Here is a 72,089-nt window from a genome sequence, read left to right on the forward strand (position 1 = left end):
CAAACAGAAACAAAAGAAAACAAGTTCGTCTTACTAACACTGATTACCTTTCATGGCATAACTTCTGAGCGCTATTAGACAAAGTTTCTGGCTTCATAGCTGCACCTTGGGGATAGAAGGAAAGAAGAGAAGAAACAGGGAATCATCTTTGCTTCACCCAATCCCTTGCACCCAGTTATCTCAGAAGTGGGGAAATGGAGCTCCTTGGCAATTAGCATCCGAAAACTATACACTCCATTCAATAAGAAATTTAAATGAGAATGACTTTCGCTTCTGACACTCTGAGAAAGAGACTAAAACTTTAGCTCATGATAAGGAATCCAGATGCTGCATCTTATTTGTTCTGATTTTTTTTTCCAATTCATTCTTAAGCATCAAAAACCCTTGTCAGGATCTAGCAGAAGCAAAGAAAGGTAGAGAGGAGTGTTAAAAAATAATACAACATTAGATCTTGATTCTTGCCTAAAAGGATTTTTTTAAAGGCTGTTTCAGCCTTTAAATAGTTTTGCAAGTCACATTTTATGACAAGACTGTGTAGAAAAATGTACTGTGTGCCCAAGGCACCAACACAAAATCAAAATACCCGCTATAAATATGTGATGGTGAATCAGGTTACACCAGGGAGAAATAAACTCCCAAGGAGTAAGCTTGAGATTTTCCAGGAAGCACTGATTCTTTCGGGGCATTATGGAAATCATTTGATGTGCAAAAATATAGGAGATTCTGAACACACAGCTAAACAGGTGCATAACCACTCCACAATTAAATTGGGTGCTCATTTTCCTGAATTAACAGCAGTGATACAAAAGCGGAGACAGAGGGTTGATCTAAATTGTATACTGTTTCCCTCATGCCTTTAAAAATCTTGTACCTTTTACCAGAATTTTTGTCTCCCCTTACAACCAGTTTTTAATACTTCTAGACTATTTCCTTGCATTTTTTGGGTTTCGAGTACATTACACATGAAAAGTTACCAGTCTTCCTTAAGGCACACTCTCCAAAAGACCACATGAAATTACTTTCAACTGCTATCAGCCCTGAGAATGTTGTGCTTAACCTCTGACTTTCACTGTCAGACTAAGGTGGCCTAGAAAAAAGGAGGTAGAGAAAACAATATGGGAAAAGAGAGAAATCAAAGTATTTTGGCAGCAGCATTTTCAGAGCATCCATTGAGTATTATGGAGTAAAACAGGAGCATGTTTATTTATGGGGAGAATAAGACAAACAAACTAGACACAGTGGCCTTTTCTTTAAATAAATAAATTCATGCTAAACACAAACATTCTGAAATTACTTTTTTAAAAGCTGGTGAAATGTCAAGTTAAATAAATTTTAAGTAAGGTAATCACACATTTTCTTACAGGAAGGTGAATTTTGAGTTAGATTTAAAAGGAAACTGGAATTGTATGTTTCAAAATAGCTAGAATAAAAGAATTATAATGTTCCCACCACAAATAATGGATATATGTTTCAGATGATGGAAATTCCAATTGCCCTGACTTGATCATTATAAATTATATACATGTATCAAAATACCACATGTACCCCTCCCAAGATAGGTACAAACTATGACTTATCAAGTAAAAATGCGATAAATAAATGAATAAAAATTTTACAAAAGGAAATTAGAGATATAGTGGATAGATGGAATGGAGAAGAATAGTGTTAAAACAATTATATTTATAACTGGAAATATGTCTTAATGCTTGTAATAAATATGTAAAGTTATTAATCTTTATTGAAATAAAATCCATTCTATCAATCATATTAAAATGGGGTTCTGGTTCCCATTGTGCCAATAAATATCTCCGTGACCTTAGTAAAGACTTCCCTAGTCCCTGAATCCCTGTTTCTTAGCTGTTAAGTAAGACAATTAGATTAGCCTTTATCTTAAAATCTACTGAAATTGATGGACAAAAAGTGCACAGTCTCTGGGACTTAGTCCTGAAGACTTATCTGGAATACATGTAAAAGTATTATTTATTTTCTATTATTCTTTATGTTGAAAACTCCCCAAATGTTTAAATTATAATTGCTCAAAAATATCTTAAAGAAAAATAGAAACATAAACAACCACAGCATGGGTTCCAGGTATTTGAGGATCAGGCAATTACTTAAAGAATGTAAAATAAATGGCCTGTAAAGGCCCTTCCCATTCGTTTGTTGAAATGTTTTGATTTTCTACCTTTTTAACTAGGCTGACATTATATTATGCAAGAGAGATAAAAATATAAACAATCTAATGTGTTAACAGAAATTATAGTGTATCTGATATATACCATCCATCGTTGCCTAAAAATAAGAGCATTGAGGGACTGGAGATAAGCTGGGCAGTTTTGAAAGGGGAATTGAAGTAAATGGGCTTAGAGCATGAGGCACTGCAAAGGCATGCAAATTTTTCCAACAATGAAGATGCTGGGACTCTCAGGCTAAGTACATCAGAATGCCCAAAGACACTGAGGTAGCCAGGGTGGGAATGAGAAACAGATGCTGTGAAGACAAACCAACTCAAGCTGCATTTTTCCTTTGCTGTCACACCACAATGTCCACAATCAACATGGAAAAATTCCATGACCAAACTTGTGTGAGGTCTTCCACACACACCAAACAAGCGATCAGTTATGCAGCAGTCACCAGGTAAGTGCCCTCTAATTCAGTTCCCACACTATCTACCTGGAGACACCATTAAATCCCACAAGTTGAGGGTTCAGTCCCACAAGATCGGCTCCCCCACCCTGTTGCCTTTAGACACCAGTCTCAAGTCTGGGCCTCTGGAACTTCTGACCAAGTGGCTTCAAGTTGGGGCTCCTAAGCCTCCCTGTTTGCGTTTGCCTAATTTGCTAGAGCAGCTCACAGAACTCAAACACTTATGTACATTTACTGGTTTGCAATAAAGGATTTTACAAAGAAAACCGATGAAAAGTTGTACAGGAAAAGATATGGCGCATGAAGCTTCTATGCCCTGGGTGCAGCCCCTTCTAGGAACCTGTATGTGTTCAGCTCTCTGGAGGCTCTCCGATCTCATCCTCCCAAGCTTTTATGCCATTGCATAGGCAGGATTGATTAAACCATTGGCCGCTGGCTGTCTCCAGTAGGTAATATGGACACCGAATTGGAGGGCTCCTCACTGGTGTCTGCTGTAGAATTTGTATGTGGGGGAAAAACCCACACGCTGATCACAGAAGTCTTCTGTGTTGATTGTGGTTATTGCGGTGTGAGAGCAGAGGAATAATGCAGTTTGAGTTGTTTATACCTCATAGCACTTCAGCCTCTCTGCCCTCCTCAGAAGTCAGGGGTGGGGCTGAAGGTGCCAACCATCTAATCCAGCCTTGGTCTTTCTGGTGAACAACCCCTATTCCAAAGCTACCTAAGGGCAGCCAGCCATCAGTTAATCGGCGACATACACAAAAACCATCACTTTGGAGACCCTAAGCATTTTAGAAGCTATATGCCAGGAAACAGGGTCAAATACCAAATACATATTTTACTATGCCACAGGACCCCAGTTTGCATAGAGAAGAAGTGTAGAGCATTACCAAAGGTAAAGTTCACCGACTTTGTGGTTTTATCAAGGACTCTCCCTGTTTAGGTACAAAATATCTGTTGAAGAATGTTGCCATATGCAGAGACTACCAAGGTGTCTTGACCCCAAAATGAACAAATACCCACCAATAGTATTGGTAAACTCTGCTGTATCTCATGGACTTCTGCGGACCTGTGAGGAGACCAACTGCGTTGTGTCAGACCAAGGCTTTCCTATTGTTAGAGGAGGCAAAATCCAAGAGGACTGACCCACTTTTACCAATCCAACTTCAGGGAAAACTCAAATTCTCAGATGCTGGAATTCTTCCAGAAATGAAGCAAGTTAGGAACTTGGTGGCTGAGTCAACTAGTCCTGTTAGACAGTCAACATTTCTTTGGTTTTTTTTTTAAAAAACATTTTTAAGTGGCAGCTCCAGTGTATGAGAGAATGAATGTGACAGCTCAATTCCTAGAAAGTTGCCTTGGCTCTCTTGGCTCCTTCATAAACCCTGCAACTAAATGAAAGTCGAGTGAATAAAGGGAAGCTGCCTTTTTTTTTAATTCATATTTACCCCTCCGCCTTACCTCGTCCATAATTTTACAGGTCCCTTTTTCCACCTTTAAGATGGGAGATCATAAAGTGGGAATGTAGAAGATTTTCTTTAACCCTGAATTAGCAAACCAAACATTAGAATTTGTTGCATTCCTAGAATTAAGGTCAGGGTTCCCAAGCAGGTACTCAAGCAAGCACAGACAAACCTTCCATTTCATTTCAGAAAGGCCTCCATAATCTCATGAGTTAATTCCCATAATAGATCACCTCATCTATCTACCTAGCTATCTATCTACCTATCTATCTCCTATTGGTTCTGTTTTTCTAGAGAACCCTAATACATATACTTTTTCCTGGCTCTTTGAGTATGAGATGACTGACTAGGGTTAAGAATACAGCCTCAGCCGGGCGCGGTGGCTCAAACCTGTAATCCCAGCGATTTGTGAGGCCAAGGCGGGTGGATCATGAGGTCAAGAGATCGAGACCATCCTGGTCAACAAGGTGAAACCCCGTCTCTACTAAAAATATAAAAAATTAGTTGGGCATGGTGGTGCGTGCCTGTAATCCCAGCTACTCAGGAGGCTGAGGCAGGTGAATTGCCTGAACCCAGGAGGCGGAGGTTGCGGTGAGCCGAGATCGCGCCATTGCACTCCAGTCTGGGTAACAAGAACAAAACTCCGTCTCAAAAAAAAAAAAAAGAATGCAGCCTCCTGTGGCCACTAGCTCATTCCTAACTTAAGGAGTCCACCCCTAGGCCCCAGATCACACACTTGTCAATTATTATTTGCATTGATATACTTGACAAATGTCATTTTCTTGCATAAAACACCTCCTTACTAAAAATAACTCTCCTTCCTCTCCCACTCAAAAAGAGAATTCTAATATAATGGTTGTATATAGGGAAAATTTTAAATCTGAGTTTACTTTTTAAATTACATTTAAACATTCACAAAATGCAATACTTTTTTTTTTATAACAGATTATTTGTGAGGTACCCTTACAACAAAATAGGGCAGTCTGTTGTGTCCTATTTAACCCAAAGATTAAAATAAAATAAATATACTTCAGTAAAAATAACTATAGACAATGAATGCTATTTGTCAGGAAGATATAAATTCCTATAAGAAAGTTTTCTGATTATTTTATTCCAGCATATAAAAACTTCTCAACCAAAATCAGTTTCTACTAGAATACAGTCTGTCATGTGTAAGTCATGGCAGCTGAGTCAGGACTATATTCTTCACTACATCAAGTAAGATAAAGGAGCTCCAGAAATACTTTAAAGAAGGAATTTAAAGTGTGGTTAGGATGGCTCACATTTAAATGATATTCAAGTTGCTCCCTTATGAGGCTTGCAAGGCCCTTTAGAATCTGACCTACATCCTCCCTTTCCAATCTCATTTCTCATCATTTCCCCACTTCCCTCCTCTAACAACCTCCATTCATCTACATGATGCAGTTCGGCCATTCTGAACTTCTCTCCTGTAACAAGCCACTCACAGAGCAACGCTTTTCAAATCCTGGCTCTACTTGCATAATCTGAGGCAAGTTTCTAAATTCTCTGTGTCCCAGTTTCCTCATCCTCACTCCTAAATTTATAACAGTAACACCCAAGTCATAGGATCACTGTAAAGACCAAATGAGAGTACCACAACTTATGTGAAATTCTTAGCATAGTATCTCTCATTTAGTAAACACTTCCAAATACTGGTTGTTATTAACAGTATTGACTGTTCTGTACATAACATTCATTCCATTCCTCACCTCCTTTCACATACTTAGTTCCTATGCATCTTTCATAAACCACTTTAAATGGGAAACCTTGCCCAAATAACCCCTCCCTACTTAGGTGAATATTGCTCCTATTTGTATGACTGTAATCCCTGCACATTCCATATCAAAGGACTTAACATCTCTTGCTGGTATCTCTTGTATGTCATTTCTCTTCTCCCTCTAAACTGCAAGCTCTGTGAAGACAAGAGCTAACATTTATTCGGCTCCCCATTTCATCTCTATCCTCTGTCATAGCACTTGCTACATATTACGCCTTCTGTGTTTGTTGAAAGAATGAATGAATTAAACTTGGCTGGCAAGGGAAAGTCACGTCGGCTTTAATTTAGATTTTTTTTTTTTTTTGCTTTATTTTTGATATCGTCATGGTCTCTTCTGTGAAAAGAAAAAAATCTAGACAAATTAAAGTTAACAGAGTTTAATTAAGCAAAGAACAATGCAGGAATGGGGCAGCACCTGATTCAGAATAGGTTCAGAGACACTCCAGCACTAACTGGTTGAAGAATATTTATGGAAAGAAAAAGAAAAAGGTGCAGAAAATGGAAGTGAAGTACAGAAACAGCTGGATTGGTTGCAGCTTGGCATTTGCCTAACTTAAACATGGTTTTGACAGTTGGCTGCCTTGGATTGGCTGAAACTCAGTGATTGGTACAAGAGTAGATTACAGCCTGTTTACACATTTAATTAAGTTACAGTTCACTATGTACAGAGAAGCCTTTAGGCTGAACTTAAAATTGCAAAGAGGCAGCTGTGGGCTCAACTTCATGTAACACTTCTATAGCATGTTCAGTTAGCTAACCATAGGCGTCACATTTCTTCTACCCTCCAAAAGTACTGATGCTGCTGGAAAAGATAACTTCCAGCAGTTGTTTAACTGGGAACAAGTTGAAAAATTATTTGAAATGAAAGCCACTAGAATGAATTATAAACACTTCCTTAATCTTTTTCCTTTGTATGCCTCAGCAGATAAGGCTGCTTCTGTGCTCCCAAATTGGGACCATATGCTCTGTCGTTTCCTGCTCTGACCAATTTGCTATTTGTGTTACCAAAGCACATTTAGCAGATTTTCTCTGAAAAAAGAAAGTTAGAAAAATACTCAGAGTATTATATAACTGAATTCTTCATTTAAATTTGTTATATTTGATCTTTGAAAGCTAAATAACTAAAATCTCATTTCTACTAAATTTATCTCTTTTTTTCATGCTAAGGGTAAATGTGAGATCTAACATTTCACAAACTTTTGTTTTTCTTTTTCAAAACACATGACAAAATATAAAAGCATTTTATCAGGATTAAAGTGATTTATGGAAATTCTAACTCAACATTATAATTCACTACGTAAGCAACGATCTAGTCCTATTACAATATTATGTTTTTTAATACCCACTAAGATGGTGTAAGTGCGTTCCTTGTCACTATAGTAAAATTACACACATACATCATACATAGTAAGCAATCATAGGTATAATACTCACAACTGTAACGATATATAATAAATAATGACATTTGTTAAACCCTGGAGATTCATTTTCTTATATAGCCAATATTTATTAGGTATCAGACACTATGCAAAGCAATGAGCATATTATGGTGAACAAGAGAGAAATGGGCCTGGACTCTTGGAACAAGATGAAAACATTACAGAAATAAGCCTGCATACATGTATACATTTACAATTATAAATTATGATAAAATGTACAAAGGAAAAAAGACACTAAAAGACAGAGGGAATCTAATTTAGATTGGAATGTTAGGAAAATCTCTCCAAGGATATGATATTTAAAATTAAACTAGAAAGCATGAACACCAATTCTACACAAACTCTCCCAGAAAATATAAGAGGAGCAACCATTGCTAAAAATCATTCAATAAGGCCAGCACTGTACTGACACCCAAACCAGGCAAAGATACTACAACAAAGAAAGAAAGGAAGGGAAACTCCCAGTGATACTCCTCATGTAACAGGAGGAATATTATTGAAATTGAAGTGAAAGTCCTCAACAAAATATGAGCAAGTGTATTCAGGAATAAAAAGAAGATAACACACTATGATTAAATACATCAGGAAATGTAAATCTGGTTGAATATTTTTAAATCAATAGACACAATTCACCATATCAACAAAGTAAAGCAGAAAGCCATATAATCATCTCACAAGATGTAGAGAAAATATTTGACAAAATTTAATATCCACTCATGATAAAACCTCTCAGCAAAGAGGGATAGTGAAGAATTTCCTCAACTTGATAGTGAAGGTCTCTAAAATACTTCCAGCTAACTTCACAGTCAGTGAGGAGAGACTTTCCCTCTCAGGTGTACAAGGCAAGAATGTTCTTTCTTACTACTCATATTCAACACTGTATTTGAGGTCCTTGTCTGTGCAATAAAAGAAAAAAATAAATTAAATAAAGGCATTCAGATTGGAATGAATGGGATAAAACTAAAACTGTCCTTATTTTTAGATAACATGATTGCTTGAGGGGGAAATCTCAAAGAACTTACCAAAAACTTAGTAGAACTAATAAGCAGTATTAGCAAGAGTGAAAGAAACAAGGTCAAGTTTACTTTGTATATTGCAGTTCTGCATTTCTATATAGTATTTCTATGTTTATATTTTATTTCTATATGCTAGCAATAAACAGTTGGAAATTAAAATTTTAAAATAGGATCAAAAACATAAAATGCTTAGCTATAAATCTAATAAAATATATGCAGGTTCTGTGCTGAAAACTGTAAACCTCTAATAAAAGAAATCAAAGAAGATCTGAATAGAGAGCTACATCATGTCTATTGCTGGAAAACTCAATAGAATTAAAATGCAAATTTCCCCCAAAGTGATCTGGATGGTACACAATGCCATTCAAATCCCAGTAGATATTTTGTTTTGAAATCCACAAGCTGATTCTAAATTCATATGAAAATGCATAGGAATAAAAAAAGCCAAAATAGTTCTGAAAGAGAACAAACTTAGAAGACTCACACTTTCTGATTTCAGGATTTATTGTAACATAGTATAATACTGGTGAAAAGATAGATATGTAGATTAATGGGATAGAATAAACACTAGAAATAGAGTAACTATACATGGGCAATTGATTATTCACAAAAATGCAAAGTCAATTCAATAGAAAAAGCATAGGTTTTTAACAAATGGTGCTGGAACAACTGGACATCTATTTGTAAAAAAAGTAAGTTTTGGCTGGGCATGGTTGCTTATACCTGTAATCCCATCACTTTGGGAGGCCGAGACGAGAGGATCATCTGAGGTCAGGAGTTCAAGATCAGCCTGATCAATATGATGAAACCTGTCTCTACTAAAAATACAAAAATTAGCCAGGCGTGGTGGTGGGTGTCTGTAATTCCAGCTACTCTGGGGGCTGAGACAGGAAAATCACTTGAGCCCAGGAGGCTGAGGTTGCAGTGAGCTGAGAAGGTGCCATTGCATTTCAGCCTGGGCAACAGAACAAGACTCAGTCTCAAAAAAAAAAAAGTTTTAATTCGTACCTTGTATCATGTACAAAAAGTAATCAAAATAGATCATACTCATAAATATAAAACTTTAAAACACATAGAAGAAACCCTACAACAAAAATCTTTGTGATCTTGACTTAGACAAAAATTTCTTAGATGTAACACCAAAAATATGACCCATAAAATTATGATGAATTAGACATTATCACAATTTTAAATTTTTCTCCAAAAGATATTGTTAGAATACAAACAGAAACCACAGAGAGAGAAAATATTTGCAAAGCACATATCTAATAAAGGGCTTGTATCCTGAACACATAAAGACCTCTCAAGCTCAACAATAAGGAAACAAATAATTCCATAAAAATACATTGGCAACAGATTTGAGTATTCAGTTCATCAAAGAAGATAGAAGGATGGCAAATAAGCCTATAAAAAGATGTTGAACAGAAGTCATTGGCAAAATTAAAATTAAATCCACAATGAGATACTATTACATTCTATTAAAAGAAGCTAAATAAAAAGAAAATTAAAAAATGACAGCACCAAGTTCTGGCCAGAATATGGAGCACCTGGAACACTCATATATTGCTGATGGAATACAAAATGGAACAGCCATTATGAAAGATATTTTAGCAGTTTCTTACAAAATTATTATTATTATTATTATTTTGAGATAGGGTTTTGCTCTGTCACACAGGCTGGAGTACAGCGGCACCACCACAGCTTATCACAGCCTTGACCTCCTGGGCTCAAGCTTCTTCCTGCTTCAGCCTTCAGAGTAGCTGGGACTACAGGCACATGCCACCACACCCAGCTAAGTTTCTTATAAAAATAAACACACTTTACCATAAGACTCAGCATTTCACTGTTAGGTATTTATATGGGAGAAATGAACATGTTATGTTCCTATACAAACCTGTAAGCAAATATATACATAATGGGTTTATTTATAATAACAAAAAACTGGCAACAAGTCAAATGTCTTTCAACTGGTAAATGGATAAACAAATTGTGGTATACCTGGGCAATGAAACTACTCAGAAATTTAAAAAAAAAACAAAAACTACCAATACCTACAACAACCTGGATGAATCCCAAATGCATCACTCTTAATGAAACAAGACTCAAAAATCTGTATACTTGTTTAATGATATTTTTATGTTGCTCTAGAAGAGACCATTTTTTGATAAGGACCAGGAATGGAATGAGGGGTTAATTAGAAATACACGCAAAGTAATATTTTGCGGTGGTGGAACACTCGTAAATGTTAACCACGGTGTGGTTACATGACAGTGTGGATCATTCAAAATTCGTCAAACTCTATGCTAAGAAAAATGAATTTTAACATACTTACACTTTGATAAACTTGAACTGCAAAATTAATAGCTCCCACTTACTGAGTACTCTTATCAAGAATTTTCCAATCCTACCGTATATACACAGTATCCCCTAGTCTCCTTTTAAAATGAAGTGACAACAATCTGAAATAGTGTTGTCCTGCATTTCTTTCTTTCTTTTCTTTTCTTTTTTTTTTTTAAGTCTCACTCTGTCAGCCAGGCTGGAGAGCACTGGCATAATCTCAGCTGACTGCAACCTCTTTTTCCCAGGTTCAAGCGATTCTCATGCCTCAGTCTCCCCAGTAGCTGGGATTACAGGCACATGCCACCAAGCTCGGCTAATTTTTTTATATTTTTAGTAAAAACAGAGTTTCGCCATGTTGACCAAGCTTGTCTCCAACTCCTGATCTCAAGTGATCCACCCACCTCAGCCTCCCAAAATATTGGGATTACAGATGTGAGCCACCGCCCCGAGCCCTTGTCCTGTATTTCTTAGTGTGAGTCTCATATGAAATTTTGAATTTTCTAGTAGCCACCTTTGCAAGTCACAAAGAGAAAAAGGTAAAATTAATTTTAGTAATATATTTTATTTAACCCAACATATCAAAAATGTTATTTTAACATGTAACCAATATAAAAATTATTAATGACATACGTCACATTCTTCAAGTTTGACTAAATCTTCAGAAATCTGGTGTGTATTTTCTACATCTCACTTTGGGCTGGTCACATATTAAAGTCCTCAATCACAAATGTATCTATAGCTATCGGATTGGATGGAGCTGACCTGGAACCTTCCCCAAAACTGCATTTGAACTTCTGCTCTCCCTGCCCTGCACTCTATAGTAACATCCACAAACATTTGATGAATGGAATTGCACTTAACTGAATATTCTACTGTGGGCTATAACAAAGTCATGATTCTACTGAGGTTAAAAAGAGGGAAATATTATTTAACTATCTGAAATTGAAATCAAGTTACTGGCAACTTGTAAGTTTTATATTAAAGAATATTTTCCTTCTTTGATGAAAATTCTTTCCTCAACAGACATCAAAGAGACTGGCTTAAATGAACACCAATGTTCCCATGTAACAACAAACCCGCTGATTGATGATTTAGTGTAGAGTGGTAAAAATATATATATATTTTTTGGTGCCCAAGCTAACCAACCAGTGAAGTTATAATGGCTTTTGTAGATACAGCCTTAACGCTATCCCTAAAAGTGGAAATCAGGAAGAAAATTATATATTTCTAATTTTACCTGAAAGTTATAATTAACAATTTCTGTTTATAGCTTCCCCTTTTAAAAATTATGATAATATCCCTTCTAACTAGCATGAGAGAAATTACAACTCCTAATAGGTTTCTAGAACATATTTAAACTGCATAAAAAGGTATAGCAGGTGAATGAATAAATGCTGGGAAAGACTGAAAAACAAAAATTCTCATACTTTATTGGTGGGTGCCCAAAACTGTACAATTCCTATGAAGGATAACTTATCAAGCTCTATCAAAACTATATTTTGGATATATATCTTTTAATGCAGAAGTCCCTCCTCTAAAAATTTACCTTATAGGTATTCTTGTCCACACTCAAAGTGACTTATGAATAAGAACATTTATTAAAGCATTATATGTAATTACAAAATCTATAAATAATCAAAATGGCCCTCAGTAAGCTACTGGGTAAATGAAGACCTATAAAGCAGAACACTACACAGCTAAAATAAACAAACAGGGGAATAGCTGAAACTGTTTGTATGGAAGGAGCTCTGAGATACATTGTTAGTGCAAAAACATAATGGGAAGAGCATAGGTAGAATATTGCCATTTAGGGTAAAAAAGTGAAATTGAGATTATGTATTTCTGTGTGCTTCTATTTTCATAAAGAAATTTTAAAAGGACACATAAAAACAAATAAAAGTAGTTACCAAGGATTGGGTGGCATGGATGAGAATCAGCAGTTAAAATCTGTTTTTCAATCATGAGACTGTATTACCTTTTTTTTTTTTGAAATTTACGAATTGGCTATTAGTTTAGAAATCTGAAGTAGATGCTTCTTTACTAAGTTTATTATTTTATTTCACTTTTTAGTTATCTGTTTTCCACTTTTTAGTTTTTTTTTTAGCTTCTGTAACACTTTCTCTAGACTGTTAATAGTAAGATAAAAGTATAAGAGTTATTTTTAAACTGATTTTTATTGTTTTACTTGTTAGATTACACCTACATAATTGCCTACAAAGTTTATGTCTTTATCTTTATAATGTCTGCCCAGAAACAGTTCCCTGATTTAGAAAATACAAAAATATTCCTGATTTATGGAATTTTCATAGTAACTATTTACAGAACACATTAAAAATACTTTTTAAAAAGTACTTTATATACAGGTTTCATTGTAGGCAGCAATCTTTCAATAATGGATTAACTAAAAATGTACTATATATGAAAGTTGCGTTGACTGTAGGTGCTAAAAGCAGAGCTTCCAAGAATGCTGCCTTAAATTCAGTAGAAAGAATAATGTTAAAATATAGTTTTCAGAAATACAACTACAGCTACACTGAAAGATAGATAGAAAGAGTATCAATCTTAGTCCACAGACTGGATTATGCAATAAAGCCACATCACTGCTTCATGTTGCTATTTAACTTAATTTCTGATATTTACCCTTCATTCAACTGAATAAATAGATCATTTAATGTCACTCATTCTTTGCTCTTACCATCCTTATCCTCCCACCCCACAGATCCAATACACGTCAAGGGTTTCAAATCCTGTGCAATGTTGAGGTTTCAGGAGAGGGGCAGGGACGGAGACTGCACTGTCTAGTCATTGATCATGAGTAGGTTACAGCTAAGATGTTCATCACCTGTGCCCTCAGCATCCCATCTGATATGATCTATTTTCTGCTGCTCCATATGGCTCTTGGGGAACAGCAGGAATTTTGTCCAAATAGGAACTCTGTCCACTTCCTCTCTAAGGTCTTGCCACTTCCTAGAGATAGACATAAAGGCAGGCCCTGGTCTCTACTGCTTTGAAATCCATAGGTAAATCTCTCCTCCTCCAGCCTGGGTGAATGTCTTTTTAGTTTTTCACTACATCCGCGAAATTCTGTTGACACATCCTGTGCAAAGTCAGAGACCAAGTTAGTATAAAAGCTGTATATGAGGCCAGGTCTCCTGATTCTCCAGCATGTGCACTCTTTATTATGCATTATGTGCTGACTAAAATCTACAACCATCTGAAAAGTCTATCACAGCATTTGATGAATTACTACAGTCGAATTTTGTGCATTTACAAGAACAAACTTACATACCCATCAGTGTTTAGGATGACCACTTTTGACTTAGCTCTTGATATGTACCACTTGCATTGCTAGAAACTTAAGATGTATTGTATCATTGAATCTTCTATATTACCGATGAGGAAGCCAAAATTCAAAGGATTTCAGTTAATTTCATGATGTCACTTATGGCAAAGCCAGAATTTGAAAGCAAGTTTGATTGAGTTAGAGCTCTAAGTCAAACCATTAAGGTGTACAGACTCAGAGGTGAGACCTGTTTTATAAGCCTTTAGCATATGAACATCTAAGCTAACTGCAAAGTTAATTATGTGATGCTATAAATTAAGTATATTTATTGCTTAATTTAGATATGATACATCAATAATGTCACAAAACTGAAGGCACTTCAGCATGCCCTGTGGTTATACTGACATCCCCTGAAAGGCTTCTTCAGCAATTTACAATTTAGCTCTTCCGCCACAATAGGTAACATCTACAAAAATAGTTCTCACTTACCAGCACAATATTTCACAAACTAAGTCAATGTTTTAAAATATATTTTTATGATCCAATTACAGCAGAATGAATACATACATAATGCTCTTTATCCTCTGTAGTAAATTTGGAAGTAATAGGATATATCTTTCTGTATTACTTTCTTCTTTCTAAATTTGTGGTTTCCAAATGCAACTTTCCATAGACCAATTACTTTAAATACATTTTATTATATAAGCCCCTTCCTTGTGTTATATTATAGGCTTCCATTCCAACAAGGTTGAATATAATTCACAGTTTCATAGTGTCTCAAGTTTATTAAAACAGGACTTAATTTTTACATAATACAGTCTTCTCTGAAAACCAGACTGTTTTCACATAGCTGTGTGTGGTCTGTGAGCCAGGCCCAGGAGCTAAAAACCACACAGGATGGATTATTTTCATTAGGGCCATTATGTCTGACTTGAACTATGGAGAACCAACAAACACTTAACCCAGCTGAGACTCTATCTACCTTGCATCAAGGCCTTGCACATAGTAGGTATTCAAGAAATATTTTTTCTTCATTGGCCCAGAAATAGTTTTACAAGTGCTTGTATTTTCTAATGGTTTTGTTCATTCTCTTTAACTAAAATCTGTTTTAATTGCATAAGTATGTGTCACCTAAAAATCTTACTAAAAAGCAGACTGTGTTTCCGGTAGCGTAGGGTGAGGCCCGAGGTTCTGCATTTCTTACACTCTCTGAAGAGATGCTTATGCTCTTAGTCCATGGTAAACATGATGAGTAGCAAGGTTATAAATCTTATTTCAAAACACATTAGTTTTTATATCATTGTGCTCCTGGAGCACCCCGTACCTCCTCTAACTTTATCATACTATTTATAATCTTATATTTATTTGCCTATATACCTTTCTAAACTATAATCTCTCTGGTGTCGGGCACCAAAAGTATCTGGTTTCCTGCTGTATTCTCAGGACCTAACAGATAATTAATATACAATAAATACTTATTGAATGTCATTTGACCAAATGAATGAATATATACAAAAGACATACTTTTATACACACCCTTGATCATATTGTAGACACTCCCCTAGCTACCTGTTTATTAAAATGTCACCATGACTTTGAGAATGTTTCGGAGTCAGAATAAAATTCATTGTTATGATCATGGCTAACATTTATTGAGTACATTATGCATTCATTCATTGAATCCTCACAACAACCCTATAAGGTAAAATTATTATAATTCCCATTTTATTTATTTAGTATAGTTTTTAACTTTTTTCAGTTGACACATTGTACATTTTCATGCAGTATATAGCATAGCAATGTTTTAACATATGAAATGTATTGTGATCAGATGGGGGTAACTAGCATATCCAACATCTCAAATATTCATCATTTCTCTGTGTTGGGAACATTCAATATCCTCCTTCTAGCTATTTAAAACTACATATTTTTGTTAACTATAGTCACCCTAAACTGGAAGGAACCCTAGAATTGATTTCCCTTATCTAGCTATAATTTTGTACCCTTTAACACAGGGGTCCCCAAGCCCCAGGCCATGGACCAGTACCAGTCCATGGCTTGTTAGGAACCAGGTGCACAGCAGGAGGAGAGAAGCGGGTGGGCGAGTGAGCAAAGCCTCATCTGTATTTACAGCTGCTCCCATTTGCCTGCATTCCCACCTGAGTTCTGCCTCAGCTGCAGCATTAGATTCTCATAGGAGCGTGAACCCTTTGTGAACGCACATATGAGGGATCTAGGTTAACCCACTCCTTATGAGAATGTAACTAATGCCTGATGATCTGAAGTGGAACAATTTCATCATCCCAAGACTATCCACATCCCCATCCCCATCCGTGGAAAAACTGTCCTCCACGAAACCAGTCCCTGATGCCAAAAAGGTTGGGGACTGCTGCTTTAACAAATCTCTGCCTCTCGCTTCCCCATAATTCCCATTTTCAAGGTGGAAATAGAGGCACAGAAATGTTAAGTACCTTATCCAAGTATACACAGCTAGTAAATGTCACTGCTAGGAGTTAAGCTCCACAGTCAATGCAAATAACTACGATACCATGAAGATGAAAAAACGGAATCACTCTGGACTTAGATTCTTTAACCTTAATGTGCTTTAAATCTGCAGAATGGAGATTAGATCCCACTTTAAAAAGTACCCTGCAGAATTCCATGTCTTGCCTGAGGTCCTGAGAATACACACTCAGGCATTCTCTGATTCAATTCTCTTCTTGAGCAACTCCACAGGTTTGTCATGAAGTAATGTGTAATTTTGCTAGGATACAAATGTAAATGGCAAAAGCTGTGCAAGGCTGGCCCACCAGAATACAATACTTAGCTGGTACGGGAAGGGAGATCAGTGAGGAACCCAACAGCTACATGAGCATGTAGCTTTATTTTCCTCATCTCTTGGTGCACATTAAAATGCCAGAGAAATGGTATGCCATAGTAGTATTCTCAAATTTGGAATTTGTAAAGGTTTTAAGACGTACCCCTAGACAAATGTCAAGGATTTGCTCCGCGTTCCTGGCTGACATCCTTTGATATGGTCACCTGAATTATAAATTTTTCCATAATTAAGGAAAAGCAGATATCTGTGCATTTAAACATATCATCTCTATTTAAAGAGTGATAATATACAGCATTGTTTATGAAAAGAAAAAATCATACAACTATATTGAGACAAGTTGCTATGGTAACCATTTCGCTCTTAAATTTAGAGAGGCAATGCCTTCTGCTACTGGAAGATTTTCTCAGCTTTTAGTAGCAAGCATTTTGTATCATTTTATATACTGAGCCTGGTTTTTGTTTTAATCTAGGTAAGTTTTCATGTTACCTTACTTAACAGAAAATGCTATATCCTTTAATATAATAAGTCATATTGAATATTTAATCATCAAATGGAAATTGTATTGGGTGGTGTACATTCAAAGACAAATATCTCATCCAGAATGTTAACAGATGATCATACATATCTTAAAACAACTGAGTTGTTCTATAGCCAATAGTTTCAATTGTCTGTAAATGTTATTTATTTCCAGAAAACTATTTCCTAGATTAACAGAGAAAAGTTAACACATAAAACTCTGTATTTTACACCAAGATAATTTTTTACCCACATTATTTTCTCACATATCATTGGCAGATCCCTTCCTGCTTTCCCATACGTTGATGGATGTATTATAATAAAAAAGGCTTTGTAATCAGTGGCAACACTTTCCAGATTTCCTGCAAACAGGAAAGATCATAAATTTTCTTATACTTTAACAATGCTTCCCCAACAACTCCTGTAAGAGAGTTCCTGTAAATTTCTGTAAGAGAACTATAATTTCAGAACATAATAACAGCAACAATAATAATATCACTCATTAAGCTCTTGCTTAGTATCAGGTTTGGTTCTAAGTACTTCACATGGGACACCAAATTTACAAACTTAGCACAAGCCAGGGAATCCAGGGACGGCATTTAAAGATCTCATATTTGTTTATAAAAAAAGAGATAATATTTAGCATTGATTATAAAGATTTCTTTTTTAATCCTTAAACAACCCCAACCCCATAAGCTTGCTGCTAATGGTTACCTTGAATACAGTACAGATCAACTTTTATATCCAGTAAGTTTTCCCTGAATTGTACAAATTAAGAAATCAAGTAATTTTCCCTCAGGCGTCATAGTTTATGAAATAAAATAAGCAATGTACTGAATGTAAATGTATTAATAAGATTCAAAAATAAGTGGCTTATACCAAATAAAGACAGAAAATTGGCTACTGAAATGTGTCATAAACATTCAGTACTCCAAATCACAATTGTAAAAGACACCAACATTTCCTGTAATAATACATTAAAGCATCATTTTTGCTTTTGGTTTTTGCAGTATCCTTGGTATTGTGAATTTATACTTTATATAAGTAATGGCATTATGATTCTATATTTATACCTGAGGAAGCCTAGAACTTAAATATTTGCATATACATCAAATGAACACACTGTTGCCAGTTGTTACTGCTATCTCGTTTTCTTTTTGTAAGAAGGTGGACGAGTGAATTCTAGTAATCAAAAAGCAAGCATGCTTAAGTTAAAGACTTTTGCTTATAATTTTCATAGTTTGTTATAATATAATACACTGGTGTAGGAAAGGAAATCAAATTATTTAAGTGACTAGACTTTCTCTTCATACACAACTATTCAATAAGCACACCCACCAGTTGTTTATATAGTATTAGTTAGAGGATATAATGAAAGAGCAATAAACAGCCTTCTTTATCACTGCACTTAATAAACGCCGGAAGTGCTCCAATGTGATGGAATTTCAGTTATAAATAATTGACTGTAACCAGATTTTTATAAAATCCAATTGACTGTGCCACCTCACACTTAGCCTATAATGGCACTTAGTTTTTCTAATTCTTCTCCATGCTTCAGTTTTTTAAAAAAAAAAAAAAACATCAGTTCTGTTTAATCCATCAAGGATACAAACTGGTGATAAAATGGATTTTCTACACTTTTAAGTAGATTTTAAAAGGACATTTTTTACAGTAGAAAATCAATTATTCCAGATATGTGTTTTACCTCAATCATTCCTTATGCCCTGTAAGTCCTGAGAGTAAGGCCCATTCAGCCAAAAAGATACTATATGAGTGAATTCTAGTAATCAAAAAGCAAGCATGCTTAAGTTAAAGACTTTTGCTTATAATTTTCATAGTTTGTTATAATATAATACACTGGTGTAGGAAAAGAAATTTACATAGGTAAATTGTTTTCTGCAGTCAAATTCCAAAGGATTTTGCAAAATTTCAGTTAGGTGAGCCAAGAGTCACTACCACTTTCTGTAAGTTCCGATAATCTTTCTGGCCTATGGGAGCATTTAGTTTATGAGTTATACTAAATGCCCTAGGGAAATTGAAATGAGTAATTTCTTTATTTCACTAGTATGGGTTCAGACTACTCATTATATTAATTCTAATCATTCTCCTTGGAGGCAGGTAAGTGGCAGCCTCATTAGGAATGCTGCCCAGACAAGGACAAGAGGCTCTGTGGCCTTCCCAGAAACTGACTGTCAGGCAGCTGGCATCCAACACCTGTTCAGAGGCCCATCCATTGTTCCTCAACACACTAGCCACTGAAACCACTTTTTAATTGGTTTAAACAGGCTTGTTTATTTTTCACTTTTCTGTTTATTGAAGTAGAAGCAGAAACCGGCCTTCCAAAACCAGCCTATCAGCATCTCCTTCTTTGGCTCGCCTGACCTTCAGGCAGTGCAGCTGCCTGAACTGAGTTAAAAATGGACTGTCAAGCTGGCTTTAATTTCTGCGGCTCTGCCTCTGAATGTCCTCCCACTGATCTTTTTTTCACACCCTCCATACCCCTTCTGTTTTTGTTTTTCTAAGAGTTTTATGCCAGGACAGCTGAAACTGGCTTTCAGGGCTCTGAAAGGATCCTTCTACACATAATCCTAGAGGACCTGGGAACCAACACTAGAATTTCTACTGTAGGAACAACCTTCTCCCTCCAGGCATCCCCTAACCCACATCAAGCTGATCCTCTGAACAGATCATCTCCTACTGGCACACCAAAGTTAGAAAACCATGGCTTAGTAACTTTGGAAGGTTTGTCTTCTAGCTCATGGGTTGTGCAGGCATGCTGCCTCTTTCCAGGGCTCCTCTGCCCCTCCGTGTGTTCCTGTGCAGGACAGCACCGAGGCCTCACAGGGATTATCTGCTGATCCCCAGCAGAATCTAAAACTTTATCTTCAATCTCTGAAACCTCTTCAAAACATCCCAAACCCAAGATCCTCCCAACAGGGCTCGCCAGAAACTTCTGCCTCCGGAAATGACAATTTCTCTCAGTGATGCACGGATGGGGAAGTACCTAAGATCCTACTAATGGTTTTGTATCTTGGCAAACTCCTGCTCAATTCAAGCTCCCCACGCTTTGGCGCAAGATCTATTTAGAAGAGTGCCAGGCTCACCCTTCATGCGGAGAAAACGCGTTAGTCACAGATGTAAAAGCATGAAGGATGCCGGGAAACCAGGGAGTGCATGGGGTCATTAAGGCCCTTCCTAAAATGCTGGCGAGCCTTCGATGAGGGATAGGAAAACTAGATCTGACCGCTTGCAGCAGAGGAGGATACGGAAACCCTGAGAGGCAGAGTCGAGTTGACTGGGTTAGAGGCCAGAAATAAGTGCATACATGATGCTCACTGAACATTGCAACAGATTTAAGCCAAGTGTTCAGGACGACACAGCAAATCCTCAGGACATGAAAATACACAGATCTTTTAAAGCTTCCAGCTGCTGGGAGCGGCCTGTGTGAAAGCGCGAGCGCTTGGGGAGGGGGCGCACTGCAGAATCAAGTTCAGGCTTTGACCCGAGTCAGAGTTGTGCACCCGGAATTATGGTAACAGTGACCCGAGGCCTACCCTGGAAACAGCAGGTGTCCACACTTCTACAGGTTTATCCTCAATTCCCTGCGGCTAGCCTCCGGCCCCCTGGAAGTGCTGGGGTTGAAAGAGGACCGGACCCCGGAGGGGAAGGGCGGGGCGCCAGGCGGGAGGGGCGGCGCAGGTGGGCGGGCCAGGGCAGGGTGTGAACTGGACCTATAAAGCTCTGGCTGCCCCGGAGGCTATGCTGCTGCGAGGAGCCGGCGCGGGGTGGGCGCGGGGTGAGCAGGGTGCCGCTGGCTGCTGGGGTCTGCAGGTCACCGAGCCCCCGGGAGAGGGGACTCCTGAGGCGGCACCTGCCTGTGTTTACCCGGCAGCGAGCGCGTCGGCCCCCGCGAACTCCCGGCAGGTGGGCGAAGCTGCGGCCTTGGGGGGCGCAGCGAGGCAGCAGGGCGCTCTGCGCTCGTCGCTTCCAAGTTTTGCGAGTTAGTTTCAGGTTGTGGCTGTAGTTGGCGGCTCCGCTCCCAGGTCTTTGTCAACTTGAGCTGAAGAGGCCGGTTCCTCCGCTTTGGCAGAGGAGGTCCTCCGCTAGTTCGCTCCCGCGACGCCGGGCATTTTAGGAGCCTCTGCACGACTCGCCTGACTTAATCCGTCTTTTCTCGCCTCCTTTTTTCCAGCGCTCAGGAAAGGCTGTTGGGTCCCGCGCGGGAAACAGAGCCGTTGACCATGGTTGCAACTGGCAGTTTGAGCAGTAAGAACCCGGCCAGCATTTCAGAATTGCTGGACCGTGGCTATCACCCGGAGAGCCTGCTAAGTGGTGAGTATCCCCGCTGCCTACCCTTCTCCCCTCCAAAGGTCGGTGCCTCCCCATCTATCGGGAGAGCGGGCTTCCTCCCCTTCCTCTTTGTAGGAGGTGCCACAAAAATCCATCTAAGGAGACTTCTTTATGAATTTTCTAACATCGTCTCTCCGTGATAGAAACAAAAGTAGCAGAAGTAGAATACCCGAGGGCTACATCTTTCTAGTCTGGTGCCAGCAGGCTCTTTGGCATTAAGCTCCTCATCTTACATGATTGCGAAGAATACAGATGTGTGTGTTTTAGCAAATGTATTTACCCCCGTAATCAACATCACCCCTCCCCCTGAATTCCCACGCACCCATTTGCCAGCTATTCTTCACTCTCCCCCGGCTCCTGGGAACTACTGATCTGATTTTTATCACTCCAAGTTAGTTTTGCCTTTAGGTAACCGGGACCATACAGTACGTACTCTTTGGTATCTGGTTTCTTTCCCGTTGCCTAATGTTTTTGAGATCCTTTTATGTTGTTGCTTAAAGTGCGTTCATGTTTATTACTGAGTAGGATTTCAGTCGTGGATATATCCATTATTCCATTTTTAATGTGAGAAGGAAACTGTTGAACAGCAGCAGTGCTTGACTTGCTGTCATTTGCAATTTTAACAGTAGTTTCTAAGTGAATACACTGCTCTGCCACTAAAGAGCTGTAAGAGCAGAGATAAACTGCTTAAGCCCTCCGTGTTTTTCTCCTTTCAAGGTGAAGTAGTTGATGACCTAATTTATAGGCCAGAACTCCAAAAGTCCCTATCTTCGGTGTAAGCAAAATACGGAGTCCTTATTCTTTGGCGTGCATTTGTTTCATTTAGTTGTAAAATTTCTTTAAATAATCGAAGTGTGTACATGAAGTGGAGAGGAAACCCCAGTAGCTGATGAAGGTGGAGTAGGCTTAGGGAGAGGAGCCGGGAGGGCATCTGCCTGCACCTTGTTCATTCGACTGCATGTGGTGTGGCATCCTGCCAAGTGGTAGGATTAATGTGAGGGGTAGGTGACCAAATGCAGAGCTATCTTTTTTCCTTTGAGCCAATCTAATTTTATTTCCCTAGGACTGTTTTGTTTTGCTTGGCTAAGAAAAACTACCCAGCCAGTTATATATATCCTCATGAATCTCAAAAGTCTTCTCTTCTCTTTGCAGAATTTTTAATTAAAGAGGTTAAAGCTAAAATTGAGATCTACAGGGCAATCCAGTAAAGACTTAAAGATGCTAATTTGATAGATCCTTAATAACACTCTTCAACCTCATGGACTTTAAGCACAATAGTAAAAATTCTTTATTTTACAATACGTGTTTTTTTTTTTTGTTTGTTTTGTTTTGTTTTGAGACGGAGTTTCGCTCTTGTTACCCAGGCTGGAGTGCAATGGCGCGATCTTGGCTCACCGCAACCTCTGCCTCCTGGGTTCAGGCAATTCTCCTGCCTCAGCCTCCTGAGTAGCTGGGATGACAGGCATGCGCCACCATGCCCAGCTAATTTTCTGTGTTTTTAGTAGAGATGGGGTTTCACCTTGTTGACCAGGATGGTCTCAATCTCTTGACCTCGTGATCCACCCACTTTGGCCTCCCAAAGTGCTGGGATTACAGTTAGAAAGTAACAGCGCCTTAGTCCAAAAAAACAAAGTTATAACTTCTTATTCCCGAAGTAATACATGTTTTCTGTAAAACAAAATTAGAAAAACCCCATAAGCAAGTAGCCAAGAAAGAAAGAAAAAATCACGAATAATCTGGGAAAATCATGAGTAAATTTTTGATGCATAGCCTTTATGATTGTGTGTGCATTTTGTGTGCACACATAAATTTAAAGAAAAGTGTTTATATCCTATCCACTCTATTATCCAAACCTTTATTTCATATATGAACTTTCACTTATGAGAAGTTAAATGATTCGCTGTATTACCTACCTAGTTAACAGCTCATTGAGGTCAGCTGACTCTGAAACAAACACTAGGAAAAGGCAGATGTGGTAGATAGACGTAACCAATGTTGATATCATGGTTTTTTTCTCTTTTCTTTTTTTTTCTTTATCCAAAAAGAAAACTCAATCTCTTACAGATTTTGACTACTGGGATTATGTTGTTCCTGATCCCAACCTCAACGAGGTAATATTTGAGGAATCAACTTGCCAGAATTTGGTTAAAATGCTGGAGAACTGTCTGTCCGAATCAAAGCAAACCAAACTTGGTTGCTCAAAGGTCCTTGTCCCAGAGAAACTGACCCAGAGAATTGCTCAAGATGTCCTACGGCTTTCCTCCACGGAGCCCTGTGGCTTGCGAGGTTGTGTTATGCACGTGAACTTGGAAATTGAAAATGTATGTAAAAAGCTGGACAGGATTGTGTGTGATTCTAGTGTGGTGCCTACTTTTGAGCTTACACTTGTGTTTAAGCAGGAGAACTGCTCATGGACTAGATTCAGGGATTTCTTTAGCAGAGGTCGCTTCTCCTCTGGTTTCAGGAGAACTCTGATCCTCAGCTCAGGATTTCGACTTGTTAAGAAAAAACTTTACTCACTGATTGGAACAACAGTCATTGAAGGGTCCTAAAAAGGGAACATTTATAAAGGTTATTTCATCATTGCATAGTGAAACTATTCAGCTAGTCAGCTAAAGTCATTTATAGTTTGCCCCACCTACCCTCAATAAGAAACCCCAAATGTAGTCCATTTTCTTTTTGTGTTTCACATTCATAGCAACTGCAGCTAACAGGCTGATTTTCTGGCCTTTGGAGAAATGATCCAAAATAGTGTACATTTTCTGCATATATCACATTTTTGTAGAGAATTGAATGAGATGGAATAGGTAAGCAAAAGTAGAAGTCCATTTGAGTTGTACAGTTGATTCCACAATTTTCTTTCAGGTAGGTTTGCTAATAGACTGTATAAACCAGATCTGCCTAGTTTGATTTTCATATGGCTTTTTTTTTTTCTGTAAGTTTTCAGAGTGATTCTTTAAATCACAGAATCTTACTAAGTGACACTTAGCCTATCAAAACTTCCAGAAGCCTACACCACCAGTTCCTGACTCAAATTTGAATGGTTCTTAGACAGGAGGGTAGGATTAAGTAGGTGAGTCTAATTAAAGCTTAACCCTAGGTAAGAGTGAATGAGAAATATTACGGCTATAATGGAACTGCTTCACTGTTTCTTGGTGACTTCCTCATGCTAATGTTTTTAAAAGGCGACAAAAGCTTGTGCTGCCATTTCAGTAACCACAGTGTTGTTTTGGATGCTTTTATAAGCTCAGTTTCCCTTGTTCTTAAGTGTTAAATATTGTTTTTAAACTAGAAAAATGCAAAATATTGAACTGATATTTTTGTGTGTAGTTGATTACTCTTCCATTGAGTGAATGATGAATGCCTGTGAGGGCAGGAAATTAGTTCTGAGATTTAGTCCCTCTCTTATTTAGTAATCTGTCTTCTTTTCAGTATTACATATACTTAATCTCAGATGAACCATTTTGCCATGTCAATGTTACCTCATCTCTGGGCTTTTCTGGGAATTGAGGTATCTCTCCTTAACCCCAATTTTCAAGGGCAGTAGCTGTATACTACCACTTTGAATTATCGAATCGGGTCAGTTTACAAAGTCTGCATTGGCTATGGAGATACAGTTTATGGTACAGCCTAGAGAATGAAACTCACAGCCCAGATAACCATGCACATACCCGGATTTCTTCCACCTTGGATACCTGTCACTAGGGAATAATAAAGGCCTTATTTTTTGTCTTATTCTGACTAAGTAGATCATTATCTCTTTCCTTTTTTATGTTAATGAGAGAATTTAGCCTCTACCCAACAATGTTCAATTCAGCAAGGCTGATATCCTTGCTGTGGGTCGTGGATAAGGAGCTTATTCAGGTTTCCTACCCTAGCTATTAGCTCCTCTTCACATGCTGGAGACTGGTGTCAGGGACAGATGTATCATCCTGGTGTTACTCAAAAACAGGTGTGATCCTGTTACTGATACTATAAGTGACCTAAAATGTCACTGTTCAAATTAGCAAGTGTTCTAACAAACTAAACTCTTCAAATGCTTGGAAAGATACTACTACAAAGCCAATCTTTACAGAATTAGGCCAAGATAAATCAATGTTGTTCTGCATGTCTATTATTAGGCTCCAAAGGTTCACTGTGTTTCTGCTGCTGTCCTGGAGTTGTCACCACTGACTGGGCAACGCTTCTTGGGCATGGATGTAGAACTGTTATCCTTTTTCCACTAACAGTTATCTTTGACTCTCTTGCCTATTATGCTTACAGAATGGTGATGGCTTTTGGAGGCTGTTAAATTAATATTCCTGTTAAAGGAAATTAAAGTTTGTCTATTTTTGACAATAAAGCATTATATATTTTTAATTCTCTTGTCCTCTTTTTTTTTTCTTTCCCTTACTACTTGATGCAGTGGTCACAGGATAAGGGCAGCAATTACAAGGGCTGTAAGTAGGGATGACTCATTCCCAAGAAACGTTATATCAGAATTCCTTACGAGCCTGATAGGAGTGGGTTGTGCCTTCATCTCATTTAGCAAAATTGGGGTTAACAGGGAATGCAGCTATTTTGCCTGGTAGTAAAAATAGCCCACCATTTCTGCACCTGTGTAGCCTAACCCTATCTTAATGGGAGTGGACTGAAAGGGAGTGCACGCTAGACTAGTGTTGGTATCTTCTGCCTAGACACCCACGGTGGGCAAATGTAGGCAAAACTTCCCTTCCAAAGGTGGAAGACTTGGGGTATAAATGAAGAGAAGAAATAGTAGATCTAGGTAAAGGAATAAATAAATGGGTTATATAAAGAGGAAAATCCAATATTATATTATCACCTCAAAAGAGGCTCAGAGCAAGTAATGATGATGTCTTCCAGCTCAATTATAACAGATGCCTGAAAAGTGAAGCTATGTTTGCGGAGACTACTTCTTTTGCAAATGGAAGTCTGCAAACCTGAATGACCTCCTTCTGGGAGACATATTTATACTATACGAACCCCCAGGTAGCCTCAGGATTCTTGGTCCTTGGTCCAAGGGGCTTGGTCACCAAAAAGACCAAGGCTGTATTAGGGTGTTGGGACTTTTAGCCCCACCAAACCCTCACCTCCACCTGGAAGGAGAGAGGAGCTGAAGATTAAGCCAATGACCAATGATTTAACCAGTCTACATAATTCTACATAATGAAGCTTCCATAAAAACCCAAAAGGACTGTGTTCAAACACCTCTGGATAAGTGAACACTTGGAGGTTCCTGGAGAATGGTGGGCCTGGAGAGGACATGAAAGCTCTTGCTGCTTCCCACATTCCTTGGCCTATGCATTTCTTCAGCTTCTTTTCTATAAGTCTTTATAATAAACCAGTAAACATAAGTGCTTCCCTGAGTTCTGTGAGCTGCTCTAGCAAATTAATCTAATCCCAAGAGGGAGTCATAGGAACCCTAATTTATAGCAGGTAGGTCAGAAGCAAAGGTAAAGCAAACTAGGGCTTGAGGTTGGCATTGGAAGTTGGGGGAGGGGGACAGTCTTATTTGAGGCTGTCTCCAGGTGGTGTCCGAATGGAGTTGAATTAGAGGATACCCAGCTGGTGTCAGATGCAGAATTGATTGCTTGCCTGGTGTGTGAGGAAAACCCACACACATTTGGTCACAAATGGCTTCTGTGTTCATTTTTGAGTGGGAGGGTATAGGAGAAATCAAATTTGATTATTTTCACCCCTCAGTATTCTCATAATGGGTAAAGGATGTTGTTTTTAATAACTGGTACAATAATGACCTTTCACAGGAAAAAAATAAGTTGAATGCACACACATTAAGCATAAAAAATCAATTTCAGGTTGATTGAGAAAAATATGAAAGGGAAACTTAGAAGACAGAATTTTCATAATTTTGAAGTAGAGGAAAGAATTCTTAAATAAGAGGACAAGATGCACTGAAACATTTCTTTATCAAATAATCCTATAAGGAAGACAAAATTAAAACTCAGGAACTGGAAGAAAGTATTTTCAACACATATAACTGAAAAATGGTTTGGAACCAGAATACATCAAGAATTCTTGCAAAGCAATAAGAACACCACAAACCAACCCCCAAAAATATATAGTCAAAAGCCTGAATAGGCACCATGTGGAAAACGAAACCAGTCTGACTGATAAATATACGAAAACATCTTCAATCTAATGAGTAATCAGAGAAATTCAAATAAAAAGCAATAATAAAATATCAATATAGACATCCACGTTATTTTTAAAAAATTGATAATTCCAAAAGTTGGTGAGGACGCACACAAAAAAAATCACATCAACAAGTCAATATATGTATGTGGCATTATTTTATAAAATTGATAAGTATATTTTGTGAACCAGCATATCAGCGTTTTTCAAACTTTTTTTTTTTTTGAGAGAGAGAGAGGGTCTTGCTCTGTCTGTCACACAGGCTGGAGCACAGTGGCATGATGACAGCTTACCATAGCCTCTATTTTCCAGGCTCAGGCAATCCTCCCACCCGAGCCTGCCAAGTACCTGAGACCACGAGTGTCCACTACCACGCCCAGCCAATTTTTTTATTTTTTGTAGAGACAGGGTCTACCCTATGTTGCCCAAACTGGTCTTATACTGCTGAGCTCAAGTGAATCCTCCCACTTCAACTTGCCGAGGTGGTGGTATTACAGGTGTGAGCCACTATGCCCTGCCTCTCCAATTTTTTAAACTTTCATTCAAATTACTTATCCTAAGTTTAAAAAATTGCAAATGATGTAAAGTCCAGAATGTGAGAAATACTGACCTTTTAAAATAAAACTATTACACCATCTTTTAAGTATTTCCAATAGAATGTAAGTAGCATAGTAATCTGACATTCAACGACATCTATTTAGAAAACATTAAAATAGGGTCTTCAACAGAATTAAATTTTTTCGGTGATACTTCTCTTTATCTTTATTCCTGTCTCTTTTCAAAGTCTACATTTTATACTGAGTTTTTCTTTAATGTAAATTCTTTTAAATTTAAAAGTCCTTTATTATTTCTTCTCTATAAACAATAATTATAATTGAAATTCAAATTTTTTAAATTTTCTGTGACTGTGAGTCTTTAAATGTCAATTTTTGAGTGAGTTAACTTTGCAAATAGTAATAATACACGATGGCCAAAATAACATGTTTTCCAAATTTTTGAAGACCGTTAAACATAATAATAATACTAAGCTATTTCTTAATGAGACGACCCTTTAGTTAATTAATTTGTGGTTTAATTTTTTTTTTGCTAGAATCGAGAGTTTAGCATTATTTCTTTTCATCTTTCTCTCTCTCTCTCTCTCTCTCTCTCTCTCTCTCTCTCTCTCTCAATGTCTCACTCTCTGGCTCAGACTGGAGTGCAGTGGTGCAATCATAGCTCACTGCAGCCTCAAACTCCTGAGCACAAGCATTCCTCCCACCTCAGCTTCCCGAGTAGCTAGGACTACAAGGGTGTACCACCACACCCAGCTCACTTTTTAATCTTTTGTAGAGATAGGGTCTTGCTATGTCACCCAGGCTGGCCTCAAACTTCTGGCATCAAGTGATCCTCCTGTGTCAATCTCAAAGTCCCAAATTCTTTCAAAGAATTCTTTCAAAGCAATAAGGAAATCACAAACAACCCCCCAAAAAGTGCATGTTCAAAAGCCTAAGCCACCATGCCTGACCATCTATTTCTTGTTTCTATAGATGTAAGCTCTGAGAAAATCTATTCACATCAATAAGATGGGAATGTAGGAGATTTGGTTATCTATCACTCAATCTTTGACCAACTTTCAAGGTATATATTCAAATCACATAAAAATACATCACCAAAAAATTATTTTAAATGATTAGTCTGCACATTATTTAATGAGGTTTTCTTTCAATATTGTTGAAACAAAAAAAACTGAAACCACCTGACTCACAAAAGTACTGTTACCTAAGCATATTAGTTTGCTAGGGCTACAATAACAAAGTACCAAAGACTAGAGAGTGTAAACAACAAAAATATATTGTCTCACAGTTCTGGAGCTAGAAGTCCAAGAGCAAGGTATCAGAAGGATTGGTTTCTTCTGAGGCCTCTCTTTTAGGCTCATAGGTGAGGTCATCTTTTCTCTGTATCTTCACATTGTCTTCCTCTGTGTTCATGTCTATGTCCTAATCTCCTCTTCTTGTAAGGACAACAGTCATTGGATTAGGGTCTACCCTAGGGGCCTCATTTTAACTTAATTACCTGTCTAAAGACCCTATCTCCAAATGCAGTCACATGCTGAGGTACTGAGGGTTAGAATCTAAGAATTTGGGGTTAACACAATTCAGCCATAAAGCCAAGCATTCAAATACTAAATACTTTTAATACTATCCTATAGCAATATTTCAAACTGTCCCTTTCTTTAGCACTCTAGAAGCTTTTACACCCTGGAATAAAGTATTATAGTAAGATTGACCAAAAGTGAGAGAAAGGTATGTCTTTTGTTAATTGAAGGAAGAAGATAAAGAGCAAATTTTAAATCAGGACTTGTGTCTCTGGCAAAGCCTTAGAGAGATCAGTTTTAGAAAAGAGCATATATAGAAGCAAAAGTCAATTTCTAAACCTTTTGCTTCTATATATTTAGAAATAAAACTATTTGCACCCTACATGTTCACATATCACATGGAAAATATTTGTATATCCTTGTACATATATCCCTGTTTTAGGACTACTGCCCTTTATTCTTGCACTAATGCATTAGGAGACTCACAGGAGTTGAGCAACACAACTGTCTGGAAGAGCAATGTGGAGTGCCCATCAACTGTGGAATGGATACATGAATTGTGGGTATTGTCACAATTGAAGGCTGGTCAGCAATGAAAATGGACTTTAAATTACAAATGGGGCTGGTCTGGGTACAGTGATATTCACAACTAATGGGTTACAACCAGTTACAGATTTTTTTTTTATTTTTTATTTTTATTTTTGAGACAGGGTCTTACTTCCATTGCCTAGGCTGAAGTGCAATGACGAGATCATGACTCATTACACCCTCGACATCTCCGGCTCAGGTGATCCTCCCACCTTACCCTCCTGAGTAGCTGGGACTACAGGCATGTGCCACCATACCTGGCTATTTTTTTTTAATATTTCTTTTAGAGATGGGGCTTCACCATGTTGCCCAGGCTGCTCTCAAATTCTTGGGCTTAAGCAATCCACCTGCCTTGGCCACCCTAAGTGCTGGGATTACAAGTGTGAGCCACTGTGCCTGACCCATATTTTTTTTTTTTACTTCTCCACTCCTACTGCTTCACTTGGTTAGCCTTTAAAAATAAAATAAATTTTAATTTAATGTAATTTAAAAAATTAATAAAAATAATAAATTACAAATGATCTGGATGGATCTTTGAAATATATTATTGAATACAAAAAGAAAGTCACAAATGAACAAATAGACCATTTTTCTGTTTATGTAATGATCAAAGACATAAAACATTAAAATGTTTAGGGATGCAAATATATATGAGGCATCTATTAAAAAGTCTGGGGATTTGTAACAAATTTTAGAAGAATGAATATGTCTAAAGAGAGAGAAAAGTAAGTGAGAATAATGAGAGGTTCACAGATAACATCAAAGGTCATAGTAGCAATCTTTTCCTTAAATTTGGAAGTAGGCATAAATATGCTATTAAATTGTAACTCTTTATGTTTTACATGTATTTGATAAATCTCTTTTTGTACTTAGTAGTTACTAAAACATTTTAAAATGTTTAAAGGCAATTTTAAAACTTAAATAAAATTCTAGGGGAAAATAAAATTATTTGTTTCTCTACCTAAAAATTTTCTGCCAGTCATAGTGGCACATGCCTGTAATCTCAGCACTTTGGGAGGCTGAGGCATAAGGTTCACTTAAAGCCAGGAGTTCAAAACAAGCCTGAGCAATAAAGTGAGACCACTGTTTTTACAAAAAATTTTAAAATTAGCTGAGTGCACTGTCCTGCTCCCATAGTCCAGGTTACTCCGGAGGTTGAGGTGGAAGGATTGCTTGAGCCCAGGAGTTCAAGGCTAGAGTGAGCTATGGTCATACCACTGCACTCCAGCCTGGGTGACAGAACAAGACACTGTCAAAAAAAAAAAAAAATCATTACCATTGCATATTGTTAGTCTTGCAACAGATTTACCTTTGCAGAGGATAATATAAAGTAATTTTTATTGCCTGAACATGCAATATCTGAAAAATTATGACAGGTTATGCTGAGGAATGCAAATGAGTTAAATGAGGCTGCTGAAGAACTTGACCATCTGGATTACTAAGATTTGATCTTATTTTCAGAACTGATAATTAGGTAGAATTATCAAACAAATAACAAATATTGTTATTACATAACAAATATTTGTTAATAATTTATAAACATAAAAAGGATACTTCTTTACTCCATCCAAACATGCTGAAGGAAAAGCAAAGACAGATGGCTTGATTCATATAAACCAAATTATAGCTCAAGTGTGGCTTTGTTGAGAAAGAAGTTTTCTAAATCCATTTCAAGACAAAACTCTAGACCAAAGCCATTTGAAGGGACTATAGAAGAGCATTTTGTGGTATCCTATCAGCAATAGCATAAAGATATTGAGTCAACTGTTACTGTGTTTCAGAGCATCTTCTGGGTAGCTACCACATAATCCAAAGTGAATTTCTGTCACAGACACTGTGAAGTCTGAAGGAAGTACCAGCAGCATCAGGACAGAACAGTTTGGCATGAGAGAAGTGAATCTGGTGTCAAAGAATTCCCAAGGGTCTAAAATTAACCCAACTTTAAGGTAACATATTAGCCTGCCACAGGTTCATGGATACTTGTAGGAAACACAAGACTTCCAGAATTTTACTATTCATGCATAGCCAGCAGCATGGACATCAGCATATTTGCATCAGTCCCCTCTTCTCCTTAAGTCCCACAGGAGTAGGAAGGTTAGGCCCAGGTGGATGCCTATGGGTTACGTTACAGGAGAAGAACTCTGACCTTAGAGAACCCAAGGGCATGCCTGCCCTTTGCTTCAGACACTATCTGTCTTCCACAGTTATCCACTATAAAAATATCCTTGAAAAGATAGTCCAAAACTAAAGGCAATCACTGCCTCTCTTGTAAAAGAGGCAGAAATATGAGAGAACCACAGAGAATGTCTCCCACAGCCAGTGTTAAGAACTGGGCCTGTATTCGTTCTCACAAAGCAAGCTTTTTTTTTTTTTTTTTTTTTTAATATATGTCTTAAGGTCTGAGCACAGATATCTTAATCATATTTTACACTGCTTCTTCTATTGTGTTTTTATAACCTTAACAAATATTATTAGCAATAAATTGAATTGCAACATAATAATTAAATAGTTTTCCTGGAAAATATAATAGTCCTGAACTTGTATGTTATAGTAGTCATTGGACTTCCCCAAATATTCTGCAGCTTGTTCTAGAGATGGGATATAATTATATTTCTCTACCACTAGCCCCCCTTGAAATTAGCTATGGTCATCTGAAATGCTTTTACCAAAGAAGTGTGACCAGAAATGACAAGAGGGCACATCTATCAGTCTGAGTCACTGAGGAAAAAAATTAATCCAGTTCTTTCACTGCTGAGTCAAATTAAAGCTTTGGATAAGAAAGAAATAAGCCTTCTGTTAAGCCACTGAATTTCGGGAGACTTTTGACATTGCAGCATAATCTGATCTATCTTGATTAACACCTATGTACCAAATAATATGGCCTCAAAATATTAACTGCAACTTTGCAAAATTAGAAAGTATACTGAGCAACTTACAATCATATAGACCATACTAATACACTTCTCTCAATAACTGAGAAATCAATCAAAAAGACAATTAAAGAAGTGAAATATGTGAATGACACCCTAAACATTAGAGTTTTATGCACCATATTGAATGACCATACATAGAACTATAAGCCCCACTTAGTAAGCACACATTACTTACATGTATACATAAAAAGTTCACAAAAATTTAAATTTTATAATATGAAGCAAACCTTAAATTCACGAAGACTGTTTTGTGCAATAAATTATAAAAATCTAAAAACCAGCCACAAGACCTCCATACAGTTAGAAATTTAACTACAAATATGCTTCTAAAGAATTATGGGTGGAAAAAAAAAGAAAAAGAATTCATGGGTCAAAAAGGATAGTTAGAAAAAACTTGGAATTTAATGAGAATGAAACTGTTACATAGCAAAACATATAGTATGCAGTTAAGACAGTGTTTCTTGGTGAGCAGGTCTATGCATATCTGTCCCCACAGGTCCAAGGAGGCTGAAAGGCTGGAGAAAGAAGCTGATAAATCTAGTTTCTAAGAAAGAAACATGTAATAGAGACTTACAACAGAAGCCATGTCTAGTGCAGCCACCATAAGATGAGATGGTGAATCCCCATGTTAATACCCCCCAGAACCAGGGTTTATATGCCTTAGGGAATTTGCCTGTGGGCCAGATTTATGATTGGTATCTACTTACAATAACATTTATGGTATGCAGTAGATAAAGTAGAAATCTTAGAGGCATTTCCAGAAGAGGCCGATGAAAGTATTACATAGCCAAACATACAGTATGCAGTTAAAGCAGTTGTTCCTTGATAAGCAGGTCTATGCATATCTGTCCCCAAAGGTCAAGCTGAAAGGCTGAAGAAAGAGGCTGATAAATTTAGTACAGGTGTTAACCAGCAGTCAAAATGGCAGATTCACATCCAAGATGGAGTCACTTCAGCCTCCACAGCAGTACATGAAAAGAAATGTATAGCTTTAAATCCTTGTATGAGAAAAGAAAAAAGATAAAATCAATCAACTAAACGGCCAGTTAAAGATGTTAAAAAAAGAAACAGAGAAACCTCAAAACCTAGAAAGAAGAAAATGATAAGGATATGAGCAGAAATTGATGACTTAGAAAATATAAAGAGTAGAGAGGATCACAAAAATAAAGTCCAATACTTTTGAAAACACTATTAATAACATTTGCAAACGCTGTGAAAATGAACAAGAAAATAACAGAAAGCATCTATCAGCAGCTACAGGAATGAAAATAAGGATAGATAGACAGATACAATAAATAATATAAGAAAAATAGAAGTACATTCATTCTCCAACATAACTAAATCTCAATATTGTATTTACTGAAAAGAGGAAAAATTATCAGTATAGTATAACATATTATTTATGGATCTAGGTATACATATAGTAACATTGTAAAGCATAAATGTAAAAAATTAAAACCAAATTCGGTGTAATAGTTACCCCCAAAGAAAGCATGGCATGAGATCTGAAACCTCAGTGAAGTAATATCACTAATCTGGTATGCAGTTATTTTCTCATTGTCTATATTTTTCTATGTACTTGAATATTTTACAGTTTTTTTTTTAAAGGACTAATTATTCACAAGAGGATTGACTCAAGGGATAGAGTTGTATATAGAAAAAAGTGTGGCAACAGAAAACGTTTTGAAATTACTCTGAGCAACTTAAAGGCAGAAACTTGGATTTTTATCTTTGTCAATATTTGGTAATTTCTTTGTTAAATAGATTAGTAAGAGATGAATACAGCCTGGAATGTGGAGACCTTAGATGCCACACTAAGAAATGTATAGTCAGTTACATAGTCGAGCCTGTTTATAAGCTATTACAACATAGAATTTTGGGTAAATCAATCAGACAATATTGTATATAGTAATTTAATAGCCTTAAAGACCCAAGAGGCAGGAGGTCAGAGAAAAACCTATTGAAATAGCCTAGGTAAGAGGGGAGACTTGTCTAAATTAGAATAGAAACATTCTATGTTAAATAATAATAATAATTAGTTCAAGGGTCAGTACAAGGAAAAATAACAGGCTTTGGCATATGAATCTAAGGAAGAGAAAAAGGAGAGTATCAGTAAATTTCTGGTATTCAGGCTTTTCTGCGGCTTGTTTAATGTAGAAGACAATATTGTCACCCACAATAGGCAATGAGAGCATTTACAGGAGCTTAAACAAGATAGCAACCACACATCTTACATCTAGTATTATTTCCATTTAATAACTGCCTTAAGTAGGATTCCCAGGAAACAGATCCTGCTATGGAGATTTGCAGGCAGTAAGTTAAAGCCCTTCCAGTCAACACCACTGGAAGAGAAGGAAGTCAGACTGAGCAGAGGAAATGGTTGAACAGTTGATATAATCTCAAAAAATAAAAATTAAATTTAACAAAGGCTCTTAACTGATGTCCCAGGCAACTTTAAAGTTAGGATGCCCTTTAGAGTTAATTACCCTGCAGCAAGAAGGTTTGACCTCTATCTCCTCCGCTATTAATTAGACACTGGAAATGAGCTGCCACAAGGTAGGGGTGTATGCCTTTGGACAAGGCAGATCCCTTCAGTGGAAAGCAATTTCTGAGGTGTTGGCTCGCCTGTGAGCAGTCAGTTCCCAGCACTTCAGCAGGGATTATGCTTGCTGCAGACATGAAGAGGGAACCTGGGGGGTGGCACATCACAATGTCCACCCTAGTCCTTTGCTTATGCCGTTTGGATCCACTTATCTTATAAAATAAGTTCTGGGCCCAGCTCTTCCAGGAGTCTAACTCGTCTATTTTACTGGGAAAATGGACAGAAAAAAAGCTTAATGGGACCAACTATAGCCCTCCCATATTCATAGTAGTAATTCAGGGGTCATTATGATGCTTTTTAAGTTTCAGGTTATCAAATGTCAACTCAGACCCTGTATTAGCAAGAGTTCTTAGAAAACAAAACCAGCTGACAAGGAGTGTGTGTCTGTGTGTGTGTGTGTGTGTGTGTGTGTGTGTGTCTGTGTGCATGTATGTGTGTTTGTAGCATTAAAAGAAAAAGTGTAGATAAATTTAATGAAGTTTAACTGAACAAAGAACAAATTAACAAATCAGGCAGCTCTCAAACCAGAAGAGGTTCAGGGAGACTTCAGCCTTGTGGTCAAAGATGACTTACGGATAGAAAAAAGAAAGCGACATAGAGAAAATGGAAGGGAAGAACAGAACCAGCCAGATTGGTTACAGCCAGGCATTTGCCTTATTTGAATATGATTTGAACAACTGGCTGACTTTGATAGACCAAAACTTGGTAATTGGTAGTAGAGTAGGTTACAGCCTGTTTACACATCCAAGTAACTTACAGTTTACTATGTATGGAGAAACCTTCAGGCTGAATTTAAACTATGTAAGAAAGCAGCTTTTGGCTAAACTTAATTTAACAGCAGTGTGCTGGGAGAATTCCTTTTTACCTGGTGAAGGTCAGTTCATTCTATTTAGGGTTTCTACTGACTGGATAAGGCCCACCCATATTATGAAGGGTAATCTGCTTACTTAGTCTAACAGTTGAAATGTTAATCCCATGTTAAAAAAAAAAAAACCTCCACAGAAACATTCAAAATAAGGTTTGACCAAGGATCTAGGCACTGTGGCCCCGCCAAATTGACACATAACTGTCGTAGACTCCATGTCCAAAAGAATTTGAAGTTATGCATTCTCCATTTCTACTGCACAGCAACCCAGACAAATGGCTATAGGTCACTTTGGAGAAGGACAAGGAGCATGATTATTGTATACACTTGCCGTGGGATTGCTGAATTTTTTCCTCCAAAATGTTCATCCTCCCCTTTAGTATAGGCACACCTCATTTTATTGCACTCCTCTTTATTGAGCTTTGCAGATATTGCATGTTTTACAAATTGAAGGTTTGTGGAAATCTCGTGTCAAGCAAGTCTATCAGCACCATTTTCTCAACAGCTTGCGCTCACTCATGTCTCTGTGTCACATTTCGGGAATTCTCACAATACTTTGAGCTTTTTCATTATTTTCTTTGTTATGGTGATCTGTGATCAGTCGTCTTTAATCTTGCTATTGTAATTTTTTGGGAGCACCACAAACCACATCCATGTAAGACAGCAAACTTAATCAATAAAGGTTGTGTGTATCCCGATTGCTCCTCCAACAAGCCTTTCCCCCACCTCTCTCCCTCTCCTCAGGCCCTCTTGTTTCCTGAGACACAATGATATTAAAATTAGGCCAATTAATAACTCTGCAATGGCTTCTAGGTGTTCAAGTGGAAGGAAGAGTCACATATTTCTCGCTTCAAATCAAAACCAGAAATGATTAAGCTTAATGAAGAAGGCATGTCGCAAAAGCCAAGACAGACCAGAAAGTAGACCTCTTGTCCCAAACAGTTAGCTAAGTTGTGAATGCAAAGAAAATTTCTTGAAGGAAATTAAAAGTGCTGCTCCTGAACACAGGAATCATAAGAAATCCAAACAGCCTAATTGCTAATGGGTAGAACGTTTCAGAGGTCTAAACAGAAAATCAAACCAGCCTAACATTCCCTTAAGCCAAAACCTAATACAGAGCAAGACCCTAACTCTCATCAGTTCTACAAAGGCTGAGAGAAGTAAGAATGCTGCAGAAGAAAAGTTGGAAGCCAGCAGAGTTGGTTCATTAGGTTTAATGGAAGAAGCTAAAAGTGCAAGGTAAAGCAACCAGTGCTGATATGGAAACTGCAGCAAGTTATCCAGGAGATCTAGCTAAGGTCATTGAAGAAGGTGCCTTCTCTCAACAACAGGTTTTCAATGAAAAAAAAAGGGCCTTTTATTGGGAGAAGATGCCATCTAGAACTTTCATAGCTAGAGAGGAGAAACCAATGCCAAGCTTCAAAGAGCACATTGACTCTCTTGTTAAAGACTAATGCAGCTGGTGACTTCAAGTTAAAGCCAGTGCTCATTTACCTTTCCAAAAATCTTAGGATTCTTAAGCAAGATGCTCAGTCTACTCTGCCTGTGCTCTATAAATGAAACAACAAAGCCTGGATGACAGCCCATGTTTTTACAGGATGGCTTACTGAATATTTTAAGCCCCCTGTTGAAACCTACTGCTCATAAAACAAAAATAGGCTTGATGGCTCACATCCGTAATCCTAGCACTTTTGGAGGCCAAGGTGGATCACTTTAGGTCAGGAGTTTGAGACCAGCCTGGCCAACACGGTGAAACTCTGTCTCTACTAAAAATAAAAAATTAGCCAGGTGTGGTAATGAGCACCTGTAATCTCACCTATTCTGGAAAATGAGGCAGGAGAATCACTTGAACCCAGGAGGCAGAGGTTGCAGTGAGCTGAGATTACGCCACTGCACTCCAGCCTGGGTGACAGAGTGAGACTTCATCTCAAGAACAAAAACAACACAAAACAAAATAAAAAAACAAACCAACCAAAAATAAAGATTTTTTTCCACACATTACTGTTTATTGACAACATCCTTAGTCACCCAAGAGCTCTGACGGAGATGTACAAGTTTACTGCTGTTTTCATGCCTGCAAACACAGCATCCATTCTGCAGCCCATGGATCAAAGAGCAGTTTCAACTTTAAGTTTTATTATTTTAATAATACATTTTATAAAGTTATAGCTGTCATAGATGGTAATTCCTCTGATAAACCTTGGTGTAAATTTAAATCTTCTGGAAAGGATTCATCATTCTATGTGCCATTAAGAGCATTATAATTTATGGGAGGAAGCCGAAATATCAATATTAACAGGAGTTTGGAATGGAAGTTTATTTCAATCCTTATGGATAACTTTGAGGGAGTCAAGATTTCAATGGAGAAGTTACTGCAGCTATGGTAAAATTAGAAGTGGAGCCTAAAGATAGGCTGGATCACTATAATAAAACTTGAACAGATGAGGTATAGCTTCTTACGGATGAGCAAAGAGTGATATCTTGAGATGGAATCTACTCCTGGTGAAGATGCTATGAACATTGCTGAAATGACAGCAAAGGATTTAGACTATTCCATAAACGTAGTTGACAAACAATGGCAGTGTTTGAGAGGATTGACTTCAATTTGGAAAGAAGTTCTACTAAGGGTCAAATGCTATAAAACAGCATCACATGCTACAGAAAATCCTTCTGTGAAAGGAGGAATCAGTTGATGTGGCAAACTTCTTTGTTTTATTTTGAGAAATTGCCACAGCCATGCCAACCTTCAGCAACCACCACCCTGATCAGTCAGCAGCTACCAACAATGAGGCAAGACCCTGCTCCACCAGCACAAAGATTACGACTCCCTGAAGGTTCAAATGATCATTAGCATTTTAGCAATAAAGTATTTTCAAATTAAAGTGTGTACATTTTTAGACATAATACTATCACACACTTAACAGACTGCACTATAGTGCAAACATATCTTTTACATGCACTGAGAAACCAAAACGTTTCTGAGACTCTCTTTATTGCAATATTTGCTTTATTATGGTAGTCTAGAATGATAGCCACAATATCACCAAAATATGCTTATATGTAGGTTACATTCTAAATATTGACTGAATTTTGGAAACGGATGAAAAATTGTGACTTTTTATTGGAATGGCTGCCTCCAAGGAGAGACGTGACTTTGGGTGAGGGCACTAACTGCAGAAGGTCTCAGCTGAAAGTTGTCAGCCACCAAAACATCCAGCATCTGGTAGATGAGTGTCCCAGACCCATATGGCACACAGTGGCATCCATTACAACCACCACTCCTTTTAAGGTGAATATAGACAGGTGGAAATGAGAAATGAATATCCGTTTGAAGTGGTGGAAAGGAGATATATTGGCAACATTTTAAATTCCAAATTATTACAGCCCTTGTTGGTCTTAGCTCTGCATCAATCTCATTTGAGTAACTTACATCACAGTGTTCTCAGGTTTGTGTGGAATAATTCTGACATATCAAACATAAATAACTAGCATAGCATAGATCTATAAATAAACAAAGGAAGTGTTTCCCAGTGAAAAAGGTTTTGCTAGGGTCTCATGTATTTGTAGAGGGTAGAGAGAACAGCCAGAAAGTTTTGACCTGACTGCCCGAAAATGATGTAAGGATAACTCCCTAAATGACAGTACCAGTTCTCCAAACTTTTGTACACCCAAGACTCTCCACTTATGATCTTAGGTGTAATGAAAAACAACAGACTATGAGAAAACTGATATTTAATAGTCAGTTCTACAAATGTAAAGGGTCCCAGTTGAAGTAGAAGCCCAAAATAACATATTATTGAGTACAGCACCACACCAGATGGCCTCTCCCAGATCCTGTGGGGGCAAAAAACACTTTATTTGCCTGAGTCACAGAATTACTGGTGTGAGCCATGGGAGCCAAAGTCCAAGGCTGTTCTTGATTGAAAGCCCTGAAAAGTATTGCTTTAGTTTTTCATAGTAATCAACTCAAATGGCTGCACATTCAAATTCTTTCATCTAGCAACGTTTAAATCATTGCAAGGAGTGGAATTTTATTAATTTAAAAATTATTTCTTTTTGCTTATTGACTGGTGCATGTTGTGTTTCTCCTTAATAAGCAGAGGAAGTAACAGTAAATCCAGTTGAATGCTGATATAAACTGTGGGGTTTCTGGCCTCAGAGGTGTAAGCAGAGGAGCAATGAACAAGGTTATTATGGAAAAAAAGTATTTCTGGAATTCAAGCATTGCCATTATGAGTTGGTTTATCTATATTACTCTGAGTATCCGGAGTATTACAACATATTACACAGTTTACAACAAACCTTTTATGATAGTCTTGTAATGTGCCTTTTCTATACTTTAATTCAAGTGGAAAAATAAACAAAACAAATTTCCTCTTTAAAAAATTCAGGACTAGACCAAGAAAGAAAGCAAAAAATGTGAAAACAAACAAAAGCTACCTCTTCAAGGTGCCTTTCTGTGTAGTCACATTTAAAGCTTCCATTCATACGCACTTTCCCCCATCGCCTTTTATTATTTTACTTCTCATCTGAACCCTATCTTCGCAAGATTTGCACTTATTTGTACAGCAGTTTAAAAACTCATGTATCCTGTCTAAATCATTTAAATGAAAGCTTTTGTTATTTTATAATATTTTATAATATACTCTAGGAAATGTGAGCCACTCCTTTACATAGGCTGTTTGCATTCAATGTTATCATGAACAAATAAAATTAAGTCTGGGAAGACCTGCCTTAGAAAGGACTGCTGCAAATAAAACCAGGCAGAGTGGAGTCTCCTTGCATGGATCAGGACAATTTAGATCATAACGTGGTGGAGCTGAAACTAATTAATAAAAACAAGGGAGGGTATTAATTGAAGGCAATACTGTGTTGATGTAAAAATAAATGTAAAAAATATTAATGTTAAAAAAAAGCATAACTATTCCCAGCCAAGGTAGAACAGAGTTTCTCTAATTTGTGGAAATCACCTAGGTCACATATTAACAAATTTCCAGAGCTATGCCCCGGAGTTTGTGAGTTGGATCTGGGGTCAGTGCTGTGTTTAACAAATCTCTCTGGGATTTAATGTGACTGGGTAAGTGAGGGAATTCCCAGTGTTTCTGCTTATTCCAATACAACATTCCTAAGAAATCTTGCATTCTGCCAAACTGCACTCTAAAAATAATAGCATTCACAGTAAAAAATAGAAAAATAAGATTAGAGTTAGTCACTCACAACCTGCACAATGTTGTAACCAGAGCACTAACAAAAATAATATCAGTCCTAATCAAACAAACATAGAGCTACAATCATAAAGAAATGTTATGTAGTAAATGTAGGATTTTACTATTGAAAGAAAAGATGAAAGCTAACAACAAAAGGGTGTGTATGGAGGGATTTCCTTGTTGAATCATGAAGACTAGGATTTTAAAAAAAAAAAGGATACGGGAGAACCCAACAGTATATACTTTCAAGTATGGCCAAATTCATCCTAGAGGAATCCCAGGAGGTGAATGGGCTCCACACAGCATCTTCTTCCTCTGAGGCTTGCTGCCTCCCACTGGGTTCATGTAATTTACAAGTTTTTGTGACTTGTAGACCACTGTGGTGAAATTACTTAAGACCAGACCAAATTCCACGTCATATTCACATCTCTCATTTGACAACAGCCTTTGAGGTAATGTATGGTATAGAAACACAGGTTATAGAAGTAATGGACTTAGATTGGATATGCTCATAGCCACAAGAACTTAAGTTAAAGTAGCCTTTCTAAGAAGATATCAAATAAGGGTGAAGCGGACTGAAATGTTTATACTTTCCAACCCAGTGACTTCCTTGCAAGCATCCCAGTGTTGCTACTGGCTCCACTGCCACTGCCCACGTGGGAAACTGGTTGCCACACTTGTGGCGCATGCATTCCATACAGCCCTGTGTCTTCAATGCTCTGTCCTTTAATTCAAGGTCCGGGATGGCCCACTTCATAAGAAGCATCATTTGAACACTTACTTTGTACTAGACACTGTACTAGAATGTTGCTGGTTAATCTTCGTAACCCAATAAGCAAGATATAATTTCTCCATTTTGCTGAGGGGTAAACCTCAAAGACATACTTAACTTGCTCAAAGGCTCACAGCCATTGATGAAGTTGTGGAATCCAAATGCAAACCTACATTGGCTTGGGGTTCATAGTAGGGCCACGCCAGCATGAGGCATTAAATGCTAGAAAGGCAAAGCTAGTCAGATGTCAAAGCTAGTCAAAGCAAGGTTCAAACATAGAGAGGACCAAACACAAACACCAAGTTCTAAAGTCAGGGTAGTCTGTGACTGCAGAGCCCAGAGTTCAACACTGGATGAAAACAGAAGAAAGCGAGGCTGATCAACAATAAGCAATAAGATTTCCTTGGCCACTGCATGCACACCCGGGAAGTTTGCCATCGTCTTTGTGGGCTGGTATAGAGGTGGTATGAAGCACACAAGCCGGCTGGCTTAGGACCAGATGCAGGGCAGAGAGTGGATGAGCGTCTCTACCAAAGTGGATATTTTTCACAAAGCACCTTCCTTCCTATAGCTTACCCTAGGTCCCTGGACCTCCACTACCATCTGAGACTCCGGAAGACTCACAAACCCAAAGCAAAATACCTGGGTTGGAATCCCCAATTTATCACTAACTAGGTAACCTTGGTAAAGTTTCTTGTCCTCAGTTCCCTTGTCTGCAAAAATAAAACTAATACCTCAGAGTCATTGTGATGATTAAATGATTTAATATACATCAAGCTCTTGGAACTGTACACAGCACAAACTTAGTAGTCTTTACTACTTGTTTCTAAGCATGACCTTTTGGGCTAATAGATACCGACCTGGTAGGGTTTGACTCTGTCTCCACCCAAATCTCATCTTGAATTGTACTCCCATAATTTCTATGTGTTGTGGGAGGGACCTGGTGGGAGATAATTGAATTGTGGGGGCAGTTTCCCCATACTGTTATAAGTGAATACTGTTATGTAGTGACTAAGTCTCATAAGATCTGATGGTTTTATCAGGGGTTTCTGCCTTTGCATCTTTCTCATTTTCTCTTGCCACTGCCATATGAGAAATACCTTTGACCTCCTGCCATGATTCTGAGGCCTCCCTAGCCATGTGGAACAGTAAGTCCAATTAAACCTCTTTTTTCTTCCCAGCCTTAGGTATGTCTTTTTCAGCAGCAGGAAAACAGACTAATACATGGCCACACACACAGAGGGAATTAGCAACAGAGGATATAATCTAAAGCTCATAAAGTCATCAAGAGGCTAAATTCTCTCCAAGTTCCCTGAACACCAGGTGTGGACACAACAGACTATTTTAGGATCCCACTCACCAAAGACTTTGCAAGCCACACTTTCCAAGGTTCAATGACTTGGCAGGAAGGAGTCCACAGGTGTCAGACCTTTAGAACTCTTCACTGGGTACGCCAGAGATTGACAGGTTCTCCAACAATACACTACGCATCTTGACTTTGATTTAAGGCAACATTCTAAAATGCTTTACTAAAGTAATTGTTAGCACTCACATAGGAAAGAAGTGAAGACTAGTGAAGATCTTACATTTCTTAACATTCATTTATAACAAACTAACCTAATTTATTTATTTGGTTGTCTCCTTTCACTCTAAATTTAGGTCTAAAGAAATAGAATAACCGACTTCAAATATTTGAAACATTGTTGTGTGCATGAAGATTACATGCATTCAACATGACCCCAAATCCAGGGATCCAAGCAGCTGAAAAACAGATTTTCTAGTTCAATAAAAATAATGAAACCTTTCTAACAGTCTAAACCACAGGGATGCCAACTTCCTACCGGTGGGTTGAATTTAAACCTCGTGCAATCTTTTGTTTGGCTTACAAATAGTCACACAGTACTGCATGCTGCTGTGCAGCTGTACTTTCACAACCCGTGCAGTTGTGCTCAGTGATCCAGAATCGTTCACATTAAAATCCAAATTTCTCTATTTTCTTTCGAAATGATGGTGTATACCACAGCCAGCATCCCTGGATAGTATTGTGGATGGATATGTACATTCTAGTCACCTGGAATGTCACTAGTTTATAACACCTGTGCCTAGAAGGCATCTGAGTTAAAGTCTCAGATAATCATCTTAATAGATGCAAAGAAAGATCTTCTTCCACCATTAAGATTCTCTGATTCTCTAATCCTCTAAGCCTAAATGTCATTCAACAATCTTTATCTTTGCTTGTCGTTGCTTATGAGGGTAGCAGGCCTTGTGTGTTATTTTCAATAAGAATCTAGCACCATTCTCTGCTTTAAACATATGTCTTATTTGGCAGCTCTTTGGCCGGCAGCTGCAATGCTTCTCTGTCTCAAATTTCAAAGTAACTTTACGAATAAGGACAGGAAATGCAAGTGCTTCAAAAAGAACTTTTCCATGCACTCCTGTGCTGATAAATGCATGTTGAAGAGTAAATTACTACAACAGCTATCTATTTTTAACTGACTTGAGTCATATTACTTCAATACCTGCTTCAATTAAATATATTGAATTTCCTGACATTCAACGACACCAAAATTTTTTCTTTCACTTTGCGAATTTTATTGATTTATATTCTTGAGTAAATAAAGATCACAAAAGAAAGAGAGTTTAATGAATATGTTAGGGCTGATCATGCTATTATCATTAATCAGAAAAAAAAAAACAGACTGGCAGTAACATTGTTCAAAATAAAACTGTAATTAAAAAAAAAATAGCAAAATATAACCTAGTCAAAGTTTGTGGGCATTAGGTAAAGAAAATAAAGTAAGCTTGTTTTTACAAAAGCTAAAACTGTGGACTACAACTTGATATAACATGTGGGAGGTTATGCTTCTAAATATAACGTAAATTAATCCTCTTGGTCACTAGGTATTACGCAGTCTCACCATCCTCAAAATTCAATAAGAGAATCATCTTAATAGAGAAAATAAGAAAATCCTCAGGGAACTTCTCAGAGGAAATGTGATATTAGTTTGCTTTCATAAATGTGTCTGCTAAATATTATTAAGGAAAACACTCATTTCTGTGATCATTATCCAATAAGAAATTATAAACTACAACTTTATGAAAGTAAGTTACCTGATATTTTAAAAAATAAAAAACCCAAATTTAAAGTATTTTCCTGTTTAAAAATGTCTAGATGCACCTAATACCAAAAGAAACTTATTTCTTTTATTTCTATTATTTGAGAAATAAAATTGTATCCTACTGACAACTTTTGGAAAACAAATATAGCTTGAGAGCTCAATAGGATTTCCTGATTAAGAGAAAGAATATACTACTTAGAAAGCTCTAAACATCTGATCCTAAAACATTTTCAGATCAATTTAAAATGAATAAATTCTGCAAAAATATTTCAAATATTTTCGGTTCAAAGGCCTTGCTAACATAGTTGACCCTCTATAAGCTTAAATTATTCTACATAAAATGAAGGAAACTTACAAATGACAACAAACTGAACTTTTTCTTCCACTTTCTTCCCAATAAATCCAATAAATGTATACAAGAGCTGTAGTCTGAGATCATAAAGAACCTTCTGTTTCCAGTGGCAGGATGGTGCCTGGGGAGCAAAAGTTAGGGGTCTGAGTTTGAATAATTGAGTTAACATTTGCAATGCACAGAAATGAGCAAAAACATTACAGGCAGAAGTCTAGAGTATTGTTAAAGCAGAATAATATGATGCTAGGAAAAGCATATCTTTGAAATCATACAGGCTTAAATCCTTATGTGGGTATTAACAAAATGATCTGCTTTCAGGCGAAAAAGAAAATGACAGTAAGGGACAGGATACATGGCTTGACAGTTTGCATGAGAATACTTGTTAATCATGTCGGTTTTAGGTTCTTCATTCTGAGGAAATCATTGGCGGCTTATAGAGAACAGTTAAGAGAGAAGAGGATGTTTAATTCAAAGTAAGGACCATCTTTGACTATTTGGAAGTTTCTTATAAAAGATAAGATCACTTATGTGATCTCTCTGAGAATGTTAGATTGTGCCAAAGGGCACCTTGATCAGATGAACAAGCACTTTATAGCAATCAGAAAGAACTGTCTTACAATACTTTACAAGGAGGTCAGCTGCTTCTCTCTGGAAAGAAAGGTTGGGTGACCACCCAGCAGAGATGTGGTAATGGCATGACTGTGGTGGGCATTGCAGAACTCTCTTTGAATTTTGAGGGCCCCGCAAATTCTGACATTCAATTGGCTTCATAATTTCAAGTGTTGGTTTACATAAGTTGAGGTCATTCTCAAAGTTCAGCTCTGTTAAATAAATTCCTAGAGTTCAGAGAGCTATGAGAATTCACCTTGAACTAACATTATGATTCTGAATTCTGGGTTTTTTAGGCCATAGAGATTTTTTCCCCTTAGCAGAAGCAAAGTGGCATTTGGAACAGAAACTGTTTTTAAAATATTTAAGGAAATAACAGTGAACAGGACATTAAGTGAAAAGCTTTAAGTCTTTGAACCACCTTTGGAAAAATTATAGTAGTAAGGGAAATCAAACATAATTGACTCCATTTTGCTTCTACCAGGCAAAATTGCTTTTGTCCTCTCTTGTGCAGAGAACATAATAGCCCTTTCCTTGAAATGATCCATTCTTTGTTCAAAGATTGAAACTATATTTGTAAAAACTAATATGAAGCCGCAGATTGGAATTATGGTAGAGGCCTGAACTTTACTAAAGAATAGGCAAGGTTAAACAATAACCATTCATTGCTTGCTTAGCTTGCTTTTCTGTAGTTGCTTATTGCCGAGAGTCACATAACCAAAAATCACAAGATTTGTTAATTTCCACAACTGCTTCTATATATACATCACTGTTGTTAGACCTAAAGGACTAGTCTTTGAGCTCTTTCTCAGATTTAGCATTTTGACATACCAAGAGACACCACTTGGACCTGTGAGCCATACCAAGAAACTGACTCAGTTGGTCCTGCAGCTCCTGGCTAGGAACTGACTCAGCTGTGGGTTTGACATCCCTGTGACTCCATCCCCAATCAATCATTTCAGTTCCCCAGACCCTGCCTGTCAAAACATCCTTAAAATTCTTTCCTCTGAATTTTCAAGGAGGTGAATTTCAAAAATATCTTCTGTCCTCTTCCCACATCTGTCCTGTGATTATCTAACTCTTTCTCCACTGCAACACCTGCTGTTCTCAGTGTATTGGCTTTTTGGGGGCAGCTGGCAAGAATGACCCAGTGGGCTGGAATAGCTTTAGTGCACAGCTTCCAGATTAAAAGATAAAGTACCTCAGAGTCATGTGTGTGAGAATGTTACAAGATATGTGCCTGAAATTTAACCCAAAGAAGCTAAATGGCATGATATTACCAGGCAGCACCAAATTGCAGAATTAGTCTCTTTCAAGAAACTGAAATAAGCTCACTAGAAAAAATTGCTAATATAGAATATTTTAAAGTTGTTTAGTGCTACTTTAATTTAAGTACAACAAATCTATACGTATTTTGTCAAAAAGCTATCTCTACATCACATACTGGAGCACTTGGTATGATGTTGGTACATTAAAAGTGCCATGCAAGGCAAGAATGACTGACTGAAAGAATGAATGAGTGAATAAATTTATGTAAGACAAAACAATGGGGTCATAATAACACACATAACAATATTTACTGGTACAGAACACTCTGTGCCATCCTAGATTTAAAGAATTTCTCATTTACCCATTTGTAGGGCTTCCTGGTTAATAATTCATTCATTTTAACTAAGCATTTCCTCTGTGCCAGGTGTGATACTAAGAACTTTACACATATTTTCTCAGTTATTGCTCATAAAAAAAACCTTTGAGACAGTATAGCATGAAGGCTAAGAGCACAAACTCTGGAGCCATACTGCATGGTACTGGCAAAGCACCTACTAACTTTGTCAGTTTGGGCAAAATATTTAACCACTCCATGCTCAGTTTTCTAGTCTATAAAATGGAATAAAGGAAGTTCTTATCTCATAGACTTCTTAGATCAGTGCCTAGCACAGAGAATACTTTGAAAGTACTAGCTGTTATCATTCAGATGTAGCACCAGACTGCCTGTTTTCTAATCCCACCTTCACCTCTACCTATGTGATCATGAACAAGTAACTTAATCTCTCAGTGACATGGTATTTTTCATCTGCAAACAGATGAAAATAAAAAAACCTTGAGGCAATTTATCAATTAAATAAGCTAATATACAAGTACTTAAAACAGTGCATGGCATATAAAACACTCAATAGTTGTCGATTATTATAACCTTTATTTTACAGAGGAGAAAACTGAGGTTTAGCAAAGGTAAGTGAATATTCCAAACTCATGTGCCATGTGAGTGTGCCCCAAGTCTCAAATCCAGATAGACTGACTTCAGTGGCTTAATTCATTTTAAGTGGTCTTTAAAGAAATGTTGACATGTTAAAGAACTCCTACCTAGTAATAATATTTTGGATTCTACCATAAATATTCTGCATATGTCATTGGATGAGACCTATATGTATTGAATTGCAAGCAGTCATTTTCCTTACCAGCCTTCAGAAAGGAATACTTAAATCTTAAAGGCAACAGCATAAAATATGGTGGATACTTCCATTTTCCACAGCAGTAATACTTGGCATGATCACTTTCAGATAATTTTTTGTTTTTATTTTTGAGATGGAGTTTCACTCTATTGCCTGGCTGGAATGCAGTGGCACAATCTTAGCTCACTGCAACCTCCGCCACCCAGGTTCAAGCAATTCTCCTGTCTTAGTCTCCCAAGTAGCTGGGACTACTGGTGCATGCCACTATGCCCAGCTAAGTTTTGTATTTTTAGTAGAGATGGGGTTTCACCATGTTGGCCAGGATGGTCTCAATCTATTGACCTCATGACCACTCCACCCATCTCTGCCTCCCAAAGTGCTGGGATTACAGGTGTGAGCCACCATGCTGGGCCTCAGAGAATCTTAAATATGTCTTTCTCCCTTTCTCCTTTCTCAGTGCTTGTTACCAAGCCACAATTGCTTTGAAGCTCTTTATATCCTCTGATTTCTGATTTTCTTTTCTCTTGCCCAGAAAAACCATAGACTTACCCAGTGCCAAACATTGTACATTGAAAAAAAGTATGGATTTGTAATTACAGAAACACTGGTAAATTAATATAGAAGATGACATTATTTTGCAAATATTAAAGCAATATTCTTAATACCCTCCCCTTTTAAGTCCTTGCAGCTTTTCCTCACCAATTGAAGCTTTGAGGTTTGTTGCTCTAAAGAAAGAAAGAGACTAGAATAAAGATGCTATTGATCAGCTCTGATTCTCAGAGCTGACCTCTCTACCAAGAGAGAGCATACACTTGGAAGCTAGGCTGTCAGGAGAGAGATATTTAAATCACAAAGCCTCACTTTAAGCCTGTGGACAGGTGGGCTGGTACTGCAGATCACAAAACCCACAGCTAGTACCACAGATCACAAAACCCACAGTATGACAGGAAGGAAGTAGAAATCCTGCCTTTCCAGCCTGGGTGAAGAGAGGCAAAAAAAAAAAAAAAAAAATGAGAGACATATGCATCTGCTCTCCTGCCTCTTCACAAGGGAGGTATATTACATTTAGGGGATGCCTAAACCACACAGGAGAATGTGTGGTAGCAATAGAGTAAAAGTTGAGCACAAAGTGTGATTAGGTATGAGAAGGGACTTAGTTGAGTTCTCCTAAGATAGACTTTCCCACTTGACCCCAAGATGGCACACAGAAGTCAGTTCATAACAGAACGTGGGTCTCTAGAAAGTGAGTCTGGGTCAGTATGGTTAGGACAAAGTGTTACAGGGACTGACTGGATGTCACAGACATCTTAAAGCCAATGATCAAAGAGAACTACTTGGCCTCAACCCTATATTTATAGAGAATGGACAACAACCTCAGCTTCTAAGCATAAGAGGCAAGCAATAGTCATAGTAAAACATGAGGCATTTCCATAGAGACCAAGGAATCATCCACAGCCTTGAAAATAAATCTGAGAGAGTGTTTTCTTTCCCTTTACTATAGGATCTTCCTCTCATTACACCCAGATTCCATGTTGGAGAGAAGAAGGTTGAGAAGATGAAAACCAAAATACTGGGATTTAAACCAAAACACACTAAGTTGCCTAAATACTCGAACCATTGGATTGGGCTAAAGTTATTAGATTAGAATAAATTGTTTCACCCACTTACTCAGTAGATTAGGCACAAACAAAACTTCAGCCTAAACTACATTTTCTTTTTACAGCTATGTATGGTGTATGTAAATTGGCGATCCTTCTCATACCAGTAGATTTTCTTTTTAAACAGCAGCCAGTAGTTTCCAGAAATTTTATTAGCAAAAAGTCAATCATTAAGAGAGATATTATTCTTTCTTGTTGGAGCCCTTGTATCTTATCTAATACAAATGCTGAGGACACTGAAACTCAGAAACGATAATAACAAATACAAATAATAGCAAATACATACATATGTGCAAGTCATTGTGCTAAGTACCATACATGCCTTATCTCAATTAAACTAATATTAGGCCATTTTTATGGATGAAGAGACCAAGGTTTTTGAGGTTTTTCATAATTTCGTGAAAGTGCATATGAGATTGGAATCTAAGGCCACTTTACTTCGGAGTCTGAGCTCTTAATAGCTACACTTCCTCCTGAGAGTATGAGAGCAGAGCCACCCATTCTTCATGTTGGTATTAGTACTGCTGTATAAAAGTGTTCTCACAATAACTGTACAATGTGTACACAAGGTTCACAGAGTTTCTCAAGGTGGAAAATAAAAATAAAAAGGAAGGTAAGAGTGATGTGTGATTATTATTTCGGATTCATTCTCAGATGAATCATTCCTACCTTCCTTTTAGTCCCACTTCTTATCTATCACTTCTACCTACCTACCTACCTGCCTACCTACCTACCTACCTACCTAATAATCTCATTCTGTTGCCTAGGCTGGAATGCAGGAGTATGATCATAGCTCACTGTAACCTCAAATTTCTAGGCTCAAGTGATTCTCCTGCCTCAGCCTCCTGAGAGCTAGGACTACAGTTGCGTGCAACTTTTTTTATTCTCCACTAATTTTTTAATTGTTTCTTTTTTTTATTGTAGAGATGGGGGTCTCGCTATATGGGCCAGGCTGGTTTCAAACTCCTGGCCTCAGTCATTCCTCCTGTCTCAGACTCCCAAAGTGCTTGGATTATAGGCATAAGCCATAGCACCTGGTGCCCCAAAGTAAACTTTTTGCAATGAATGAAAGATAGAAGGAAGGAAGAAAGGAAGGAGGGAGGGAGGGAGGGAGGGAGGGAGGGAGGGAGGGAGGGAGGGAGGGAGGGAAGGAGGGAGGGAGGGAGGGAAAGAAAGGAAGAAAGGAAGAAGGAAAGAAGGAAAGAAAGAAAGAAAGAAAAGAGGGAAGAGAAGGGAAGCCCAAAATCTCCTTAAGATGATAAGCAACTTCAGCAAAGTTTCAGGATACAAAATCAGTGTGCAAAAATCACAAGCATTCCTATACACCAATAACAGACTAACAGAGATAATAATAATGTGTGAATTCCCATTCACAATTGCTACAAAGAGAATAAAATACCTAAGAATACAACTAACAGGGGATGTGAAGGACCACTTCAAGGAGAACTACAAACCACTGCTCAAGGAAATAAGGGAAGACACAAACAGACAGAAAAACATTCCGTGCTCATGGTTAGGAAATATCAATATCAGGAAAATGGCCACACTTTCCAAAGTAATTTATAGATTCAGTGCTATCCCCATCAAGCTACCATTGACTTTCTTCACCGAATTGGAAAAAAAAGACACCTTAAACTTCATATGGAACCAAAAAGGAGCCTGCATAGCCAAGACAATCCTAAGCCAAAAAAAATAATAATAAACAAAACCACACACACAAAGCTGTAGGCATCACACTACCTGACTTCAAACTGTACTACAAGGCTACAGTAATCAAAACAGCATGGTACTGGTAATACCAAAACAGAGATACAGACCAATGGAACAGAACAGAGGCCTCAGAAACAATGCCACACATCTACAACCATCTGATCTTTGACAAACCTGACAAAAACAAACAATGGGGAAAGGATTTTCTATTTAATAAATGGTGTTGGGGAAACTGACTAGCCATATGCAGAAACTGGATTCTTTCTTTATACCTTATCCAAAAATTAACTCCAGATGGATTAAAGATTTAAACATAATACCTAATATCATAAAAGCCCTAGAAGAAAACCTAGGCAATACCATTCAGGACATAGGCATGGGCAAGGACTTCATGAGTAAAACACCAAAAGCAATGGCAACAAAAGCCAAAATAGACAAAAGGGATCTAATTAAACTTAAGTGCTTCTGCACAGCAAAAGAAACAATCATTAGAGTGAACCGGCAACCAACAGAATTGGAAAGGGTGTTTGCAATCTACCCATCTGACAAAGGACTAATATCCAGAATCTACAAATAACTTAAACAAACGTACAAGAAAAAAACAAACAATCCCATCAAAAAGTGGGCAAAGGATATGAACAGACACTTTTCAAAAGAAGAAATAAAGTTCATCATTGCTGGTCATTAGAGAAATGCAAATCAAAACCACATTGAGATATCATCTCATGATAGAATGCTGATCATTAAAAAATCAGGAGACAATAGATGCTGGAGAGGATGTGGAGAAATAGGAATGCTCTTACACTGTTGGTGGGAGTGTAAACTAGTTCAACCATTGTGGCAGACAGTGTGGCAATTCCTCAAGGATCTAGAAATAGAAATACATTTGACCCAGGAATCCCATTACTAGGCATATATCCAAAAGATTATAAATCATTCTATTATAAAGACATATGCACATGTAGGTTTATTGTGTCACTGTTCACAATAGTGAAGACTTGGAACCAACCCAAATACCTATCAATGATAGACTGGATAAAGAAAATGTGGTACATATACACCATGGAATACTATGCAACCATAAAAAAGGATGAGTTCATGTCCTTTGCAGGGACATGAATGAAGCTGGAAACCATCATTCTTAGCAAACTGACACAAGAACAAAAAAACAAACACCACGTATTCTCACTCATAAGTGGGAGTTGATCAATGAGAGCATATGGACACAGGGAGGGGAACATCACACACTGGGGCCTGTTGGAAATGGGGGACTAGGGAAGGGGGTAGAAAGGGATGGGGGGATTGGGGAGGGATAGTATTAAAAGAAATACCTAACATGGATGATGGGGTGATGGATGCAGCAAACCACCATGGCTTGTGTATACCCATGTAACGAACCTGCACATTCTGCAAAAAATACCCCAAAGCTTAAAGTATAAAAAATAATTTTTTTGGCCGGGCACGGTGGCTCAAGCCTGTAATCCCAGCACTTTGGGAGGCCGAGGCGGGTGGATCACGAGGCTAACAGATCGAGACCATCCTGGTCAACATGGTGAAACCCCGTCTCTACTAAAAATTACAAAAAAAGTTAGCTGGGCACGGTGGCGCGTGCCTGTAATCCCAGCTACTCAGGAGGCTGAGGCAGGAGAATTGCCTGAACCCAGGGGGCGGAGGTTGCGGTGAGCCGAGATTGCGCCATTGCACTCCAGCCTGGGTAACAAGAGCGAAACTCCGTCTCAAAAAAAAAAAAAAAAATAATAATATAATAATAATTTTTTTAATGGCAATAAAAATTGTAATGAAATAAAAAAAACTTTGCTGCCACATTGGCTATTGTTACAGAATTGGTTTGATACTGAGAGGGAAAGTAGGTATTGATTTAAATAAACAAGTGAAATTACCTCTATGGAGTATAAGCACAAAGAATAAATTTTAAATTAATTATAAAAATCATTTTCATAAAAGCATGTTACTATACGTTTACCACTTCTTCATTTCACCTTATTTCTTGTTTCTATGTACCTGGATAATATTACACATTTTAAAATATTTTTTGAATGAATAAGTACTGGAAATTCTGAGTTGTTTTGAAGGCTCATTTTCTAGTATGGTATTAATTTAAGAACTGTGTGTTTTTGTCTCTGGAAATTGTTTTTGTATAGTGGAAAATATATCGCTGTTCCCTTTCAGTAACAAAACTTGTTTTAAAACTTGCAATCTGTCAAACCATTAAAATGTTATGTCCCAAAATGTGTTTTACTTGCTTCACTTTACTTCTAGTGAAAAAAGCTAATCTCTTTCCAACAAATAAAAAGTCAGGTGAGGATCTAGATCAGTGCTTCCAAAAGCATGGTACAAGGACCCCTAGAAATCCCTCAGACACTTTCAGGTGTATGAAGTCAGGGTCATTTTCATAAGAGTACAATGATGTTCATGACACTTTTTGCAGTGTTGACATTTGCACCAATGGTGCTTAAGCATTAGTGGAAGAAATTGCAGTGCTTAAGCAGAAAGGCAGTGGCACCCAATGTTCTTACAGTGTATGCAATAAAAATAAGGACAGTGAGTGGAGGTTTCACTTGAAGTTCTTCATCAAGCAGTAAAAATACTAAACTTCAAACCTTAAATGTCTATATCCTTAATATTATTCTGTGGGTAGACATAGGAAGTATATGTAAAGTACTTCTGTTACATACCAAAGTTCAATGTTACTCCAGGAAAAGCCTTGGGCCTTTTGAGTTGAGCTGAAATAGCCTCTCATTTCATGGAACATTATTATTACTTGTAAGATCAACTGATAGTTCTGATTATGGTTATTCAGACTTGGGCATTTGGCAGATATTTTCTCAAAAATAAACAAAGTAAGCCTATTGCTTTAAGAGAAACAACCAGTTGAATCTATTGCCAATGAATGAATTTTCATATTCAACAAAATTTAGAATTTTGAAAAACTCATATCAACAATGAGGTTGGCAGCTTCCCCATGATAATAGGTTTTTCTATGAGATCTGTGGTGATATTAATAAATGTGATATCTTCATATCTTATAATAAATGTGTCAACATTGGAGAAATGTGCATGCGAACCAATATTTTCCAAGTAACTAATGCAGTATTACCAACCAAGCATGGTTAAAAGACTCATTCAGATTGCAAGATAGACTAAAGGATTTGAATGTAGCTTTAAGGTAACAGTGTGCAAAAAATTAATTGACATGGCTTCAGAGTCAACATTGCAACTAACATTTAAGAAACTACCACATGCCTAGCTATGGTATAACATCAAAGAAGGTCTTCCATAGTTACCTGTTTAATCTAACTATCTATTTGTACATACTTTAACCAAAATAAAATATCCTAACAGATTGAATTCAGAAGCAAATATGATAATCCAGCTGTTTTGAACAGTTCAATATTAAAGAGATTTCAAAAATGTAAATCAATGTTGCTCTTCTCACTAAATTGCTATTTTTTACTTTAGAAAAGATGGATATTTTTAATAAAAATATTTATATTAACATGCAACTAGATTATTATTTTAGAATTTTAAATGATCACTTTTCCCTATTTCTGTTTTAATTTCAAAAATGATCTCAGTAGATCCTCCTTTATTCATGGTTTCACTTTCTGCAGTTTCAATAACACTGAGGTCAACCACAATCCAAAAACATTACATACAATAAGCTATTTTGAGAGAGAGATTATGCCTATATAACTTTTATTTTAGTATAAATGTATTAGTTTGTTTTCACACTGCTGATAAAGACATACTCAAGACTGGGCAATTTAAAAAAGAAAGAGGTTTAATATACTCAAAGTTCTATGTGACTGGAGAGATCTCACAATCATGGCAGAAGGTACAAGGCATGTCTCACAGGGTGGCAGACAAGAGAAGAGAGCTTGTGCAGGGAAATTCCTTTTTATAAAACCATCAGATCTCATGAGACTTATTTACTATCATGAGAATAGCACGAGAAAGACCCACCCTGATGATTCAGTTTCTCCCACTGGGTCCCTCCCATAACACCTAGGAATTATCTGAGATTCCTAGATGAGATTTGGGTTGGGACACAGCAAAACCCTATCAGTATAATTTTATAATTGTTATTTTATTATCAGTTATTGTTATTAATTCTCAGTGTGCCTAACTTATAAATTAAACTTTATTATAGGCATGTATATATAGGAAAAGACATAGTATATATAGGGTTTAGTACTATTCAAGGTTTCAGGCACGCACTGAGAGCCTTAGAATGCAACCTTCAGGGGGTACTACAGTAAACTAAGACTCCTTGGGGAACATCAATAACTTTTGAGGGTGTAAAGTCTCTCCAAGACAAAAAGTTTGAAAACTGTTGACCTAGAAATCACCAAGTATTCAAATATTTAAGCATAACAAAACAAAATATTTATTCCAGATACATCAGTGGTCACATTTTGAAATCTGAACCCACTCTCACTGTTTCATGATGGTGTTCTTCACATGCCACAAGGATTTTCAATTCTTTTGCCATGATCTGGCTCTAAAGGCACAATTATAGCTGTTAGGACTATAAACACCCTTCAAAACACAAAACATCAATTCAACCTCGTCTAGCAGGCAAAATTAGAATAAAAATAAATTGGAGGGTAGAATGAAGACAGAATTCAAACACATTTGCCAAATGGTTCACCTCACAAATTATTTACTTCACATTAAATTCTTTTTATTTATACCCTAAAATTATTTATGGGTACAAATAAAATATAATACAACTTGGAATCTAATAAACTGGGAGGTTTGTCTGTACTGAAAAAAAAAAAGCAAAGAGCACCTTGTCTCCAAGGCCTTTCCCTTGCTCTCTGAGGACACTGACAGCCCTAAGATGATTGATCCCATGGGACTCAATATATTCCTGCACCTACCTCACTCTCAGCCCCTCCCCTGGTTCAGAGGATGGCCTATGTGCTGCAGAGCTAATGAATGTCACACCTAAAACTGTGGCAAGCAGAGCCCTGGAATTAAGCTGCAGTGATTATTCAGGGATGTTTTCCAGCATTTTTTTTTTTTTTCCAAAACAACCAGGAAACACCAGCCTTTTACTTCAGGTCAGAATACATGTCTAAAGTAGTCATTTCACACCTTTGCAATAATATATACAGTATACTTTTGTCTCTTAGGTAAAAGGATGTAAATACTCAAAGTACAATTTCAAAATAATCCACATTCACCCAAAATAGAAAATTGAAGCAGTTGGAAATTGTTTTGGAGTTTTCTTTGGGAAATCAGAATTGGGAGATAACTTGAAATACCTGAAAAGTAGCTTAATTCCTTATTTTACGCATGCTGAAATCACAGGTAAGATGCTTTCATTTCTACCTAGATCATCAGTAAAAAGAAAATTATCTAATTCTTTTTAGTTTTTTGGGAAAGACATAAATAGAATGGTTGATGAGAAGAAGCCTCGAAATGCCCCTGACCTAGTATGAGAAGCAACAAATTTTCTTTCCCTGGGTTTATAAAACATTTATGTACATCTTAAATATAAGATATTTTCTCTCACTTCCCTTACATTGGGTTATATAACTATCTAACTGAACTATTTGATAGATGGATGTTTTGGGCTATCTCAAACTGCAAAATTGTTCCGTCTTATGACCCAATTCAGTTATTATGGGAGCTCTCAGTTTCAAACCAACTGCAACCCTACATTTATTATTAAAGAAGAATTTTCTAAAAACAGATCGCATTGTTAGAAGCTTTACTAACAGAAGTTAAAATAAAATAAGAAAGCATTCTGGATCATGGGGTAAAACATAATTAAATACTAAATTTATGCTAAATACATACCACCTGGTTATAAAGACCGTGTGAGAATATACAAAAGGCATATAAAAGCATAAGTTACAAAGTAAGAAAAAAAAGTGCACTTCCAAGTGATTAAAACTATTTTATATTTGTTTAGAACTTTTTAGAAATTATGCTTATAAAAAACAGAAAGGAATTACTATCTAGACAAAATGTTGGATGTTTTTTTACATTAGCATGGGGCATATTTATATTTTTCCCATTTTTTTCTGTTTTCCAATTTTTAGTTATTTTATTGGTACTATTTTCAAATGTAAAATCAATAAATGCAAAAAATCTGAGAACAATACACATTTGGGACAAGGGGGTAAAGAGTGACAGAGATTAAGAGAGAAGATTGACCTGAGTTTAAACCAGGGATGTAAGGAAAGGGGAAGTTGGAAGGACAGTCACTGGTGGTGGAGGGGACCTGAGTAACTCCAGGCTGAGCTCTAGGTCCTCAAGGAGTACAAGACAATGAGCACTTACTTCACTCTTGAAGCCCCAAAAGAAATAAACCTCAGGAGGACTAGGGACTCCCTCATTTTCTCTCCAAGGACACAAGGAATCTTGAGAGAGGAAAAGGGAAAGGGCTCAACACTCATCTTTAAATCTAGTACCCTTTTAAAACTCTGAACTCTGGTTGCCTTTGAGGCTGACCTCAATCCTACCCTCCCTCCACTTCAACCAGGAACTGAAGACAATCTCCCCTTCCACTGGCTGGAAACAATGAAATGATATCCCCCTCCCTCACTTGTATCAGCAACCAATTATAATACACTGTGGGGTCAAAAGTTTAAAAGGTTAAAAATGCAAATACCTAAGTGGATTTATGCCTTAAGACAGGAGAAGATCATCAACCAGAGGGTGATAAATGATCACAAGATGGGAAAGTTGAAGCCAATAAAGACACTTTCCCAGCATTCACCAACATACCTAAGCTCAGTCCTGTTTACCATCCTGGGTGGGGATTGAAATGGATAAATGAAAATTGTGTGTTGTGCCATTTCATCCTGTCCAGTCAGACATACATAGGAGTCATGGTTCCAGTCTAAATTACGTATGCCTTGAGATTCAGACATATCAAGGTGTGTCTAGAGGTAGAACAGACCTACCATAACAGGAGTTTCATGAAGAACACAAGCCACATGTAGAAAATAACTGATCCCAAGGGAAGAGTTACTCAGGAACACAAATTTGACCCAGTCTGGATGCCTCAACTTCAGAGGAAAAAGAAATTATTAACCAGCAGAACACAATATTAAGGTCTAAGACTGCCCTCCAGCAATAAGCCTATGAGTCCTAGAGAGTAAGGCATGCAGGTAATACTGAAAGAGTACGTAAAATTTTCAAAAACTGTACGATGACAGGACAGCACCTCTGTAGGGCCTGCACCTCAAGAGCAAGAGAGAGTTCTCATTTAAACAGATGATCCTTCATGGCTGTGTGCAAGAGACGCACACACAGTTGTTATATACAGTTACTCTCCACATGCCTTAACATGGAAGAACAGCACCAGCACAGCCTGACCTCACAGCTATGAACAGAGACCACGGCAACAGTAGCCATGGGTAAGGAATATTTTTTTTACCTCATTGAGGCACAGAATATAAAAGAAAGTACCACAAGATCTTGCAGTGTCAGAAATCAGTATGATGTTGGAAGTGAGGAATATTTGCAGTTTGGTTCAGTGTCATCACTGTAGGCATCAATGGTAAGTGACAGTAACATAAGCAGTTAGGAAACCTTTGGTTTTCTCTACTGACCACCAGTCTACTATGCACATACACACCCTATGCACAAACATACACACTTATAACCCAATCATCCTGCAATTTTAAAAATACCCACTAGAGTCTAGGCACAGTGGCTCCTGCCTTTAATCCCAGCACTTTGGGAGGCTGAGGCAGATGGATCACTTGAGGTCAGGAGTTTGAAACCAGCCTGACCAACATGGAGAAACTCTGTCTCTACTAAAAATACAAGAATTAGCTGGGTGTGGAGGCAGGAGCCTGTAATCTCTGCTACTCTGGAGGCTGGGGCAGGAGAATTGCTTGAACCTGAGAGGCAGAAGTTGCAGTGAGCTGAGATTGTGCTGCTGTACTACTGCCCAGGTAATGGTCAATGCTATGTAAGCAGGACTCCGTGGTAAGGAAGACCGGTGTGACTCCTGACCACATGTCACTTAGTGGCCATGTTACAATGTCAGCTTGATCATTGACCACCATGAATTGGTCCAGAAGTGGGCACATGGCTCCAGCTGGGCCAGTCATGGTGTTACCCTTTTATGTCCATGGTTGATTGTACCAGTGGAGAGCACCTAATCAACACTGAGCCAATGAGAACCTTGCCTGGAGATTCTAGAATTGAGAGAGCTGGTAATGCCTTGCAGATGCCTAGTTTACAAAATACAAAGATCAGAAACTACCAGCATTTGGCTTGGAAAGAGCCAACCTGAAGAAAGAGGTGACAATAAAGCAGATACAACAAGGTGAAAAGGGAGGTGGAGACTCCTGAGCTGGTTGAATTCACTGACTTGTTTGCTCCTAAGACCACCGCAATCCTGCTGTGGGATTTCATCAGCCAACCAAGGTTAACTGGGTTCTGTCACTTGCTGCTGAAAAACTCCCAACGTATTCATGCCCACTGTGGCTGCAATGATAGTGATCTCACAAGATTTATTGAGAATTGAAGCTCTCAGTAGCAGGCACCACAGGACGTTAAGAATGAGAGCAAAAGAGGAAAAGATTGCTGTTGACCTATTATATCTATTAGTGAGCTTGGACAAAATAGGCTTTGAATGTACCCAGAAATATGAGGGTGAGGGGAGATTCTGGAAGAAGGGGTAGAGCTAATTAAATAATTTGTTATTGATGATATGATTCAGTGTTTAGCTCCCAACTGGTATGGTCTGAAGAATCAGAGGTTAGTAGGGTAGGAGACATAGCAACACTACTTTACACAATTTATAAAATTTCTATTTGTTACTTATTATAGCACAGACAATTTTATTATAAAGAAGCTTTAGTTATCAGAGATTTATTCATCAAAGCATCAAAATTTGGGGTCAACTAGATATATCCTTACCCTCTTTCAACTCGTCCTTTTAAGAGATGTCTCTCTTGCACTTAATTCCCTTGTCATTTTTTAATTCTAACTCTGTGTCACAATTTAATGAAGACTGGTGGCTACCAGCTCTTGGCAACTGTCAAAACACCCACAACCACAACAGCATTTGTATCAGAGAATCAAAGGTCCTTTCTCTCCACTCCTGGTTCAGTATTTTCCCATCTTCTAGACCTCTAAACGAGATCTAACTGCTTTTCTTGACACCTGTTATGTTTATTTAGAACCTCTTTTTACTAGAATTATTTCAACACAATAAAATTATCAGATCTGGTTTTCATGGGCTTTTGAGAGAAAGCAATAAACACTACCAAAGAAATAAAGAGGAAAGAGGATTCAGGCATACAAAGCAATAAAAGTCAATTATCAGACTGTGCATACAATATTTTCTGATGACAAGAAGCTGCAAAAGTTTATTCATTAATTTGGCTTAATTTTCCACCCTCCTTCTTAACAGGGCAGTGCTATGAAATTAAAAGTAACTCCTATTTTTGTGTGAAAGCCAATTTCATAATTAAGTAACACACTCTGGACCTTGTCAGATAATGAAAAGTAAACACATGTTGCTTGTGCATATAAAGCATAATCATTCGTGCATGAACACACATATTTTACTTTCTCAAAGACAGGAAGCAGCATGCTACCTTATACCCCTTGCTGTGCAAAGAGATTTTTATGGGTAGCTTCCATATTTGTTTCCACTTTACACTTATCATTGTTCAACCTAAAAAGGGTTATTAATTGAGATTATAATTTAGTAGTCACTGTCATTTTTGTTGAAAGTGTAACTGTGGCATCAAGAATCAGATCAAAATAAATTATATTTTATTATTTATTTGTTGGAAGCAAAAATGAATACTGTTTTATAACTAGAGCTTTGATTTTAATGAGCAGAGTGCAAATTTCAGTACCTTGTTCATCCATCCTAACAGAAATGCATCTGTTCAGAAAGTGATTAAAATCAAAAAAAGCCCAAGGGCTTCCATGGCATAAACACAGCATGGGCTACAGAGCTCTTGGCTTTGGTACTGAGCCAAACCTTCCAGAGTGCTGGCAGGAACCCCACTCAGTATCTCTCTCTAGACCAAAGGGAGAAGTTGTAAACAAACCCATTAATCACCAGCAACTGGGAAGTGCTAAGATCCGTAAATTTCAGCCACCAGTATAGAAAGAAACTGATAAATTGCCATCTATCACCCCTCCTGCTAAGCACACATACAGATTCTTACTTAGCTGTAAACTTGCTAACAGTATGGAATACAGATTACTAAGCAGAAAAAAGAAGAAGGCTGTCTTAGCCCATTTTGTACTTCTATAACAGAATATCTGAAACTGAGTAATTTATAATGAATAGAAATTCATTCATCTCATGGTTCTGGAGGCTGGGAAGTCCAAGATTGAGGGACTGCATCTGGTGAGGGCCTTTTTGCTGTGTCACTCCATGGCAGAAGGGCAAAGAGAGAATAAGAAAGAATATAAGAGTAAATTCATAGCCTCAAGTTTTTTTAGAATCAGCATTAATCCATTCATGAGGGTGGTACCCTTATGACCTAAACACCTACAATTTGGTACTACCTTTCAACACTGTTGCATTAGGGATTAAGGTTTTAAAACATGCTTTTGGAGGGAGCTATTTAAACTATAACATTCCACCCTTTACCCTCAAAATTCATGCTCTTCTCACTTACTAATTACATTAATTCCATCCCAGTAGCTCCAAAAGTTTTAAATTGTTCCAGTGTCACCTCAAAAGTTCAAAGTCCAGAGTTTCATCTAAATCAGATGCAGGTTAGCCTCAAGGCATGGTTCATTCTAAGGCAAATTCCCCTTTAGCTGTGGGCCTGCAAAATTAAACAAGTTATCTACTTTCAAAATACAAGGTAGGACAGGCATAGGATAGATAGGATAGACATTCTTATTTCCAAGGAGAGAAATAGGCAAGAAGAATGGGGTAACTGGTTCCACGTGAGTCCAAAGCCCAAGAGGGAAAACAACATTAAATCTTAAGATACTGGAATAATCTCTTCTGATGCTATGACTTGCATCCTGAGAACACTGGAGTGGGGATTAGACTCCCAAGGCCTGAGGCATCCCAGCTCCTATGGCTCTGCTAAGTACAGGTCATGCCTCAGTACTCGTAGGCTGGACTCGCATGCCTGTAGCTCCCCTGGGCTGGAATTGCATGCTGGTAGCTCTGCAGTTCTGGGGTCTCTGCAGCAGCCCCAATCCCACAGTTCTGCTGGGCATTGCTCTAGTGGGGACTCTGTGCCATGGCTCTGTCCCTGTGACAAATTTCTGCCCTGAGTCCCCAGACTGCCTAATACATCCTATGAAATCTAGGTGGAGGTTGTCATGGCCTCATAGCTCATGCACTCTGCTCATCTCAAAGTCGCCATCATATGGATGCTGCCAAAGTTTATGGCTTGTGCCCTCCAGAGTGGGAGCAGGAGCCACAGCTGGGCCCACTTGACCAAGGCTGTGGTGGTCAAGGAGCATTGTGCTGAAATTTGGGTACCAGACATTTGAGGTGGCACAGGCCAGTGAATGCTGAGGTCTTATTGGCACTTCTCTGGAACCCTTGCTTTCAAGGCTCTGACGTGCATCCAAGATCTCTAAAATGTCTTTAAAGTCTTTTTCTCACTGACTTGATAAATAGCATCTGGCTCCCTCCTATCTGTAATAATCTCTGTAGTAAATGGTTACTTGACTACATCTTTGGTTTTTCTCTTTTAAACACATCTTCACTCTTTACAAGGCCAGGCTGCAAATTTTCCAAATCTTTCTATTCTTCTTCCATTTTCATTATAAATTCTGTCTTTAAATCACTTCTCTCTTCTCTAATTTTCCTATGAATGGCCAAAAGAAGCCATGTACCACCTTGAATACCTTGCTGTTTAGATATTTCTTCCACCAGATATCTTAGTTCATTACTCTTAAATTCCACCTTTGATAAAGCCCTAGAGCATAAACACAATTTAGTGAAGTTCTTTGCTGCTTAAAAACAAGAATGGTCTTTACTCCAGTTTCCAGTACTTTATTCCTCATTTCCATCTGTTACCTGTTATAATTGCCTTTACTGATCATATTTCTACCACTATTCCGATCACAACCACTTAAGTAATCTCTAAGAAGTCTTAGACTCAGACAGGCGGCACAGTAGCTCATGCCTGTAATCTCAGCACTTTGGGAGGCCGAGGTGGGTGAATCACTTGAGGTCAGGAGTTTGAGACCAGCCTGGACAACATGGTGAAACCTCATCTCTACTAAAAATACAAAAATTAGTTGGTTTTCGTGGTGTGTGCCTGCAATCCCAGCTACTCAAGAGCTGAAGAAGGAGAATCACTTGAACCCGGGAGATGGAGGTTACAGTGAGCCGAGATCACGCCACTGCACTGCATCCTGGGTGACAAAGCGAGACTCTGCCCCCCCCCAAAAAAAAAGAAAAAGAAAAAAGAAGTCTCTATAAATATTATCTTCTTCTGAACCCTCACCAGAATAACCCTAAATGTTCATTCACCACAATTTTCTAGCTTGTGCTTCCAAATTTTTCCAGCTTTCTAGGCTTTTTCTATCCTGCTCTCCCAGCCTTTATACATTATCCAATTCCAAATCAATTTCCACATTTTCAGTTATTTGGTAACAGCCCCACTTCACAGAATCAACTCTTAGTCTGCTTTATGCTGCTAAAACAGAATACCTGAGACTGAGTATTTTATTTATTTTTATGTTTTTTTTGTTTTGTTTTGTTTTTGAGACAGTCTCCCTCTGTCACCCAGGCTGGAGTGCAATGCTGCAATCTCAGCTTACTGCAACCTCCACCTCCCAGTGTTCAAGTGATTCTCCTGCCTCAGCCTCCCAGGTAGCTGCAATTACAGGCACCTGCCACCATGCCCAGATAATTTTTGTATTTTTAGTAGAGACGGGCTTTTGACATATATTTGGCTTATGGTTTTAGAGGCTGAGAGGCAAAGATCAAGGGGCTGGCATCTGGTGAGAGCCTTCTTGCTGCATTATCCCATAGCAGAGGTGCAAAGAGAGGGTAAGTGAGAGCAGGAGAGTGTACTAACAGCATCAAGATCTTTTATAATTGACTTTAATCCCTTCACAAGGGTAGAGCCCTCATCACCTAAACATCTCCCATAGGCCCAGCACATACTTTTGGGGAGGCACATTTAACCATAGCAGATATGACCAGTGAGATTTATTTATTTTTTCCGAGACGGAGTCTGGCTCTGTTACCCAGGCTGGAGTGCAGTGGTATGATCTCAGCTCACTGCAATCTCCACCTCCCAGTGTTCAAGTGATTCTCCTGCCTCAGCTTCCCAGGTAGCTGGGATTATAGGCACCTGCCACTTTGCCTGGCTAATTTTTGTATTTTTAGTAGAGACGGGCTTTTGCCATGTTGGCCAGGCTGGTCTCAAACTCCTGACCTCAGGTGATCCACCTGCCTCGGCCTCCCCAAGTGCTGGGATTACAGGCGTGATCCACAGCACCCTGTTTATTTTGTTTCTTTTTGTAAATACAACTTACCATCCTTGCTTTTATTTTTGTACTTAACCTTGTTAACACATTGTCTTAGGATATTTACAATTCTAAGAACATGTAATTAACATTCTGTCACCTGAGATACAAGGATCAATTGTTTATTTATTCATTTATTCTTTTTTTAAACAATGCTTATCCAATACTTATTAGATTCTTGGCATTGTTAGTATTCTAATGGAATACAAGAGAAATAAAAGATACAGAGACATAAAAGACATAGTCTCTTTTTTCAATACCTTATAATCTAAGTGCATAGGTAGGTGAGAGAAAGATAGAGATACATGAATTTTAAAACAATGCAAGATAATATAAAATTAAATTAGAAAGATAAGAGAGTTTACAATGACTAAGAGGTTCTGCTGGTGGTTAATACCTAGGTCCTAGTGGTTATTGACTATATAACACTGCTTGTGATTCTCACTTTTTGTCTTACCTAAAACCTAACGAAGTTTTATTGGACTATGTGTTTTTTATTGCATTTTAGGTTTTGGGGTGTATGTGCATAACATGCAAGATAGTTGCATAAGTACACACGTGGCACTGTGATTGGCTGTCTTCCTCCCCTTCACCCACATCTGGCATTTCACCCCATGCTATCCCTCCCCAGCTCCCCACTCTGTGCGCTGTCCCTCCCCTATTCTTCCCAATAGACCCCAGTGTGTAGTGTTCCCCTCCCTGTGTCCATGTGTTCTCATTTTTCATCACCCGCCTATGAGTGAGAATATGCGGTATTTCATTTTCTGTTCTTGTGTCAGTTTGCTGAGAATGATGTTCTCCAGATTCATCCATGTCCCTACAAAAGACACAAACTCATCGTTTTTCATTGCTGCATAATATTCCATGGTGTATATGTGGCACATTTTCCCAGTCCAGTCTATCATCGATGGACATTTGGGTTGGTTCCAGGTCTTTGCTATTGTAAAATGGTGCTGCAATGAACATTCGTGTGCATGTGTCCTTATGGTAGAAAGATTAATAGTCCTTTGGATATATAGCCAGTATTGGGATTGCTGGGTCAAATGGAATTTCTATTTCTAGGTCCTTGAGGAATCACCACACGGTCTTCCACCATGGTTGAACTAATTTACACTCCTACCAGCAGTGTAAAAGTGTTCCTATTTCTCCACATCCTCTCCAGTACCTGTTATCTCCAGATTTTTTAATGATCGCCATTCTAACTGGTGTGAGATGGTATCTCAATGTAGTTTTGATTTGCATTTCTCTGATGACCAGTGATGATGAGCATTTTTTCATATGTTTGTTGGCCTCATGTATGTCTTCTTTTGTAAAGTATCCGTTCATATTCTTTGCCCATTTTTTAATGGGCTTGTTTGTTTTTTTCCTGTAAATCTGTTTGAGTTCTTTGTAAATTCTGGATATCAACCCTTTGTCAGATGGGTAAACTGCAAAAATTTTTTCCCATTCTGTTGGTTGCTGATTCCCTCTAATGACTGTTTCTTTTGCCGTGCAGAAGCTTTGGAGTTTCATTAGGTCCCATTTGTCTATTTTGGTTTTTGCTGCCAATGCTTTTGGTGTTTTGGTCATGAAGTTCTTGCCTACTCCTATGTCCTGAATGGTTTTGCCTAGATTTTCTTCTAGGGTTTTTATGGTGCTAGGTCTTATATTTAAGTTGTTAATCCATCTGGAGTTAATTTTAGTGTAAGGTGTCAGTAAGGGGTCCAGTTTCTGCTTTCTGCACATGGCTAGCCAGTTTTCCCAACACCATTTATTAAACAGGGAATCATTTCCCCATTGCTTGTTTTTGTCAGGTTTATGAAAGACTGTATGGTTGTGGATATGTTGTATTGCCTCTGATGCCTCTGTTCTGTTCCATTGGTCTATATCTCTGTTTTGGTACCAGTACCATGCTGTTTTGATTACTGTAGCCTTGTAGCATAGTTTGAAGTCCAGTAGTGTGGTGCCTCCTGCTGTGTTCTTTTTGCTTAGAATTGACTTGGCTATGTGGGCTCTCTTTTGGTTCCATATGAAGTTCAAGGTTGTTTTTTCCAATTCTTTGAAGAAAGTCAATGATAGCTTGATGGGGATAGCATTGAGTCTGTAAATTACTTTGGGCAGTATGGCCATTTTCACGATATTGATTCTTCCTAACCATGAACATGGAATGTTTCTCTATCTGTTTCTGTCCCCTCTTATTTTGTTGAGCAGTGGTTTGTAGGTCTCCTTGAAGAGGTCCTTTACGTTCCTTGTTAGTTGTATTCCTAGGTATTTTATTCTCTTTGTAGCAATTGTGAATGGCAGTTCGTTCTTGATTTGGCTCTCTTTAAGTCTGTTATTGGTGTATAGGAATGCTTGTGATTTTTGCACATTGATTTTGTATCCTGAGACTTTGCTGAAGTTGCTTCTCAGTTTTAGGAGATTTTGGGCTGAGACGATGGGGTCTTCTAGATATACTATCATGTCATCTGCAAATAGAGACAATTTGGCTTCCTGCTTTCCTATTTGAATACTCTTTATTTCTTTTTCTTGCCTGATTGCTCTGGCTAGAACTTCCAGTACTATATTGAATAGGAGTGGTGAGAGAGGGCATCCTTGTCTAGTGCCAGATTTCAAAGGGAATGCTTCCAGTTTTTGCCCATTCAGTATGATATTGGCTGGTTTGTCATAAATAGCTTTTATTACTTTGAGATATGTTCCATCAATACTGAGTTTATTGAGGGTTTTTAGCATAAAGGGCTGTTGAATTTTGTCAAATGCCTTCTCTGCGTCAATTGAGATAATCACGTGGTTTTTGTTTTTGGTTCTGTTTATGTGGTGAATTATGTTTATAGACTTGCATATGTTGAACCAGGCTTGCATTCCTGGGATGAATCCTACTTGATCATGATGGATAAGTTTTTGATGTGCTGTTGCAATTGGCTTGCCAGTATTTTATTGAAGATTTTTGCATCTATGTTCATCATGGATATTGGCCTGATGTTTTCTTTTCTTGTTGAGTCTCTGCCAGGTTTTGGTATCAGGATGAGGTTGGTCTCATAAAATGATTTGGGAAGGATTCCCTCTTTTTGGATTATTTGGAATAGTTTCAGAAGGAATGGTAACAGTTCCTCTTTGTGTGTCTGGCAGAATTCATCTGTGAACTCAACTGGACCTGGGCTTTTTTTGTGTGGTAGGCTCTTAATTTCTGCCTCAACTTCAGACCTTGTTATTGGTCTATTCATAGTTTCAACTTCCTCCTGGTTTAGGCTTGGGTGGGCACAGGTGTCCAGGAATTTATCTATTTCTTCCAGGTTCACTAGTTTATGTGCATAGAGTTGTTTGTAGTATTCTCTGATGATGGTTTGAATTTCTGTGGAATCTGTGGTGATTTCCCCTTTATCATTTTTTATTGCATCTATTTGGTTATTCTCTCTTTTCTTTTTAATGAATCTGGCTACTGGTCTATCTATTTTGTTGATCTTTTCAAAAACCAGCTCTTGGATTTATTGATTTTTTGAAGGGTTTTTTTGTGTCTCTATCTTCTTCAGTTCTGCTCTGATCTTAGCTATTTCTTGCCTTCTGCTGGGTTTTGAGTTTTTTTGATCTTGCTCCTCTAGCTCTTTGAATTTTGACATTAGGTGTCAATTTTGGATCTCTCCACTCTTCTCATATGGGCACTTATTGCTATATACTTTCCTCTAGAGACTGCTTTAAATGTGTCCCAGAGATTCTGGTATGTTGTGTCTTCATTCTCATTGGTTTTGAAGAACTTCTTTAGTTCTGCCTTCATTTTATTGTTTATCCAGTCAACATTCAAGAGCCTGTTGTTCAGTTTCCATGAAGCTGTGCGGTTCTGAGTTTATTTCTGAGTTCTGAGTTCTAGCTTGATTGCACTATGGTCTGAGAGACTGTTTGTTATGATTTCAGTTGTTTTGCATTTGTTGAGGAGTGATTTACTTCCAATTATGTGGTCAATTTTAGAGTAGGTGTGATGTGGTGCTGAGAAGAATGTATATCCTGTGGATTTGGGGTGGAGAGTTCTGTAAATGTCTATCAGGTTTGCTTGTTCCAAATCTGAGTTCAAGTCCTGAATATTCTTGTTAATTTTCTGTCTGGTTGATCTGTCTAATATTGACAGTGGAGTGTTGGAGTCTCCCACTATTATTGTGTGGGAGTCTAAGTCTCTTTGTAAGTCATTAAGTACTTGTCTTTTGTATCTGGGTGCTCCTGTATTGGATGCATATATATTTACGATCGTTAGCTCTTCTTGTTGTATCGATCCTTTTACCATTATATAATGTCCTTTGTCTCTTTTGATCTTTGTTGCTTTGAAGTCTATTCTATCAGAGATGAGAATTGCAACCCCTGCTTTTTTTTGCTCTTTATTTGCTTGGTAAATCTTCCTCCATCTTTTTATTTTGAGACTTTGTGTGTCCTTTCATGTGAGATGGGTTTCCTGGATACAGCACACTGATGGGTTTTGGCTTTTTATTCAATTTGCCAGTCTGTGTCTTTTGATTGGTGCATTTAGCCCATTTACATTTAGGGTTAATATCGTTATGTGTGAATTTGATACTGCCATTTTGATGCTAGCTGACTGTTTTGCTCATTCGTTGATGGAGATTCTTCATTTGGTTGATGCTCTTTAGCATTTGGTATGTTTTTGCAGTGGCTGGTACTGGTTTTCCTTTCTATGTGTAGTGCCTCTTTCAGGAGCTCTTGGAAAGCAGACCTGGTGGTGACAAAATCTCTGAGTACTTGCTTGTTTGCAAAGGACTTTATTTTTCCTTCACTTATGAAGCTTAGTTTGGCTGGATATAAAATTCTGGCTTGAAAGTTCTTTTATTTAAGGGTGTTGAATATTGGCCCCCACTCTATTCTGGCTTGTAGGGTTTCTGCCAAGAGATCTGATGTGAGTCAGCGGTGCTTGCCATGAAACTCTCAACCCCGTGCGTTTCCAATTGCTGTTTTGTTTGTTTTTGTGGGTGTGGACCCGCTGAGCCTGATCACCTGGCTCCCTGCCTCACAGCCTTTTTTTTTTTTTTAAGTTGAATGGCTGACTCTCTCCCAGGTGTTCCATTTGCCTGCTGAAAGGGTGCTGGGATCTGTGTGATTTCCCATGCAGCGACCCACTGCACCGGCTGGAACAACATTGCTGCCTGGGACTCTCCCGGCCTGGCTTTCTGTTTAAGTCTCGTTTAATCAAATGAATGTGCTAATCTGCCTTCCAAAATCTCCAACTGCCGGTTTAACAGGGCAACCAAACCAGTGTATTTTGTGTGGAGTGTCGCTGTGCTGTGGCCCTGGCCCAAACAGCTGCACCGGCCCAAACAGCTGTGCTGGTGGCCCGTGGGGCTCCTACACCTGGGAATCTCCTGGTCTGTGGGCAATAAAGATCCATCTGGAAATGCAGCATCCCCTCACCCTCTGTACTTTCACTGGGAGCTGCAATCCTGAGTTGGTCCTTACAGCTCCATCTTCATCTCCACCTCCTGGACTATGTTTAATGATGTTTTTCTAACATAATTTCTGGTGGGTATCAAATGATCACATGCTCAAGATTACATTCCCTGACAAGTACTTGGGTATGGTCAATGCATTCCATGTTTCTGCTTAAGTGTGAAAACTGGGAAAAACATGGGCCTAAGAACAAATGGGGCCTGTGCCTGTATGACAATATAGGAAAATGAGGGCACTGAATTTCTAAGCTGCAAGGCAGTAATTCTCTACTTGGGCCACACGGTAGAATCACCAAGGAAACATTTTTAAACATTAAATGCCTTAATCCCACAGTAGGCCAGTTTAATTCAGAACATCTGGAGGTGGGACCTGAATATCAAATTTTTTTGAGCTCCTCAGCTGAGTTTTTA

General features: G+C 37.9%; 1 protein-coding gene and 1 long non-coding RNA gene across 5 annotated transcripts; one reads left to right on the forward strand and one right to left on the reverse strand.

Annotated features, from left to right (window-relative positions):
- Positions 1-6,268: 6,268 nt before the first annotated feature.
- On the reverse strand, positions 6,269-21,940 carry LOC144581779 (uncharacterized). Its single transcript, XR_013533011.1, has 2 exons — positions 20,895-21,940; positions 6,269-8,242 (listed from the first exon to the last, which is right to left on the reverse strand). It is a non-coding gene; the product is annotated as an uncharacterized LOC144581779 (long non-coding RNA).
- Positions 20,450-26,049, forward strand: DDIT4L (DNA damage inducible transcript 4 like). 4 transcript variants are annotated; one of them, XM_035293254.3, is made up of 3 exons: positions 20,450-20,908; positions 21,533-21,672; positions 23,755-26,049. In XM_035293254.3, exons 2-3 carry the CDS (start codon positions 21,582-21,584, stop codon positions 24,240-24,242), a joined length of 579 nt encoding a protein of 192 aa, XP_035149145.1. In that variant the 5' UTR covers positions 20,450-20,908; positions 21,533-21,581; the 3' UTR covers positions 24,243-26,049. The 4 variants fall into 4 exon arrangements, with proteins under 4 accessions (XP_035149145.1, XP_035149144.1, XP_002745598.1 ...); XM_035293253.3 differs by lacking the exon at positions 20,450-20,908 and adding an exon at positions 21,102-21,383; XM_002745552.4 differs by lacking the exon at positions 20,450-20,908 and adding an exon at positions 21,102-21,264.
- The last annotated feature ends 46,040 nt before the right edge of the window (positions 26,050-72,089 follow it).

This window comes from Callithrix jacchus, chromosome 3 (genome assembly GCF_049354715.1).
Source record: "Callithrix jacchus isolate 240 chromosome 3, calJac240_pri, whole genome shotgun sequence".
Lineage (NCBI taxonomy): Eukaryota > Metazoa > Chordata > Mammalia > Primates > Cebidae > Callithrix > Callithrix jacchus.

Coding starts and splice junctions, on each gene's coding strand:
- DDIT4L (XM_035293254.3), top strand. CDS start 21,582: ATGGTTGCAACTGGCAGTTTGAGCAGTAAGAACCCGGCCAGCATTTCA. Junction 21,673..23,754: donor CCCGGAGAGCCTGCTAAGTG/GTGAGTATCCCC, acceptor AATCTCTTACAG/ATTTTGACTACTGGGATTAT.